Genomic DNA, 72089 nt, shown 5'->3' with positions numbered 1-72089 from the left:
ACAATACTCCACAAAATGATCTACAGATTCAATGCAATAACTATCAAAATCCCAACGTCTTTTTTTTGTTGTTGTAGAAATGGACAAAGTGATCCAAAATTTCACATAGAATTGCAAGGAATCTCACCTAGCCAATACAATTTTTTTCTTTTCTTGAAAAAATAAAATTGGAGAAAGCACACTTCCCAGTTTTAAAATAGTACAAGGCTACAGTAATCAAGACAGTAAGGTATTGGCACAGGGTTAGACATATAGATCAATGGAATAGAATTGAGAGTCCAGAGATAAACCTTTACTTTTATGGTAAATTGATTTTTGACAATGATGCCAAGGTAATTCAACAGGAGAAAAATTAGTCTTTCCAACAAATGGTGCTGGGACAACTAGATATTCACATGAAAATAATGAAGTTGAACACTTCCCCTGCCTCACGCTATGTACAGGAATTAATTCAGGGCTTACCTGGTGGCGCAGTTGTTAAGAATCCGCCTGCCGACGCAGGGGATGAGGGTTCGAGTCCTGGTCTGAGAAGATCCCACATGCTGCGGAGCTACTAAACCCGCATGCCACAACTACTGAAGCCCGTGCACCTAGAGCCTGTGCTCTGCAACAAGAAAAGCCACTGCAATGAAGAGTAGCCCCACTCGCCGCAACTAGAGAAAGCCTGTGCACAGCAATGAAGACCCAATGCAGCCAAAAATAAATGAATACATTTATTTAAAAAATTAATTCAAAAGGGATCATATATCTAAATGTAAGAATTGTATGCTATAAAAATCTTAGAAAAAAGCATAGGCTTAAGTCTTCATGTTCTTGGATTAGGCAATGGATTTTTAAGTATGACACCAAAACAAAAGCAAAAAAGAAAAAGAAAAAAAGTAAAGTGGACTTCATTCATACTAAAAAACTTTTGTGCTTCAAAGGATAGTATCAAGAAAGTGAGAAGGCAACCAATGGAATGGAAGAAAAGATTTGTAAATCATATATAATATATAAATCCATACCCCAAATCCAGAATATATGAAGAGCTCTTACAACTCAACACTATAAAGGCAAATAACCTACCTTAAAAATGGCCGAAGGATTCGAGTAGACATTTGTCCAAAGATATACATATGACAAGCACATGAAGCGATGCTCAGTATCATGAATCATTAGCGGTGTTAGCAGGTCTTTTGTAGCGCCTCGTCCAAGAAACATCACCTTTCCCTTTACCCTCCTCCAATTTTCCAGCAATCTTGTAATCTCAAACTGTATATTTAGACTCTTGTGGAAATAGAGTGTATTTTTTCTTAACTGAACACTGAAAAAACATATGATTAAGGATAGAGAAGCCTCAGTAGTCATATGTTCATAAAATATTTGAGTTTAAAATGAATCCAAAGCCTTTGCACAGGTAAAAAATTAGAACTTTTTGAGATGAAGGGGATCGGAAGAACTGGAACTGTGTAAGGAGAAGGGAAGGGTGCGCACACTGGGTCCCACCAGAATGGGGACCTTTCCTTTCATTTAGCCTCCTGCTAGGGCTTCCTCTGGCACTGTGAGGAGAGCTGGGGATTAGAGAATAGACAGATGTTGTCCTTGACCTCAAGGAGCTTACAGTGCTGTGGAGGAGACAAACTTGAAGACAGATAGTAGAGTAAAATGGATAAGGTTGTGACTGGGGAGTAAAGGAAGTACTGGGAAAGCTAGACAACCGTACTGCACACTGTCCTGAATCAACACATGGGCTGCGATTGGTTGATTGCCATCGGCATGGGTGAGCCCAGTGCACTGAGGTGTCCTGATCACTGACGTGGCAAAAATGATTGTTTGGCCAAGGCTCAGATATGCAGGCATGGAAGAGAGGTTATACAATTCCTTTTTTCAGATGGAGCCTCTTCAGTTTAGACTTTGGGTGATAAGACAAGCATGTGTTCAATATCCCATGCCCCTGGGAATTCTTCCATATCTAACCCTGTTTGTTTTCTTCTTTTAACTGATAGCCTTAGAAATTAGGCTTTTAGTTTTTACTAGATCCTTTTGCACGTTGCCCATAGGTTGCTTTGCAATGGATCTTAAACTGCCTTGTTTTTATTTCATCAAAATGTATACTCTGGGCTTCCCTGGTGGCGCAGTGTTGAGAGTCTGCCAGCCGATGCAGGGGACACGGGTTCGTGCCCCGGTCCGGGAGGATCCCACATGCCACGGAGCGGCTCGGCCCGTGAGCCATGGCTGCTGAGCCTGCGCGTCCGGAGCCTGTGCTCCGCAACGAGAGAGGCCACAACAGTGAGAGACCTGCGTACCGCAAAAAAAAAACCCCAAAAAACCCCAAACAAATGTATACCCTTACAGACCACTGCCTTTCAATCACTAACATGCATAGGAGTCACCTGGGGGTCTTGTTAACTGTAAATTCTAATTAAGTAGGTCTGGGATGAGGCCTGAGTGTCTGCCCTTCTAACAAGCTCCCAGGTGATGCTGGTTCCTACTGTCCGTGGGCCACACATTGCTTGTGAGCCAAGACCAATCTTTACTATTTTAACATTTACAAAGCACTTTAATACCTACCATCTTAAGCAATATTTAAAATAACCCTGTGAGGTAGGGAGGGGATGGTTATTATTATTCCCATTGTATCGATAACAGATGTAAACTGAGCACATGCTGGCTAGCCAGAGGAATCTAGAAAGCACCCTACCTGGAACTCAGCCTCGGACTGTCTGATTCCTTCATAGCAGACACGGTACCCCCTTAATCAGCTATGATCGCTGGTGACAAGAACCGTGCCTTGATCATCACCGTGTCCTCTGAAGTTTCTAATGGGATGTTTGGTAGATGGCGAGCATTCGATGCTGGTTTATTCCACAGTTCATTTTAATCTCCCAGTAGCAACTATGCAACGTTCTGGCTGCTTTGTTTCATATGTATTGTCATAATCCTCACACTAACTCTCTCAGAGTTATGATCTGCACTGTACAGTGGAGAAACTGAGGCTCAGAAGTAGAGTGACTTGCCCAAGACAGAAGTGGGGAAAAAAAGGAGTTTAAATCCATGTGTGCCTTCTAAAGGGGCCCATGGTGTTTCATTTTCTTTTTAGTTATGAAGTTGTGCATGTATCATACAGTGAAGAAATGCTTCTCCATCAACTCTTTATTACTGATATCCAGGTTGTCAAAAATCTTTAGAAACTTGATCATGAGAATGAGAGTTGATCTGCCCAAGACCTTTGAAGATGAGAAGAGCTGTTCTCATTTTCCTGAGGCATATCCTCACAGCTGTTGCAACCTCTATCCACAGCTTTACACCAAATGACGGAGAATAATTGATGGAGTGGGAGGTCTCTGTCTATAAAGGAAATACGCTTGTTCTGATGTCCTTGCTATGTTATGCATTTGCTTACATTTTTAACCAAAGATTTAGTCAAGAAATAGTGCAGAGTCCTGTTAGTGCTTCTGAAGAAAGTCTGAATAGATATCTGGAAAAGAATTTTATGCCATGGACTCAGTAAGTACTTGACTTTTTTTACTTTGTGAATGAGCCAAAGTTCCTTACAGAGGAGAGTCTGAAGATGAGGTTTTTTAAAAAATTTTAATTTAATTAATTAATTTAGCTGCATTGGATCTTCATTGCTGTGCACGGGCTTTCTCTAGTTGTGGCGAGCGGGGTCTACGCTTCGTTGCAGTGCGTGGGCTTCTCATTGCGGTGGCTTCTCTTGTTGCAGAGCATGAGATCCAGGCATGCAGGCTTCAGTAGTTGTGGCACGTGGGCTCTGTAGTTGTGGCTAATGGGCCCTAGAGCGCTGGCTCTGTAGTTGTGGTGCATGGGCTTAGTTGCTCCGTGGCATGTGGGATCTTTCTGGAGCAGGGCTCGAACCCATGTCCCCTGCATTGGCAGGCGGATTCTTAACCACTGTGCCACCAGGGAAGTCCCTGAAGATGAGTTTTTAAAAATGACATTCTCATCCTGGTTGACTCATTAGTGTGGCCTGTTGAAAACATGACTGTAAATTCTTTCACATCAAAAGGTGAGGTCTAGGTCCCCTGTCCTTGAATCTGGGTGACTTGTGACTGCTTTAACCAGTAGAAAACAGCAGAAGTGAGGCTGTATGACTTCTGAGGCTAAGTCATAAAAGGCCATGCAGTTTCTGCCTTATTTACCTGATCAGTCCTGCTTGGAGCCCAAGTCACCAGGTACGAAGTCCAACTAACCTGAGGCAGCCATGTTGTGAGGAACTCAAGCCATGTAAAGACGTGTATAGGCATTCTGGTTGACAGTCCCAGCTGGGTCCAGCCGTCAAGTCATCCCAGCCTGGGTACCAGACACATGAGTGAAGCAGCCTCCGGATGACTCAGTTCTCCAGCCACATGTGCATCCTTTGCTATTCGCATCCCAGATGAGGCCTCAGGCATTGTGGAGCAGAGATAAGCTATCCTCCCTATACTATGTCCTAAATCCTGACCCATGGAACCCACAAGCATAATAAAATGGTTTTTGTATTATACCCCAGAGCTGGGGGTGGTTTGTTATACATCAGAAGATAACTACAGCAATCCGTCGGAACTCTTCGGGTTGCAAGTGATAAAAGCACAACTCAAATTAGCTTAGGAAAAAGAGAATCTGCTGGAAGGGTACTAGAGTATGGTGGTAGCCATGAGCCTGTGCCTTGCAGATCTCCTGTGGGAGGAGCGTGATTGACCCATGGTCCCAGCGGCTGCATGCTGAGATCCATCACTGTGTTCTCACTGAGTCCAAGCTCCGCACAAGCTTAGGGGTGCCAGATTTAGCAGATAAAAATATGGGAGGCCCATTCAAGATTTGGACATATGTATACTAAAAATAACTCTTTGTATCTGAAATTCCAGTTTAACTGGGTGTCCCATATGAACTGGGCAACCCTACACAAGCTGTGTAGTGACTGGATGTGGTGGGATTCTGTGGTGGGCTGTTCTTGGGAGACACAGGAACCCTCTGATTGGTGACTTTGGCTCAAGGATTCTCCATCAGACTTGCTGAACTTCTTAGAGCTATACTGCAGTCCAAGACTATCCCCGTGTTTTTAGACTTGCATCTTGGTCTGATGAGGAGGCCTCCCAGTATCCTCTGTCTCCCTCCACGTTCTCCCTCACAGGCATCTTCCCTAATCAATGCCTTGCACTTCTAATCTCATTTCAGAACTTACTTCTCATAGGACCCGAAATAACACAGGAAACTTGCATGAATGAAAGAAGTTTGAGTAACCAAATCACAGGCAGAGCTGTGAAGCAGCTGAGCGCCAGGAACCTGAAAGCCTCCATTTCCCTTTCTAGTGCTTTCTTCTGCTTCTCTCTGTCCATCCATTCATTCTTTCATTTCACAGACTGGCTTCCTTCATGGAAACTCCCAAGTTCCACATCCTATAACTTTCACCGTCAGAGGGATGTTTACTCTCTTCCTTGCTTTTAGTTCGAAAAACTGAGGGAAGGGCTCTGATTGGCCTGGCTTGGGTTAGGTGCCCACCTCTGGATCTATCAACGATGGCCAGGGGTGGGGTCTGTAAGAACAGAGATTCCTGTGCAAATCACATGGTTGTAATTGGGGGAAGAACTATTCCCCCAAAGAGAGGATTGGATAGACAATATCATAGGTGAGTGTCCACTTTACCCGCAATCTACTGCGTAATGTCAGCCAAACTTACTGGGATACATAAAACTCCAGAGTTAAACTAATGGTTGATTGAATCGATTAAAAGTTGGGAACTGAATTTCCACAATGTACCATGGAGAATGTGTGGTAGAGGTTTTAGGTATATTATTTCTTTATAATCTTTGTAACAGACTCAGGAGGTAGAGTTATTATTCCTTTCTTACAGATAATATTCTGAAGCTCAGAATATTAAGTAACTTACTCAAGGTCATTCACTTAGTAAACAGCCAGGAGCTAGGATTTAAAACCAGATCTTGATCTCCCCAGGTCTTTCCACTACTCTTAGCTGGTTGTTCAGTATTAATTGGAGCCAGTAAAGGGGTAATTGTATTTTCACCTTTACAAAACATTGCTTTGGTGTGGTATGAGCATAACTTCAATTTTTATTTTCTTGTGTGAAAAATTACCTTTTTTATTCCATTTTAAAAATTTAAGAATATTTGAATGAACTTACTATGTGCTCTGCCACTGTCTGTAAGAAAGACAAATAGGAATAAAACTGGTCTCTGGGCTCAAAGGCGCTTAACAGTCTAAGATGAGGGTAGACAGTGGGCATGGTGTATAGACATGTTTATAAATGAAACAATGAGAGGGACTTCATTGGTGGCATGGTGGTTGGGAATCCACCTGCCAACGCAGGGGACACAGGTTTGAGCCCTGGTCCGGGAAGATCCCACATGCCGTGGAGCAACTAAGCCCGTGCACCACTACTGAGCCCACGAGCCACAACTACTGAAGCCTGTGCACCTAGAGCCTGTGCTCCGCAACAAGAGAAGCCACCGCAATGAGAAGCCTGTGCACCACAATGAAGAGTAGTCCCCGCTCGTGCCTCAACTAGAGGAAGCCCACACACAGCAATGAAGACCCAATGCAGCCAAAAATAAATAAATTTCTTTTTTTAAAAAAGAGAGGATGTTAGGGTCAGGAGCATGCTAAGTGTGGATGGACATCAAACTCTCCATTGTTCCTGTTGAACCACTTGGCTTTCCAGAACTTTATACAACTCAGAAAAATGATATTTATATTTGGAAAATATTTTCTGGTTTTTACACATGGCCCAGGATACTATCCATTATGTTCCATTCTCTGCACACTACTTAAACATTTGCAAAAGAATGGATAATAATAACATACCATATAGGATTTACTCTATTACTTTGCTTGATGCTTCACATATTTATCACATTATCGCATTTAATCCCTATAGGGGTCCGGCTGGGTAGAGGAAGCCCAAACAGGAAACAGAAGTCTTGCCAAGTAGAGGAAACAGATATTGGTGTTTGGGCTTCTGAGGTGGCTGGAATATATGGGGCAGGGTCCTGGAGAGGAGGACACTGCAGAAAAGGAGCTTTAGAAATATGCATAGAGAATCTCTTGGGTCTTTGCCTGAATACCAGTTTGCTTTTGTGCAGGATAAGACCCCAGAAGGCCTGGCAGAGAAAAATACCTGAGGGGCAGAGAGCTGAACAGAGACTCCAGAGGTCACACAGTGCTTGTGTGACTGCTGGACATGTTGGGCTTTCAACCATTCTGAGAGAAGTGATGTCATGAAAACTCAGGGAATTTAGTTGAGACATCAAGAGGCCATGTTTTAGGAATAAGGATTGCGTCCTGTACTTAGGGCAACTCCAGACGGATTCTAACAACATGCAAAACCAAGTCTCAGCAGGATCAAGACGATCTGCTAGTAACTTAACCACCTGCTGACACAAAACTCCACACTCTTCAAAGGAAAATACAGTAAGTCCCTTACATATGAATGAGTTCCGAGAGTGCGTTTGTAAGTCCAATTTGTCCATAAGTTCAACAAAGTTAGCCTAGGTACCCAACTAACACAGTCGGCTATATAGTACTGTACTGTAATACGTTTATAATACTTTTCACACATATAATACATGACAAACAAACAAACAAAAAATAAAGAAAACATTTTTAATCTTACAGTACATGGGGATATAAATTGATACAGCCACTATGGAAAACAATATGGAGTTTCCTTAAAAAACTAAAAATAGAATTACCATATGACCCAGCAATCACACTACTAGGCATGTACCCAGAGAAAATCATAATTCAAAAAAACACGTGCACCCCAATGTTCATAGCAGCACTGTTTACGATAGCCAGGACATGGAAGCAAACGAAATGCCCATCGACAGAGGAATGGTTAAAGAAGATGTGGTACATATATACAATGGAATATTACTCAGCCATAAAAAGGAATGAAACTGGGTCATTTGTAGAGACGTGGATGGACCTAGGGAGTGTCATACAGAGTGAAGTAAGTCAGAAAGAGAAAAGCAAATACCCTATAAAAACACATACATATGTAATCTAGAAAAATGGTATAGATGAACTTATTTGCAAAGCAGAAATAGAGACACAGACTTAGAGAACAAATGTATGGATACCATGGGGGAAAGGGGTGGGGAGGGAGGAATTGGGAGACTGGGATTGACACATATACATTATTGATACTATGTACTAAAATAGATAACTGATGGGAACACACTGTATAGCACAGGGAACTCTACCTAATGCACTGTGGTAACCTAAATGGGAGGGGAGTCCAAAAGGGAGGGGATATCTGTATGTGTATGGCTGGTTCATTTTGTTGTGCAGTGGAGGCTAACACAACATTGTAAAGCAACCATACTCCAGTACTAATTAATAAAAAAATCTCACAGTACAGTACCTTGAAAAGTACAGTAGTGCAGTACAACAGCTGGCCTACAGGGGCTGGCATCGAGTGAACAGGCAAGAAGAGTTACTGACTGGAGGATGGAGAGGAGGTGGGAGATGGTAGAGCTGAAGGACCGTCAGCAATTGGAGACAGAGGCCAGGCTGCAATTTCACTCACACCTGACACTGATGGCACAGGTTCTGGTTCCTTGCTGGATTCAACTCTATCTGCTCCCCTGGAAAAACGATCCAGTGATGTCTGGGTAGTAGCTCTTTTTTTCTCTTTATAGATGACACGGTAGCACTGGATTGCATTCTGAACAGCTGCTGCAACCTTCGTGTACCGTCCTACACTTGAGACCTGTGCTTCAAAAACTAACAGTGTCTCCTCAAATAAAGCAAATCCCTTTGCCATTTCCTGCATTGTGATGCTCTTTGGTTCTTCAGTTACTTCTTCTTCCTCTTGTCTCTCTTTGTCCTTTCTCTGGGCTTCCAATTCCATCAGGTCTTCATTAGTAAGCTCCATGTTCACATCTTTGAAAGTTTGCAACCTGAAGGTTCATATGTAGGGGCTTACTGTAATATAATCTGGACTGTGTACAATTTAGCAGCTAGGTGAATGTCCACCGTAGCCCGTGATCTACTGTGCAATGTCAGCCGAACTTTTCTAGTCCTCAGTCAAATGACAATTTTTAAGGTCCCTCCAGTTCCAATTTCTAAAATTAAAAATATAGTCACAGCTTTCTTTCCTTACGACCAGCTAGTTAACCATGCCACTGCTTAGGCTTCAGGCTTCAGAATCTGTACACAGAAAAAGGAACTTGATTCCTGTAAACACTTCCTTCCGTTATTCCCCTATTAAAGAGCAACTTTATTATTGACGACTGTCCAAGAAACGGGACAGGTGAAATTGACACAGGTGGGATAATTTGGGAAAGACGTTTAGCTCTGGTGTTTTTTAACCCTTCTTTGTAAAAAATCCATCATCTCTGCAGAGCCAAGGCACGGGTGAAGACTTGTCAGCAGGACTTGGATGCTCTGGCCATTCGAGCCCGCCCTCTGCTGGTTAGATGAAGCCATATCATGCTGGGTGGAAACAACTAGGGTGGGGAGCAGGGAATCATTTGAATTTTGCCCTTTTCATATTTTTAAATCCCTTGATACTCCTCCCCTGGGGCTCCTATAGTCTTTCTTAGGACCTCACCATATGTATATGTATATATGTATATGTATATGCATATGCATACATATGTATATATAGAGAGAAATGGGGGAGGGAGGGGAAAGGAGGGAGAGGATGGGAGAGATAGGAAGAGAGGGGGAAATAGAGAGAGAGGGAGAAAATAAAGAGGGAGGGAAGGAAAAAATAAGGGGAGGCAGAGAGGTGGAGGAGAGGGAGAGAGAGAAGGAGGGGCAAGAGAGTAAGAGGAAGAGAATTAAAGAGAAAGCAAAGGAAGTGAGTTTTATAGAGAATGGGTATATGCTTCTCTTTTTTGATTAGCTCTAGTGGATGGAAACGAGGGACTCCAGGGCTAGGCAGGTCATTCACCTTTTGGTGGCCGAGTTTTTTCCTTCAGTGTTGGAGGCGAAAGCCCAGGGCCAGAGTCAGAGAGCTTGGATTCTGTCCCTGCCCTGCTGCTTACTGGCCAAGTGACCTTAAACAAGTCAATTGACCTCTCTGAGCACCGTTCACTCATTAATTCAGCATTCAATATTGAAGACTTACTATGTTCCAAACCCTGAGTTAGGCTCTGGGGGAATATAAAGATGAAAGAGATGTGGCCCTTGTCTTCAAAGGGCCCACAGTCCGGTGGGGGAACCAGGGCTTATTTCACAGTGGCCAGTCAGGCAGGTGCTGAGCAAACATCCAGGAGACTCTTGGGCCCCAGTCCTGGAGACAAAAGCAGTTCATGGTAGTGAGCACTGTGATAGTATGAGCCTGTTGAGGCAGCTAAACCTCCACTTCCCAGAGGGGTTGCAGAAATTAGTCCAGTTGTGTGACCTTGGGCAAGTCATTTAACTTCTCTGAGCCTCTCTCTTTCTCCCACTTCACAGAATAGTCAAGCCCTGTCTTTTGATGCCCTCAGGGACAATGCCGGCTCTTCCATTAGCACTCACCATGGTAGATTTCAGTGCCTGTCTGCCTCTCGCACTGGGCTCTGAGCAACGTGAAGGCAGGGCCGTGTCGGTCCTATTCATAGCTGTATCCCCTGCTGCTAATGCAGTGTGTAGCACTTAGTAGGTGCTCAGTTAATGTCTGATGAAGGATTGAATATATGGCTGAGATGGGAAGCCGGAAATGGCTTCACTGGATGCCATGTGTTACGTCTGCTGCTCTCAGATCAGCAGGAGTCTAAGGTCCCATCACGGCTCTCGAATTTCCTTCACGGTAATACCTGCCATTTATTGAATGTCTCTCACGTTCCAGGCAATGTTCTGTCAAATCTGATACATTTGTTCATCTACTTTTCTCCTCATAATAATCATCTGCAGCAGCTGACATTATGGCTGTTTTACATTCCAGATGAATTTCAGAGCAATTTAAAAAACTTGTCCAAAGTCATACAGTTGAGAAATGACAGCATGATTCCAACCCAGGTGTCCTGACTCCAAAGCGTTTTGCTTCCCTCTGTACAAGCTGTGTCCAGGGCTCTCAGAGCTAGCTGGATCCAGGGAGTACAGATGTGGCAGCTGCAAGGAACTCCAGGGCATGGCACACAAGGACCTGTAGCCAGAGGGCGCTCAAGGGCGCTCGCTTGGCTGCCCTGGAGTCAGTGGGGACTGAGAAGCAGTCTTGGCAGTGTCTGGGCCCATGATGATACTAATGAGCTGGTGGGTGCCAGCGCCTGGTGTGGCTGGATGCTCACTTTTCCCGTTGGCATCAGTCAAGCCTCCTTATGTGGATGACACTGCTGTGGCCTCTCCCGTTGCAGAGCACAGGCTCCGGACGCGCAGGCTCAGCGGCCATGGCTCACGGGGCCAGCTGCTCCGCGGCATGTGGGATCTTCCCGGATCGCGGCACGAACCCGTGTCCCCTGCATAGGCAGGCGGACTCTCAACCACTGCGCCACCAGGGAAGCCCCCATCCCTCACTTTTTCAACCACATCTACAACCCCCCCTCTACGTCCTTAACCACTGAGGGCTGATCAGTGCACTGCACCATCTAGATGCTATCAGTGCATCCCATGTGGAATGGAAGCCAGAAGGATGAGAAGCACAGTTTTCTTTCTTCCCATTCAAGGAACCCACCCAGATCCCACGCCAGCTAGGGAATCGGCAGGGCCTCTTCTACTCTGCTCAGCCCGCAGGGTGGCCGAGATTTGTGCCCCCCATTCACGATTCCATGAGAGTCTCTGGGGCTCCTCTTTTTTCACATCCCCTCCCACAGCCTCCTGTGATCTCAGACTTCTCTGCTCAGCCTCCCACTCTCCTCTCCTCACCCTCCCACTCTCCTCTCCTCACCCCACCAGGCCTCACTTCTTTTCCTCTTTGCTCTTTAGCTCAAGTTGTCATTCATTCCATTCTGTGGAGCTGTAGGAGGGTCCCTAGGGTCAAGGAGGTGCTGAGACGAATAGTTTCTTAGCATAACTCCTCAGAGCTGTGCTGAACCGGCCTCTGCTTTTCCGTACCTCACACTGCATTGTAACAACCTCCCTGTGTTTCCATAGCTGGGTGTGAAGGGCCTCAGAAGGAAGATGGTTATGTTCTATGACCCCAGGAGAGAGCTGGGGGAAAAATAAACATCCTGCCATCCATTTATCAACCCCCTCCTCTGTATATACACTCTAGAAAGACGATAAAGGCAAGGCCCTCTCCTTATGGTACTCTCTGCACCTAAGACACTGGGGACCTGATCTAGGAGACAGTTGTAAACCCCGGTTCCCATGGAAGTCAACCTTGATAGAGCCTAAACGTCAGGTGCAAGGTATTGTGAGAGCACAAAGGAAGAGAGAATAGTTCTGAGGGCAGCTTGGGGAGGCTTTAAGGAGAAGCTTTGTGCCAGGCCTTCAAGGATGAAGGTGATTTTATCACAGAGACGTTGTGGGGAAGGGGGTGTGAATGAAGTAAACAGAGGCGTAGAAACTTGCAAGTGCATGTGGAAACATTTCTGCTCTGGCAACAAGGGCAAATTAGATACCCTGGCTCTGCATCTGCCACACTATTGATGTACTGGCTCTCCTTCTCTAGGGCACCAATGACCATGAGTGTCTTGCTCATTCCTAAAAGACCAGAACTCAATTTTAGTTTGTGGTAGCAGTAGTTCTAAAATTAGAACTACCACATGACTCAGCAATTCCACTCCTGGGTATATATCTGAAAAAAAAAAAAAAACCAACAACAGCACTTATTTGAAAAGATATATGCACTCCAATGTTCGTAGCAGCATTATTTACAATTGCCAAGATATGGAAGTAACCTAAGCATTCATCAACAGATGAATGGATAAAGAAGACGTGGTAAATATATACAGTGGAATATTACTCAGCCATAGAAAAGAATGAAATTTGCAGCAACGTGGATGGACTTGGAGGGCATTATGCTCAGTGAAATAAGTCAGACAGAGAACGAAAAATACTATGTGGTATCACTTATATGTGGAATCTAAAAAATACAACAAACTAGTGAATATAACAAAAGAGAAACAGACACAGATATAGAGAACAAATCAGTGGTTACCAGTGGGGAGAGGGGAGGAGGGAGGGGCAACATAGGGGTAGGGGATTAAGAGGTATAAACTATTAGGTATAAAATAAGCTGCACGGATATATTGTACAACATGGGGAATATAGCCACTATTTTATAATAACTATAAATGGAGGATAACTTTAAAAATTGTGAATCACTGTATTATACACCTGTAACTTACATAATATTGTACAGCAACTATACTGCAATTAAAAACAAAAAGACCAGAACTCAATGCAGTGTCTGTCATATAGAAGGTACTTAATAAATATGAGTTGAAGGGCTTATTAATGAATGGATGGATGGATTTTAAACAAATGAATTTAGTTGTAGGGCAATATTGCTTAAATGTGCAGGGAATTCATTATGCAATTGTAACAGCCCAGTCTCTCCTAATCTCATCCCATATCTGCATGCACTAACCCTGACTCCGTTCTTCCCAGTGACCACAGCTCCCATTCCTGTACTGAGAGCACTGTGACCACTTTGTTCACATTTCCTTGGTCATATGCTTCTCTGGACAATTTGCTACTTTGAGAGGCTGGATCCCACCCCTCTGGGGCTCTGTTTTTAAATGCAAGAGAAAGGCATAGAAAAACATCAGACTGGTCCTCAACCTTTGGAATATTCCTGCTCAGTTTAGATCTAGGAAGCCATGCAAGAGGTGAGGAGAAAAGGCTTCTCTTCTCTTCCAACAGCGTGGAACATGACTCCCAGACATCCTCGTCTGTAAAACGGAAGAAGTGATGCTTGTTGACCAAGTTCCCAGCCATGACTATGGTTATTCAACACCATGTGGATTTCTGTAGGAAGCATTTGTGACTTTAATTCAAAGGACTGTTGTAATCCATTGACTTTTTCCATTTGTCCCATGCATGGAAAATGAATTTGCAATGAGCAGTCTTCTCAGCCTGACACTGCTTTTTTCACTGAACGTGAGACCACCTTGGCATCATTTGGTGGGTGGGAGGAGGTACCTGAGCTGCCAGCACTATTCATGGAGTCCTTCTGAGGCAGGAGATAGATGGGGCCCAGGCTGAACAGTTTCTCACCTGTGGACAGAAACTCCGTAATAGTAGAAACTCCATAATAGTAGAAACTCCATAAAAGCAGGATGATGGAGGAGGCTGGGCCCTGCCCAGATAAGAGATAAAAGACCACATGTTCCTCATTCTCGAAATCAAGGAGACCTCCCCTACTACATATGTGCAGAAAGCCTCCTTGGAGGTCAAAAACAGAGGGGACGCCACCCCATAGTAAGTGATGTCAACTCCCCATAGGCCTTTTCGCTAGAATCCATCTTGGCTAAGAGATGCACACACACACAAATATACCAAATACGGACTCAGAACTAGGCAAAGCAAGATGATTGGTCAAAGGAAACCGGGAAGAAATGCCCCATAACAGTGATTCAAACTACCACGAGGGCGCGACTCTCTCTCTGAGACCGCGCATGTTATCTATTGACACATACCGTACTCTTTTCTTCCTAATAAACACATTATGTGATTCACTACTTTCTGTCTCTATGTGGAAATTCATTTCTACACAACTAATGGACCAGGGCCTTGTCACTGTGACCCCACCTCAATCTCTGGCTGGGAACCAAAACCAGCCTTCAAGCCGCTGCAGGCCAAGGCCACCTGAGATCACTTCGTGGGACCCAAACCAGGGTCCCTAGTCCATTACCTAAGTAGAAACTGCCAACAAGTGGATGAGTGGAGACTTGCTAATTGATGGCCAGAGGGAGTCTGACTATACCCTGAGCTTTGTAAAACAGCCCACCGCCTCCCTCCTGCTGCTCTGTCTGCCTGTCTTCTGGTAAAGAAAGGCTATAATGGCATATGGATGGAGGTCCAGGCAGGGAGCCATCCTGCCTCAAAGCATTTGGAGTTAGCATTTCCATCACAACACTCACAGAACTTGCTTAAACATTGGAATGACAATGACGAGGGCCACTTATTTATTAAGTTATGCACTTTGCATGCATTATCTGCAAGCCACACCATAACTCTAGGAGGTAAGCGATGTAGTCATTCCTGCAAGAGGACATTGACACTCAGAGAAGATAAGTAAATTGCCCAAGACCACAATAAAGAGTGAAGCTGGAAATCGAATCTCACATCTGTCTGGCTTCAAAGCCTCTGGCCTCCTCACTGCACCATGATGCCTCCTTAGAGCAGGAGGGTCAGGTCCAAGATAAAAAGTCTCCACTGAGCCCCTGCTACTTCCCTTGTGTGGGAGACAGACTAAATGCTCTGTCCGCTTCCACCACCACTAAAGATGGTCACGGCCTGATCCCTGGAACCCATGGATATCCTACCTTACATGGAAAAAGGGAATTTACAAATGTGATTATGTTAAGGACCTTGAGATGGGAAGATTATCCTGGCTTATCTGGGTGAGCCCAATGTAATCACAAGAGTTCTTATAAGAGGGAGGCAGGAGGGTCCGTGTGAAAGAAGGCAATGTGATAACGGAAGCAGATCAGAGAGACTGGAAGATGCTAGGCTGCTGGCTTTGAAGATGAAAAGCAGGGCCATTAGCCAAAGAATGAGGCCAGACTCTAGAAGCTGGAAAAGGTAAGGGAATGGATTCTCCCCTAGAGCCTCTAGAAATAACGCAGCATTACTGACACCTGGATTTAGTCTATAATACCCATTTTTGGACTTTTGATCTCCAGGACTGTAAGAAGAGAAATTTGTGTTGTATAAGTCACTAAGTTTGTGATAATTTGTTATAGCAGCAATACGAAACTAATACACCCTGGGAGATGTTACAAATTGTCAGATGACCCCTTTAGGGTCACTGCTGGGCAGGAGCCACCATGAGAGCTGGTGATTATGAAAGGCAGCCGTGGACACAACGATGACATTGACCAGCATTTGTGGCGCCACCTGCCATGCTTCTCAGGCATAGCTGCATGACACTTCCTCTGGGTTATGGCTTCAGCCCCTCCGCTGCTCAGCTTTCAGGAACGCCCAGTGTTCGGCTTGGCTCCCACCGGTGACCTTGCTGCTCCATCAGGGAGTGAGCCTGTTGCAGCTGCCTGATTTCCAGCCTTAGCTCTGCCACTCACTCTGTTTCCACCTTCGCCAGGCCCCGTGTCAGACCAGCCACACCAGGCATTGGAGAAAAAAAAAATCTAGCTAACATAGTTACCGTTACAGGCTGTGTAGTATGTGTAATGGCTACAGTCACAGACTCAAGGCCAGACTCTTAATGTCTTAACCTTGGTGATCTCATCTGTAAAATGAGGATAGGAACACATACCTCATGGAGCTGTTGTGGGGGAAATTCAGGTGACTTATGCAAAATACACAGCACAGTGTGAGGCACTGAGTCAATTCCCCCTCAGTGACAGCTGTATTGTTATGATTATACATTTTAAACATGAGTCATGGACATGAGCTCCAAAGAGACCTTGGGTTTAACGTCCAGGCAGGTATTTGGAAAGCACGTGATCCCTTGGTGTCAGGCACTGCAATATGAATTACAATGAAAGCTTTATTCCATAATTCAGAACTGAACTTGGCTTTTAATCCTTCTGCCCACAGCTGGTGGCTTTATCTTTCTTCCTTTTGTGTTAATCATTAGGAAGTCAAAATTTTAAAAATATTTGGGAGGGATTGCTGAAGTATTTGAAGTCTATGAGGGGATTTTGTAGAAGAGAAAACAGGTGTAGGAAAATCTGGTAAGTGGAAAATCAAGAGAGAAAGGACTCAGTGTTGTAGGCATTTGAGCTGCTCTGGGAGACTCTAAATTCCGAAAGTTAGGATTCTGCCATATGAGAAATGTTCCTGTGACCTTCAATATTCAAAGCTCCCCAGGTGTCCCCTTTGTGAGGCAGCGTGCATGGTGGGCTGAGTTACCCCAATCTTTTCTACTTCCTGGCTTCCCATCCTGACTCCAGGCTAACGTATCAGGAAGCCTCCCATTGGGTTCTATGAGCACCTGGTGCATTTCCTGTATCCTGCTGGGTACTATGAGAGTACCAGGATGTTTGAAGCCAAAATTCTCTCCTCTAGAAGCTCCTGATCTAGGGAAGAAAAGATTATAGGAAGGGAGGAGGGTTTAAAAGCATCAGAAGAGACATCACAAGGCATGCTCTTAACAACATTTGTTGGGCGCTTACTATAGGGACTAGCATTTATTGAACATCCACTATGGCCCAGGCATGTTACCCCCATGACCTATGTTTTTAACTTATTACTTTTTAAATTGAAGTATAGTTGATTTACAATGTTGTGTTAGTTTCTGCTGTACAGCAAAGTGATTCAATTATACATATATATAAATATTCTTTTTCATATTCTTTTCCATTACGGTTTATTATAGCATATTGAATATAAGTCCCTCTGCTATACAGTAGGACCTTGTTGTTTATCTATTTTATTTATAGTAGTGTGTATCTGCTAATCCCAAACTCCTAATTTATCCCTCCCCCACTCCCTTTCCCCTTTGGTAACCATAAGTTTGTTTTCTATGTCTGTGAATCTGTTTCTGTTTCATAAATAAGTTCACTTGTGCCATAATTTAGATTCCAAATATAAGTCATATCGTATGGTATTTGTCTTTCTCTGACTTCACTTAGTATGATAATCTCTAAGTCCATCCTTGTTGCTTTATCTATTTTTTTAAAATGGTATTTGTGTAGTTTTTGTTTTTATTTATTCATTTATTTTATTTTTTGACTGAGTTGGGTCTGTTGCTGTGCGCGGGCTTTCTCTAGTTGTGGTGAGCGGGGGTTCTCTTCATTGTGGTGCGTGGGCTTCTCACTGCAGTGGCTTCTCTTATTGCGGAGCACAGGCTCTAGGGGTGCGGACCTCAGTAATTATGGCACGCAGGCTCAGTAGTTGTGGCTCGCGGGCACTAGAGTGCAGGCTCAGTAGTTGTGGTGCACGGGCTTAGCTGCTCTGTGGCATGTGGGATCTTCCCGGACCAGGGATGGAACCCGTGTCCCCTGCATTGGCAGGTGGATTCTTAACCACTGCACCACCAGGAAAGTCCCCTTGTTGCTTTAAATGGCATTATTTTATTCTTTTTTATAACTAATATTCCATCATGTACATATACCACATCTTCTATATCCGTTCATCTGTCAATGGACACTTTGGTTGCTTCCATGTCTTGGCTATTGAAAAGAGTGCTGCTATGAACATTTCCCCATGACCTATTTATCTCACATATTTGCTCTCTGCCCATGTCCCATAACGAGTACGTGATGGAACCAGAATCTGGAACCTGGTTGTCTGATTTCAGATTCTGTGCTAACACCACATGCCAGCCACTAGGATTAAGTATGAATACATGGAACAGAGAGTGTACGCTCTTGGAATTCAGAGGGAGAGACAGACAGTTGTGATCTGAAGAGGTCAGTGAAGACTTCACGGAGCCCATGGTTTTAGTTGAGCCTGGAAGGATGGCTAGAATTTAGACAGATAGAGAGGAGGGCGATGAGGAAAGGCATGAATAACAGATATTCAGCAGATTTAACAGAGTACCTGCTATATTCTAGGTGCTGGTCTAGGTGCTTGAATAGAGCCATGAGCAAAACAGACCCATATCTTTGCCATTGTGGGGTTTATATCCCAGTGGGAGGAGAAAGGTAAGAAAGTAAAAGCATAACAAGTAAATGTTATAGCATAATATATGGTGATAAGTGCAATAGAAAAAGGAAGAGGGAGGGAAGTGTGTGTTTCCTATGGTTGCTGTAACAAAGTATCATAAAACTGGTCTCTTAAAATAACATACATGTGATCTCCTGTAGTTTTAGAGGTCAGAAGTCAGATATCAATCAAATTTCACTGGGCTATAAAGTCAAGGTGTTAGGAAATCTGGTTCCCTTTGGAGGCTCTGAGAGGAGAATCTGTTTCCTTGCTTTTTACAGCTTCTAATGGCTGCCTGTATTCCTTGGCTTGTGGCCCCTTCCTCCATCTTCAAAGTGCATGACTCCCATCTCTGCTTCTATCATCACATTGCCTTCTTCTGCCTCCCTGCCTCTCTCTTTATACGGACTCTTTATAAGGACTCCTGTCATTACATCAGGCCCACAGAGATAGTCCAGGATAATATCCCCACCTAGAAACCCTTAACTTAATCACATTTGCAAAGCCCCTTTTGCCATATGAGCTAACATTTACAGCTTTCAGGAATTAAGATGTGGACATATTGGGGGGTCATTATTCAGCACAGGAGTAAGGGGAATTAAGCATGAAGAAGAAGTCGGATGGTCGGAATAGGTTTTTAGGATAGAATCCTTGGAAACAGAGTCTGAGACAGGAATTTAGGGGCACATGATGTATTTCAGGAGAATCCTATAAAGTGGGGAGTGAAGCGGGACAGGAAGAAGACAGCCAAGCAAGGATGGGGTCACATGATCTCGTCTTGGCTTGACCCACAGGGAGTGGCCTCTGGAGCATACACTGCCCTGTAGACCACAGATCTGTCCTCTCTTGAGGCAAGAGACCTGCCCCTATTATTTTTAACTTTTTATTTTGTGATTATTTCAAATTTGCAGAAAACTTGCAAGAATAGTACAGAGAGCTCCCACATATCCTTTCATCAGATTCATCAATTTAATTTTTTTCTATATTTTAATATTTTCTTTCTTTCTCTGTCTCTAAACACACACACACACACATGCACACACTTAATTTTTTCCAAACCATTTGAAAGCAGTTGCTGCATATGCTGCCCTCAACATTGTTCCTAAGAACAATGATATTCTCTTACATAACCTCAGTGCAATTATCAGATTCAGGAAACAACATTTATACAACACTCTCTACAGTTTATATTCCATTTATGTAAGCGAATCTATAGTTCATACTCCAACAGTGTCAATTGTCCCAATAGTATCATTTATAGCATTTTTTCCCTCCAGTCCAGGATCTAGTATTGCATTTACTTGTCTCTTTAGTGTCTTTTAATATAAGAAAATTCTTCAGGGACTTCCCTGGTGGCACAGTGGTTAAGACTCTGTGCTCCCAATGCAGGGGTTCCAGGTTTGATCCCTGGTCAGGGAACTATATCCCACATGCACGCCGCAACTAAGGAGCCCACGAGCCACAACTAAGACCCGGTGCAACCAAATAAATAAATAAAATAAATATTTTTTTAAAAATTCCTCAGCCTCTCTTTGTCTGTCTTGATATTGACTTTTTTTTTTTTTTTTTTTTTGCGGTACGCGGGCCTCTCACTGCTGTGGCCTCTCCCGTTGCAGAGCACAGGCTCCAGATGTGCAGGCTCAGCAGCCATGGCTCATGGGCCTAGCCACTCCGCGGCATGTGGGATCCTCCCGGACCGGGGCACGAACCCACGTCTCCTGCATTGGCAGGCGGACTCTCAACCACTGTGCCACCAGGGAAACCCTTGATATTGACATTTTTAAAGAATACAGTCCAGTTATTTTACAGAAGTGTTTTCAGTTAGAGTTTGTCTAGTGATTTCTTAGGCTTAGGTTCAGATTATGAATCCCCTGCTGGCTTTCCTAGGTCATGTGCTCCTCCTGGGTGTCCCACCTGGAGGCACACACTCCCTGGCTGTCCCACACTGTGAGGTTCATGTTGGGGGCCTGGTCACAACGTTGTGCAGCGTCTCCACTGTATGATTACTATTTTTTTTCTCTTGCAACTAATAAGCAATCTGTGGGGAGCCATTTTGTAACCAGACAAATATTTTGTGTGTCATGAAACTTTTACTTATAGACTTAGAATCTATTGATGATCTTGCTTGAAATATACTATGATGTTGTAAAATGGTGATTTATTTTTCCTACTTCACCCCGCCTTCTGCGTTTAACAATTGGCTTATGCTACAAGAAAGCACTCTTTTCTCCCATGTTTACTAATTAATTTGTTCGCTTATTATCTATTGATTATCAGCATGAGCTCATAGATTCCCGTTTTTAGTCAATGAATTATAATAAGCCTTTACTGTCTTTAGTTCTTATGCTACTCAAAGTGTCCCAGATTCGGTAGTTTGAGCATCATAATAAATGAGTAAAGGCTATGATTCCTGTGCCTTTTTGGTCTGCTTCTATTACTATTTTGAACACATCCTTACTTTCTGGCCTCACAAGATATTCCAGGCTATCTTGTACTTTCCCTACCTTTGGAGTTTCTCCTTACACATGCATGGCTTAGAGTTCAGTAACAGATTCAATGCAGTCTTGTACAGATTTGTGGTGCCTTTTTCCTGAGATCTTTGTTTTTTTTTGAAAAAAACCCCAAACAAACCCAGATACACATATGCTTTATTTTCCCTTATTACTTACACCAAAAGTAGTATATTACATATACTCATGTGCCTTTTGCTCTTTTCACTTTAAAATATATCATGGAAATGATGCCGTATCAGCTTATAGAAAACTTCAGTGGGTCTTCTTCTACACTTCATCCAATGTTCTGGTACTTTGTCCCATAATTCCAGCCACTTCAGCTTCCATGATCTCTGTCTCTTCAATTCAGCATGACGGCCCTGCTTTGCTTAGGCTTCCCATCAGCACGATGGTCTGAAAGAGGCATGATAGCAGGACTCATCTCATCTGTTTCCCTTTTTTAGGGGTCACATGCCTTGTACCTATTACCCAATGTCCTAAAACAGTTGATTCATACACTGTGTTCAGGTTTCTGGTTGTTTATGGTGGGAGTTCAAGTCCATCCCCAGGTAACTCAGCACGGGGAATGTGCCCAGGAAGAAATTTTGCACATACAACAGATTTTGCTCAACCGAATGAGGGTTCCTTCTTCCAAACGAGCGCTTTTTTGGACATATCCAGAATGCTGGGGAAAATATTTCTAAAAACTTTCACATATTCTCTAACAACTTTAATATTATGCATTGCGTTAAGACCAGTCTTAGCTCAGATTCCTAACCTCTACTTGCCTTGTCCTTCCCGATCTGAATTTAACTGCCTAGCGTTTGTGGCCCTTATCCCCATTTCCTGATGCCTGTCCTATTTCACCGGTCCTGATTTCTCTTTTAGCTCTGGTCTCTGCCCTGCTTAGCTTTTGAGGTTTCCTGTTCAGATCAGGGTTTCTCTATACTGTAGCACTTTTAGACTATCTTGCACTTATTAACTCATTTCAACCTTCTAATAAGCTCATGGGGCAGACATTGCTGTCTCCCTCGCTTTACAGATGAGGGGGCCGAGGTACAGGGAGGTTGGTAAGTTGCCTATGATCACACAACCTGAAAGTGGCAGAGCTGGCCTCCAAACCCAGGTAGTTCTCCTCCAGAATTCATGCTGTCGACCGTGAATTACATGGTTGAGAGCATGAATTCTTTACATCATCTCTCAGGCCCATAGGCATAGTGCTAGGCCCTGGGCTTTGGAGTGAAATGGACCTGCTTTAAATTTTAGTTTTGTTATTTAGCAGTTATGTAACTTTGGACACATATCTTAGGCTCACTCAGCAAGCTTTAAGTTCCACATTCATAAATCAGAGAAGATAACAGCTTCTAACATAGAGTATTGTAGACAGGTTGAAATTATATATTTTATAATGATATATAATGATGTATATATATGTAATTATACCATTATACAGTGATCTATAACTATCATTAGTAAAATGCTTGGCAACAGTGTGCTCTTAATAAGATGCAGCTCTCATTACCTCAGAGTCACAGATTAAATCTGATTCTTAACTTCGTGGTTCTGTAATTACTACCCTCCACCCCTAAACATACACAAAGGCCCCAGTTTAGGTATTGCTACGCTTCATGCCAACACCTATCTCATTGTCTGGCACCAGCTGGGCACCCCATAAACACTTGGTGAACGTATTAATGAAGAGACAGATGAGTGAGTTAGTGCTGGCCATGCAGTCAGATGACGAGAGCTTTCTCATGGTTGACATCCGTGGCCATCCGGCTGGGTGTCAGCAGATGGGTGAACCTGGTCCTCTCAGAGAACGAGCAGGCAGGAGAGTGAGACCTCGTGCTATTGACAATGCACTCACTGTCTTTCACGGTGAAAGGACTTACCCAAGCTCTTGTTTACTCTGTTGGGTTGGATGTCCTCCAAGCAGTGATCACACAGGCATCTCAGCCAGTGTTTGGGGTTTGTTTTCTCCCCATGAGACACAATCGCTGTGGACTCAGTTTGCTAGCTTCGGTGTTAGACAGTCTTCAAAGTCGCAAGGGAAATCCCAGCTCCATTTTTCTTCCAAGGACTTTCTGGGCCCCTGCCATGGTCCTTGAAGGCCGTTTCTCAAATATTCATTTGGCCGCTTCTTGCTTTTCACTGCACATAAAATCGCTAGAAGTAGGAGTTCACATAGCTGGGTTAGAACACTATTCTGCTACCCACTGGCTGTGTGAACTTGGGTGAGTTCCTGAAGTGCTCTGCGCCTCTGTTCCCCTCATCTGTGAGATAGAGGTTGTAAAGATCAAGCAATTTACACGTGCAGTGTTTAGCACAATACCTGGCTGTATTAGTCAGGGTTCTCCAGAGAAGTAAAGCCAATAGGATATGTACATTATATAGAAAGAGACTTGTTATGAGGGACTGGCTCATGTGATATGAAGGCTGAGAAGTCCCTCGGTCTGCTATCTGCAAGCTGGAGGTCCAGGGAAGCTGCTGGTGTCATTCCAGTCCTAACCCAAGTCCTAAAAATGGATGTCCAGCTCAAGCAGAGATCACATTCATCCTTCCTCTGACTGATTGGTCTATTGGGTTGGGTTGGTAACATCTTATGGAAAAACCCAAATGCACTTTTTGGCCAACCCAATATTTAGGATTTGATTTAGGATCAAAGGATTAGATGACGCCCACCTGCACTGGTGAGGGAGATCTTCTTTACTCAGTCTACCCATTCAAATGCTAATCTCTTCTAGAAATAGACACATCTAGAAATAATGTTATACCAGCTATCTGGGCATCCCTTAGCCCAATCAAGTTGGCATATAAAATTAACCATCACATTGGCCATAAGTGATATTGAAGGTTAGAGTCCTTATGTCCCACTTTTTTAAGTGGGATGAGTTAGCAAGGATTTTTCCATTTAAATACTGAGGGCTCTGAGATTTTTATCTCCTTACAGGGGGTGCTGCTTAAGATGGCCTGTCCTGCCCTCCACTCCCAGAAAAGTCCCTGGCATTGACAGTCCTGCCTTGTTAGGGCCAAATGACCTACTCTTACTGTCCTGAATGTCTGAATTTTTAGCGACAACTCCTCAAATTCTGAAACATCCCCACTCACTCTCATCATCAAGTTATATCATGAGAAGCATTAGGACTTGCTGAGTCTTTGCTCTCTTGCAATTGTGGATATGGAAGCCTCTGGGGGAGAATTCTTGGACACAAAGAGAAGTATTCACCATGTCCCCAGCCTCCAACAAGAGGGTGTCCACTTTCTTACAAGAACCATTATTATCGTTATTATTGTTATTATCACTTATAGTAACAAACAGGTCCAATTCCCCCCTAAATACTTCAGAGCACTTTTTATAGGAACAAGGATATTCTCTATCAACACAAGTAAACTAACTTTGCTACAATGCTATAAATTATAGTCATTCAAATTTCGTCAATTGCCCTGATAATGTCCATCATGACTATCCTCCTCCCCCTACCATTGTGAGACCCCCATCCAAGGTTATGCATGGCCTTTAGCTGTCACTTCTTTAGCCTCCTTTAATCTGGAGGTTACACAGAGCCGATGATCAATCCCTTTGCTCTTTCCACTACAGCCCTCCTTCCTTGCTCTCAGTCATGGAGAAAAAACTCAAAGAAATAAATCCTCCTGTGCAGCACCCTTTTGGGTATTGCAGTGGGGCTGCTACTTAGGTGCTGGGTTAATGCCAGTGCCTATGAGGTGTGTGAATGACCAGGGCACTGGGTGCTAGAGCTAAGAAAAGTAAGTTATGGATTTGCCATATCTATTTGGGAACAAAGCCATATCTTAGCAGCTCATTTCTTTTGACTTGGCAGAAGGTATAGACTGCCACTGCCAGCGACAGCCATGCCAAAGCCAGGTTTTAAAAATCTCTCCCTCTCTCTCAACTTCTTCCCCTCCCTCGTCCCTCCCTTCCTTTTTAAAAAAGTGATCTGAGCTCAAAAATCATCTTATAAATATTTTAACTGAATAACAAAACCAAGTGATTCTCTGAAATGAGCTCATAGTTGGGCTGGTTCCACCAGTCAGGGCCTGTTTTCAACAACTGCCGAACCCAGGCTTCCTCATTTTTGGTAGCTGGTATCAAGCATATTAAAATGCACATACAAACATGTAGGTTTTAAAAACTTTATTTGATTATTTACTTCCATCCTCCAGTTCCTCTCCTTGTTTAAAGAATTGAGGTAACATTAGTTTATAACATTATATAAGTTTCATATTTTAACTTCTGTATACACTACTGCATGTTCACCACCAAAAGTTTATTTTCCATCTGTCACCATAGAGTTGACCCAGTTGACCCCCTTTAACCATTTCTCTATCCCCCCACCTCTCATCCTTTCTGATAATCACTACCCTGTTCTCTGTATCTTTGTGTTTGTTTTGTTTGGTTATTTATTTATTTATTGCACATATGAATGAAAGCATTCAATGTTTTTCTTCTCCGTCCAACTTATTTCACTTAGCACAACACCCTCAAGGTCCATGTTGTTATAAAAGGCAAGATTTCATGTGTTTTATGGCTGAGTAGTATTCCATCGTATATATATTCCACATCTTCTTTATCCACTCGTCTGTCGATAGGCACTAAGATTGTTTCCATATCTTGGCTGTTGTAAATGATGTAGTGATGAAAGTAGGGGTGCATATATCTGTGTTAATTAGTGTTTTTGTATTCTTCAGATAAATACCCAGAAGTGGAGTAGCTGGATCATATGGTACTTCTACTTAATTTTTTGAGGATCTCCATACTGTTTTCCATAGTAGCTGTACCAATTTACAATCTCACTAACAATGCACAAGGATTCTCTTTTCTCCACATCTTCTCCAACATTTGTTATCTCTTGCTTTTTTGTTAATAGCTATTTTAGTGGGGATGAAGTGATAGCTCACTGTGGTTTTCACTTTCATTTCCTTAATAATTAGTGCTATTGAACAACTTTTCATGTGCTTGTTGGTCATCTACATGTCTTCTTTGGAAAAATGTCTATCCAGATCCTCTGCCCATTTTTAAATCATGTTGTTCATTTTTTGCTGTTGTTTAAGTTCTTTATATATTTTAGATATTAACCTTTCATTGAATATATGATTTGCAAATATCTTCTCTCATTCAGTAGGTTGTCTTTCCATTTTGTTGATGTTTTCCTTTGCTGTGCAGAGGCTTTTCAGCTTGATGTAGTCCCACTTGTTTATTTTTGCTTTTGTTTCTCTTGCCGGAGGACACATATCCAGAAAGATATTGTTAAGATCAATACCAAAGAGCATACCACATATGTTTTCTTCTAGTAGTTTATGGTTTCAGGTCATACATTCAAGCCTTTAATCCATTTTGAGTTGATTTTGGTGTATGGTGTAAGAGAGTGGGCTAGTTTCATTCTTTTGCATGTAGCAGTCCAGTTTTCCCAATTTATTGAAGAGACTATCCTTGTACATTCTTTATTCCTTTGTGGTAAATTAGTTGTCCATATATGTGTGGGTTTATTTCTGGGCTCTTTGATTATGTTCTATTGATCTATGTGTCTGTTTTCCTGCCAATACCATGCTGTTTTGATTACTATAGCTTTGTAGTATAATTTGAAATCAGGGAGTGTGATACCTCCAGCTTTGTCCTTTTTCTCAGGATTGCTTTGGGCTATTCGAGGTCTTTTCTGGTTTCATATAAATTTAGGATTTTTGGTTCTATTTCTGTGGAAATTGTCATTGGGGTTTTGATAGGGATTGTGTTGAATCTGTATATTGCTTTAAATAATATGGACATTTTTACAATGTTAAGTCTTCCAATCCATGAGCACAGAATATCTTTCCATTCCTCTGTGTCTTCTTCAATTTCTTTAAACAGTGTTTCATAGTTTTTAGCATATAGGTCTTTTGCCTCCTTGGTTAAATTTATGCCTAGACATTTTATTCTTTGTTGCAATTGTAAATGGGATTGCTTTCTTAATTTCTCTTGCCATTAGTGCATTGTTAGTGTACAGAAGTGCAATAGATTTTTGCATATTGATTTTGTATTTTGACAATTTACTGTATTTATTATTTCTAACAGTTTTTTTTGTGGAGTCTTTAGGGTTTTCTGTATATAAAATCATGTCATCTACAAATAGTGACAGTTTTACTTCTTTCTTTCCAGTTTCGATGCCCTTTATTTCTATTTCTTGCCTAATTGCTCTGACTAGAACTTCCAATACTATGTTGAATAAGCGTGGCAAGAGTGGGCATCCTTGTCTTGTTCCTCATCTTATAGGAAAACCTTGCAGTTTTTCACCATTGAGCATGATGTTATCTGTGGGTTTGTCATATATGACCTTCATTATTTTGAGGTATGTTCCGTCTATACTGATTTGATTGAGCATTTTTATCAAAAATGGGTATTGAATCTTGTCAAATTCTTCTTCTGAATCTATTGAGATGATCATATGGTTTTGCCTTTCATTTTATTAATGTAATGTATTATGTTGATTGATTTGTGGATGTTGAACCATCCTTACATCCCTGGAATAAATCCCACTTGATTCTGTATGATTCTTTTAATGTGTTGCTGTATTCAGTTTGCTAATATTCTGTTGAGGATTTTTGCATCTATGTTCATGAGAGATATTGGCCTGTAATTTTTTTGTGCATGTTGTACTTAAGTCCATCTGGTTTAATGTTTCATTTAAGGCTGCTGTTTTCTTGTTGACTTTCTTTCTGGATGATCTGTCCATTGATGTAAGTTGGGTGTTAAAGTCCCCTACTATTATTGTGTTGCTGTCAATTTCTCCCTTTAAGTCTGTTAATAATTGCTTTATATATTTTGGTGCTCCTATGTTGGTGCATATATATTAATAACTATATTAATAACTGATATCTTCTTATGAATTGTCCCCTTTATCATTATATAATGTCCATCTCGTCTCTTGTCACCTTTTTTAGCTTGAAGTCTGTTTGTCTGATATGAGTATGGCTACACCTACTTTCTTTTGGCTGCCATTTGCTTGGAGTATCATCTTCTATCCCTTCACTTTGAGTGTGTGTTTATCTTTAGAGCTGAGGTGAATCTCCTGGAGGTTGCATACAGTTGGCTCTTGTTTCATTAATCCATTCAGCCACTCTGTCTTTTGATTGGTGAATTCAAAGCATTTATATTTAGGGTGATTATTGCTAAATGAGAGCTTAGTATGGCCATTTTATCTTTTGTTTTCTGGTTGCTCTATATCTCCATTGTTTCTTTTTTTTTTAATAAATAAATAAAATTATTTATTTATGGCTGTGTTGTGTCTTTGTTGTTGCACACAGGCTTTCTCTAGTTGTGGTGAGCAGGGGCTACTCTTCATTGCAGTGTGTGGGTTTCTCATTGCAGTGGCTTCTCTTGTTGGGGAGCACAGGCTCTAGGTGCATAGGCTTCACTGGTTGTGGCACACAGACTCAGTAGTTATGGCTCGCAGGCTTTAGAGCGCAGGCTCAGTAGTTGTGGTGCACGGGCTTAGTTGCTCTGCGGCACATGGGATCTTCCTGGACCAGGGCTCGAACCCGTGTCCCCTGCATTGGCAGGAAGATTCTTAACCACTGCGCCACCAGGGAAGTCCCCTGCATTGTTTCTTTTTCCTGTGTTTCTGTTTGCCATTTTTCTTTGGTATTTTTCTATGATGTTTTTCTCAGTTTCCCCTTTTTTATGTTTCATGTCTGTGCCCTAGTTTTATGTTTTGTGGTTACCATGAGGTTTGTATAAAATGCCTCATAGATAAATAGTCCTTTTTCTGCTGATAACATCTTATCTTCATTTGTCTATATGGGTTCCATCCTTTTCCTCTTCTTTTTTTATGTTTTTATTGTCTCAAATTATCCCTTTTTATGTTGTGAGTTTGTTAGCAAATTGAAGTAGCTATAGCTATTTTTACTGCTTTTCCGCTTTTAACCTTTATGCTATAATTTAGTGCTTAATAACTATTCTTACATGGAGTTGCAATTTTCTGATTCTATGTATCACATTACTCAAAGTTTTGTGTACCTTTGCCTTTTTGTTTCAAGTAGAAGAGCTCCTTTCAACATTTCTTATAAGGCAGGTCTGGTGGTGAACTCTCTCAACTTTCACTTGTTAGGGAGATCTCTTATTTCTCCTTCATATGTGAAGGATAACTTTGCTGGATAGAGTATTCTTGGCTGGCACTGTTTATCTTTCAATATTCTGAGCATGTCATTCCACTCCTTCCTGGCCTGTAGAGTTTCTACTGAGAAATCTGCTGATAGCCTAATGGGGGTTCCTGGGTTACCATGTTTATTTTTTCCCCCCTGGTTACCTTTAAAATTCTTTCTTTGTCATTGACTTTTGACAGTTTTAATATAATGTGTCTTACATTGAGGTAATTAGGTGTTCTCTTAACTTCATGGGCTTGTATATCCAGTTCCTACCTTGAGTTTGGGAAATTCTCAGCTATTATTCCTTTCTTTCTTGGCCAAGCCACGCAGCTTGCATGATCTCAGTTCCCCGACCAGGGATTGAACCTGGGTCACGGTAGTGAAAGTGCTGAATCCTAACCACTATTACTTCTTTAAATAAACTTTCTGCTCCCTTCTCCCTCTCTTCTTCTGCTGGGATACCCATTTTCCTTATCTTGCCCTCCCTAATGGAGTCAGATACTTCTCTTAGAATTTCTTCTTCTTCTTCTTCTTTTTTTAGATCTTAGTTCTTTCTTCTCTTCTACCTGTATCATATCTTTGAGCTTGCTAATTCTTTCTTCCATACTGTCTGCTCTATTTGCAATGCTTTCTAATGCATTCTTCATCTAATTTATTGAATTCTTCCGCTGCAGAATTTCTGTTTGATTCTTTTTTAGAATTTCAGTCTCTTTGGTAAACTATTCCTTCTGTAAACTATTCCTTCTGTTCATTAATTTTATTCCTGAGTTCACTGAACTGCCTTTCTGAGTTTTCTTGTAGCTTGCTGAGTTTCTTCATGGCAGCTCTTTTGAATTCTTTATCAGTTAAATCAAAACATTCCACGACTTTAAATTTGGTTTCTAGAGAACTGTCATTTTCTTTTTGTGACATCACATCACTGTTGATTTTCATGGTGCTTGAGGAGTTGCTGCGGTTGCTGCCATCCCAGTCTGGGTACCTCCATCATGTCCAGGGTTGCCTGGTTCCTGCCCTCCACCGCCGTTGGGGGCGCGGTGGAGAGCAGCAGGGGTTGCAGGTTGCTGCGTTCACCAGCACCACTGCTGTGGGTGATGGCGGCTGGAGTTGTGTGTGCCACCTCCCCTGGTACTGCATGTAAGTTTTTTGAAAGTCTTTTTATAATTATGCGTTTGAAATTCCTTATTTACTTTAGGATTGCTTGTAATATCTTGGAAATCTTTGTGCCGTCTCTGGAAGTCTTGTGATGTGAGAAATTCTAACCTTAAATTGTTTTCAAACTGTAATGAAAATTTCCACAAATAATAAAAACAAAAATGAATCAAGTTGGTTTCAAGTTGGTTTAACAAAGTCAATACATTGCATCTTACAGATATTTAAAATTTTTTTCTTTTTGGTTTTGCATACTCCCTGCAGTATTTTAGAATCACTGCATTCTTCTTGTTTCACAGGATTCAAATGTCTTTATAGTTTCCTAAAAGGCTTGGGGGCCTCAGGCACTGTACCTATGGGCCTAAGGGTTCAACCTGAACCCTGGCCTAGAATAAAGTTAACATTTAACATTCTAACACTCATCAGACATAACTAAAACTGCGTGTGGGAAGTCTGTCTCTCCACTTGCCTGTGAACGATGTGCAGCAGGGCACCTGCCTGTTTTGCTCAGTGTTGACCTAGAACGGGGCCAGCACCACATCCATCCATCCATCCATCCATCCACCCACCAATTCATCCATCCATCCATCCATCCATCCACCCACCAATTCATCCATCCATCCATCCAACAAAATGTTTATTGGGTACCTACTGCTGAATAATGACTAATGATGCTAATCCCTTTTGGAAATCTGGCGGGCGTAGTGGTAATTTGCACCATAAAATGTTTATTTAGCATCCAAATATGTGACTGTCTTTTAATATAGACATTTTGCCTTATAAATCACACAATTCACTTGTTTACATTTTTAAGGGATTGACATATACACACTACTATGTATAAAATAGATAACTAATAAGAACCTACTGTATAGCACAGGGAACTGTGCTCAATACTCTGTAATAACCTATATGGGAAAGGAATCTAAAAAAAGAGTGGAGAAATGTATAACTGCTTCACTTTGCTGTACAGCAGAAACTAACACAACATCGTAAATCAACTGTACTCCAATAAAAATTAATTTAAAAAAAAGTTTTATGAAGGAAAAATCTAAGTCTTGAATAAAGTCCGTCACAGCCCAAGTGTGGGACCTTGTTGATGTAGGGTGGAGTCTAAATTAAGTTAAGCAGTGAGACGGTTGGGCTCCATTCCTAACTCAACCATTGAGCTTAGCAGCCTGGAGCAAATGATTTAACTTCTTCAGCTGGTAGTTTTTTCACCTGTAAAATGTGTATAATAGCAACTGCTTTACCGGCCTCCTGGGGCTTCTGGAGGAGGGGGGGTTCATGAGATCATGAATATGTGTTTTATGAACCGTGAAGAGCAATATATAGTTGTAAGAAAATATAATTATGAAAGTGATGACCAGGGCTGTTATGAGAAGGGAGCAAAAGAGGTGTTAAATTGTAAAGGATTCTATAAAATCCAGATATTAAATTATGAAAATTAATGAATAGACTCAAAGAAAGGGAAGGCTTTATTTTAAGGAATAAAGAGTGATAGAGACATAACCCTTTCCCCCATTTCAATAAATGTGCAGAATGACCTGTATGTGGGAGTACAAAATCAGGACAGCGTTTGTGACTTAACAGCCTTCCTATAATCTCCTAAAGCAAATATTTAGATTCCAGATTCGATGATGCCGTGGAGCTGTTACTCCTAGAAGAATTTGCACCACAATTCACAGAGACTGGAGATGCTCGCACTTTCTCCTGTTTTGGAAACTCAGTGATGCCGATCTGTTTGCAGAGTTGTTCTGTTCATGTAGACATTTAGGTGGAATCTCAGCCCCATTTGCTCATGCCCTCAGAGGGAAGTGATGGTTTCCCGCTACCTTGCTCGGCAGAGAGGCTCCTTTCTGGGTTTACTGGCTGAGTGGTACTTTGATCACAAACAGGGTCGAGGAACCACATATAGTCAGATCAGCATCCTGACAGGACTGGCACCCAAGTCTCTGCCTCAGTTCATTGCTCATACTGAGCACCCACTAGTTCAATGTAGGAGTTGGGAGGGGAGATGCGGTAGAAGAAGGTGAGATTAAATCAATGAAGTAAATAATCCAAGCACCTCTAAAATAGGGTCAGATGGCCACACATGGTCCTTTGCCATTGCTCAGGGCGTCTTGTGCGCTCAAGCACTCCAGAGAAGAGAGTGGGTTCCTTCATAGTTTCAGAGCTAATATTTCCCCCACCCCGGCCCACTGTTCTCAATTTCCCCTCTTTTCTCTTGGACAAGGGTCCTCTTTAGCTTCACCCTCCCTTCCCCAAAGCCCCCTGCTCTGAATTCTCAGTGTAGCTTTGTGAGTGAGCTTTGCTCCATTAAAATGAATCGGAGTGTGGTTTTTTCCTTCAAAATCTTTAAAAACCATTTTACTTTAAAACATTCATTGGTACTCTGACTTATTGAATCCAACCAATTATTGGCTTTTTGCTTATTCACGAAGGTTGTTTGAAGTAATGATGTGTGTGCACTGAGTTTCCTGGTTCTGGACTAATTGGCCAGGACCCAGCGTTCTGCAGAGGGTCAGGTCCATGACACGGGCCGGGCCTCACCCTTCTCATGCTATTTGGATGGTGGTCAAGTGGCTAAGCCAGCGAGTCACAGCCCCGGTTGCCCAGCAGGAGTCAAGAAGTCTGGGACTGACTGAGGCCCCTAGGGCCGGCTTGTTTATGTGGGTGAGAGGAGGGGCCTCCCACCCAGCAGCATTCAGCGGGCTTCATTGGCATTTTCAAGGCACAGCATTGCCTGTAAGTCATTGTCATATCCTTAGGCTACCTGGCACCACTCCACTGGGATGTTGGCAAAGGGAAGAGAGTGAGGGGTGGACAAGTAAAAACATGGTACCATGGTACAAAGAGGAAAAGCAAGAGTACAAACTTGAAGGCAGGATTTCACCACCATCAGCGTCAGTAGTGTCTTGATCACCACTGAGTGCTTGGGACACTTTGCACATTGTACATTTTTCATTTCAAGATTCTGTCTTTGGAGGTTTCTCTGGGCAAAAGCAAAAAATGTGGAAGGGACAAAATGAAAAACAAATACACAAAGCGGCCTATTAGTATGTGAGAAATAGTCGTAAGTTGAATACACCACTAGGGGGCGACCCAAGAATGAGCAAACAGCCCAGTTGGCCAGGGAAAGTTCACTTGGGGAGAGAGGATTTTTTTTAGTATGTTTTTCAAAGCTTGAAGAAATCTGAGATCGTTTAGTATGAATCTGCAGACCAAGGTTGTATTTCAAACTGTCATTTATTTTGGGAGGTTCTTTTTTGAGCTAGAGAGAAAGGTCTTCCTAAATGGTCAGAAACATTTATTAAATAAGAGTGGTTCAGAATCATGTTATCGGGGATATATGTATATGTATAGCTGATTTACTTTGTTATACAGCAGAAACTAACACACCATTGTAAAGCAATTATACTCCAATAAAGATGCTAAAAAAAAAAAAGGAAAGAATCACGTTATCATCACAAACAACAGAATTAGAATCACAGTGTATCTTAAAAATTTGAATCTCTTCTCTGAGGCATTTCAGAAACTTCTGAATGTTGGACATTTTAAATAGATTTTAATGAAAGCTATACATATAATTTGACAAGCATGTAAAAATAACTTAGAATACTTCATTCGCATATAAAATGAATGGAATCATGCATGATTTGTATTACACTTTTACTGTTGTTACACGTTCTTAGGTATGTAATGCAGCTTTGCAGATACATGCATTTATCCTTTTTCTAGTGCATCTTCTTTCCAGATAACTCAGTATATGCTAACCAGTTGCTCATGGGGACTAAATTGATGCTTCATCAAAGATCAAACATCTTTTGCTCTGTGCTGCATTCCCTGAAGCCTCCTCCCCCAACCAGGGAGGTATGCTAAGTTGATACATTCCCAGTAGTTCCATGACACCTTGCTATAAGTAGAACAAGAGCGTGAGCTCTGGAGGCAGACTGCTAGGATATGAATCCCAATTTTAAATGTTTTTTTTTGTCAAGTTAACTTCTCTGTGCCTGGATTTTCCCATCTCTGAAATGGAGATAAAATCAATGCCTCTTTCATAGGTTTGTAGTGGAAAGTAAATGAATTAATCTATGTGAAACACTTAGAAAAGTGTGTACACATAGGAGGTATTCAATAAATGCTTGTTGATTTCATGAATGAATGGCCTGATACTTGCCTCAATCCAATATAAATTCTTTATAAGAGCAAATTCATGGGGAAATTGTAAGATCCTTGGATGGGTTTTCACTGGCTATAAAAAGTCAACAAGCCGATGGCAAACAGGAGAGTTGAACGGTGAATACCCTCTACAAAAGAAACTCTAATTGATGTTCAGGTCTACCACAGAAGCCTCTTTGTCTCACCTCTACAACATGGTGACAATCAGTGAGCCAGAAATATAGGGCACTTTAATAAAAGTATAGAGTTTGTTTTAAAAATGCTGGCCAGCCACTTAGAAAAGTTTGATCTGCAATCACAGGATTTCTTACTTTGTTTTTTATCTTTTCAATTGTAACCATCTAAAGAGCTTAAAATTTGCCAAAGCACCAGCTTGACTCTCTAGGCAGATTGATAACATTTCAAAAGATAAGGTTTTTAAAATGGCATCTAAAACAAACACTATGTAAAAGGGTTATGGAGCTCCAGAGTCAAGAAAAACATAATTCAATACACTATAAATTAAAAAGAAAATGTCTAGGGAAACAGAGCTCACAGTAAGAAAGTCATAAAAAAAAAAATCAAATCAAAGGCTCTTTCTTACTCCGAAGAGCTATATTTTCAACAAAAATGAGCCATTTGAAAAAATATGGACTGAAAAGAAATCTGATTACAATGTTCATGTCTGGATGTATAGACTCAAGTGTAATCATAATTATGTTTTATCCTTTCACACAGTGAGTATTACAAATAACTGGATTTCAAGTCAAATTATTTTTTATGAGTGATTCTCCATAACATTTTACCATTTTAAGTCCTCAGATGAATGCAAATGAAGAGAATGTGGGACATTAAACAACTTGAAGAACTTAATGAGGCATAAAGAAGCTGATCAAAAAAAGGGGGGGAACTGAATGAATTCTTCCTGATATTATGTTAGAGTCAATCAACAAACACATTTTCCCCATGAGGATAGAAAAAAAAATGGTGATCCTCTAAATCTGGTCTAGCAAACATCCTGGAGTGATTAAATGTGTCAATGCTAAAGGACAATGTCCTTATGTCCATATATAAGCTGAGCTCTGGAGCTCAGCTTAAAATTGGGATTCATATCCTAGCAGTCTGCCTCCAGAGCTCACTTATAAAGCTCACTTATAAGCGAGGCTTATCCATGGAAGATATTAGTCATGCCTGAGTTATACTGGTTTACCAAACATGGCATTTTCCATCAGGAAACTGGATGCAGAGCAGTATTAAAAAATCCCAGAAAAGAAAGGCACTAACCAGGCAGGACGATCTAACTAAAAGATTTATTAAAATGTGAGAGGAACATTCAATTCGTTCAATTTACAAAGTGGCAATTCCATTTCTCTGACACCAAGATATTCTTGTAGACAGGGTAGTGACTGAGCCTTACCTCTCTGGGGAGTAGAGCAAGAGTCAGGACTACAGTGACCTCAAAAGGAGAAGACACAGGAACACCTTGAGCACAGGGATGTGTCTCATCTGTCTCTGCAACTCCAGTGTCAGCACAGTGAATGGCACCAAGAAGGGCTTCTTGCTGAATGAATAATTGAATGGCTGAATAATTGAAGAGATGGGGGAAGGGCCAGCCACTGGTCTAAGTGTGGGATACAACAGACAAAAATCCCTGTCTTCACAAAATTATATTCTAGTAGTGGGGGACAAACAAGAGAAATTAATATAGAGTATGTGAGATATTGATTAGTGCTAAGCAGAGACGTTAAAGCAGGGAAGGGAAGTCAGACCTGTCTGAGGCGGGGGCTGCGGAGAGTTGACCTTTCAGAGAAGACAGTCAGGGGAGGCCTTCCTGAGAAGACAGCTCAGTTGATGGCAAGGCTGAGCTGCGGTTCCCAAGGCTGCTACTCCGGTTCCACTCACGCGCTCTGTTTATTTCATTTTCCGAGATTCTCCTCATTCTCTCCAATGCAAACACCTCAGTCTTGCTTCACTGGATTGGAACTCGACCTTCTCAGACCTGTCCTCACCCTTTATGAAAGAGCGTGTCTTAGTCCTTTTAAAGTCTGAAGATGAGAGACAGTGATAAATCAAGACTAAGAGAGCACTTGGTATTTTTACACACTTGATACACACACACACACACCCCCCCCACACCGAAGAGTCACGCTGCGCTTTCTATCCTCAGAGAACATCAGGCTGGGCAGAAGGGGATGGCCGTGGGCCTCCCTGAGCCCCTGTTTTTGTTGCCCTTGGACTCCCCCAGGGAGCGCGTGGCCCTGGATCCTTGCACTTCCTGAGGGCTCCACTGAGGATTCGGTTAGTCAGTCATCACAGGCAACGAGGAAGCAGAGCCTCTGCTCACGCAGTGGGGAGCACAGAACTGCACGAGGCGAGGTTCTGCTTGGAGGACCAGGTGGCTCCTTACTGGGCCCCTGCCTACCACCTCTTGCCTTGCCCACCAGCCAGAAGGACATTTCTGGGTACAACCTCTTCTTGTCCTGCCCCTTTGCCCTCCTCCCTCCCCCACTTGGCTTTGAACTTTTTTTCTCTTGGCTTCTGGGAGGCCACACTTTCCTGGTTTTCCTCTGCCCTCATTGGCGGCCTCTTCTCAGCCTCTTGGCTGCCTCTTCCTCCTCCTTTTCCTCTATGAGCCCCATCTCTAAATGATGGTGGACCAGGATCCCATCCTCGGCCCTCTCCTCAAGCCTCATTCCGCTCCTTCTCTCCCCAGGTGATACTCTCTCACTCTGTGGCTTTACGTGCCATCTACATGCCAATTCAAGATCTTTCTACTGAGCTTCACTGTCAGAGATCCTTACTTAACAATTCAAGCGCTCACTTGACATCACCACTTGGGTGTCCATTAGATATTTCAAACACAACATGACCAACACAAAATTCTTTTTTTTCTTTTTTTTTTTTTTACATCTTTATTGGAGGATAATTGCTTTACAATTCTGTGTGTTAGTTTCTTTTTTTTAACATCTTTATTGGGGTATAATTGCTTTACAATGGTGTGTTAGTTTCTGCTTTATAACAAAGTGAATTAGTTATACATATACATATGTTCCCATATCTCCTCCCTCTTGCGTCTCTCTCCCTCCCACCCTCCCTATCCCACCCCTCCAGGCGGTCACAAAGCACCGAGCTGATCTCCCTGTGCTATGTGGCTGCTTCCCACTAGCTATCTACCTTACGTTTGTTAGTGTGTATATGTCCATTCCTCTCTCTCGCTTTGTCACAGCTTACCCTTCCCCCTCCCCATATCCTCAAGTCCATTCTCTAGTAGGTCTGTGTCTTTATTCCTGTCTTACCCCTAGGTTCTTCATGACATTGTCTTTTTCTTAAATTCCATATATATGTGTTAGCGTACGGTATTTGTCTCTCTCTTTCTGACTTACTTCACTCTGTATGACAGACTCTAGGTCTATCCACCTCATTACAAATAGCTCAATCTCGTTTCTTTTTATGGCTGAGTAATATTTCATTGTATATATGTGCCACATCTTCTTTATCCATTCATCCGATGATGGACACTTAGGTTGCTTCCATGTCCTGGCTATTGTAAATAGAGCTGCAATGAACATTTTGGTACATGACTCTTTTTGAATTATGGTTTTCTCAGGGTATGTGCCCAGCAGTGGGATTGCTGGGTCGTATGGTAGTTCTATTTGTAGTTCTTTAAGGAACCACCATACTGTTCTCCATGGTGGCTGTACCAATTCACATTCCCACCAGCAGAACACAAAATTCTTGATCCCAAACCTGATCCTCTTTCCCATCTCAGCAAATGGCACCTGGAATCTACCTGGATGCTCAGCCCCCAAACCTAAGTGTCATTCTTTTTCTTAAAAAAATTCACATATAATTGACATATAACATTATATTAGTTTCAGATGTAAAATATAATGATTGACTATTTCTATATATTGTGAAACGATCATCACAATAATTCTAGTTAATATCCGTCACATACATAGTTACAAAAATTTCTTCCTGTGATAAAAATTTTTAAGATCTACTCTTGGAAACTTTCAAATATATAATATAGTATTATTAACTATAGTCACCATATTCCTCATAACATCCCTATGACTTATTTATTTTAGAGTGGAAGTTTATACTTTTTAACCCTTTCACCCATTTCACCTCCTGAACAGACCAAATTTGATCCTGCCAGGGGCCCTTGCACTCCAGCTCCCTCAGCCTAGAATATTTTCTCCCCAGATCTTCAATGGGCAGCTAGCTCACAGTTGGGTATAGCAAGCCTGTGAGTTTCTCATGGGTAATGCCAGCCTGGAAGACTATGGCTGGACTTGGGATATTTGGCTGGTTAACCACTTGAGAGGCCTGTCTTCCAGGTAAGAGTGTGCCGGCAGCAGGAGGCAGAGGGTTACATCACCAGAGGGAAGAGCTAAGGAGGATGAAAGAGCTGGTATTATCTAAGAAGCAGCAACCACTGAGGAGCGGACCCAGATGTTTGCCCTTTTCCTCTTCTTCTGTTCTACCCCAGCCCCCTGGAGGAGTAGGAGCCCAGAGAGAGAGGATATTTAAATCAGAGAGGAGGGTTTTAAGTTTTAAATTGAGGGCTTCCCTGGTGGCGCAGTGGTTGGGAGTCCGCCTGCCGATGCAGGGGACACGGGTTCATGCCCCGGTCCGGCAAGATCCCACGTGCCGCGGAGCAGCTGGGCCCGTGAGCCATGGCCGCTGAGCCTGTGCGTCTGGAGCCAGTGCTCCACAACGGGAGAGGCCGCAACAGTGAGAGGCCCGCGTACCGCAAAAAAACCACAATAAATTGAAGTGCATTGAGATTTATTCACCAAAAGGAAGCAGGCAACTATGGAATCAGTCGGCCCAACTCCAAGGCCGTCGTCCCCCTCAACACCAGTCTGTTGCCCTAGCTCTCAGTCTTATTTACTCTTGTTCTGGAAGCTGGTTTATTCCCTTCTCTGGGGAAACAGAAGACTATAAACAGAGGGGTTGTTCATCTGCTAGAAATGGTTTGTGTTTACCACCTAGGGACTCTAGACCCCATCCCACTGGAAGGATTTTTAAATGCCCTTCCCCTATCAGAGGCCCTCAGAATGCTGATCTAGGCAAAGAAGGCGTGTAGCCCCACTGTGTTCCTAGGTTCATGAAGATGCTGTCGGTCCGCATTCCATACAGTGCTTTGCAGGGCTTACCAGTTTAAGTGGCCAGACATGCTGGATTTCCCAGTACCTACCGGTGGTGTGCCTGCTGCCCTTGCCTCATTATTAATAGAATTCCCTTTCAGTCAGTCTCAAAAAAGTATGATAAATTGAATGGCCACTCTACCAAATATTCATAAAAATCAGTTGAGGGAGGCAATTTCAAGGCACCCTTGAGCTGATTCAAAGAAAAAGGACAGACATGAGCAGTAAATCTCAGAGAAAGCAGGAGGGAAAGCCAGGCTAGTGCAGGCACGGTCCACTAGCCTCCTTGGCCGCGAGCTCTGACCAGCCGTGAGAGAGGAAATGCTCAGGACTGCTGTCCAAATTGTTTCGGACACTGGATGACTGCCACTTACCCTTCAGCTAGCACAGGGCGGAAAGACCGGAGTCTTTATCCCAGTGTAGGCTTGTCATCCTTCACTAGTTCGAAACTAAAGACCCCCGGAGGTGTTAGAGAGACATCATTAAACATTGACCCAGGTGTCATCGCGGGCTTGCCCTCCCACTGAGCAGGTAGAATGAGTGAAGAGCATGATCTTGGGGTTCCGCTTTACTTAACAGGTTTTTTAACAAATCCATTTTCTGGTCCAAAAAGGGTAAAGAGAGAACACAGGTACAACTCTGCCACTGGCCAGTTCATATTTCTGTATCTCTTTTAGCCCTATTTCCCTTCCCCCCGCTTTTTTGGGACTGGCTCCTTTCTGAAATTCAAAACTTTGTAGTCTATGGAAAATATGTGTCCCCAGTTCTGCCACAACCTTCTGATTCTCAACAACAAATGATGTTTCAAGTTTACTGTCTCCTGTTTCACCTTCTGAACATTTCCAAATCTGGATGCGGGGTTCCGGTGAACCCAAAAGGCACCGGTACCTGACACCACTTGGGACTCATACTTTCTGCAGCGCCACCTAGACCAGAAGGCTGTTACAGCAATCCCCAAAATGTGTTCATTAGAACACTAAATCACTCGTAGGTATGATATGAGAAAACAAGGTTTCCGTGATCAAAGGTGCTTATTGAAATGCAGATTTTAAAACATGTCTCTTTATTACAGGACTTCTTAGAGCTTTTAATGTGCAAACATGCAAGTGAATCCCCAATAAAGAGAGGGAATATTGTGAGGCAACCCCCTCCGCCTTGATGAAGGTGCCATTTTTATTTTTGGTAGAAAATCTGGAAGGATAAGCGTTGAAGGCACACACTTCAGGAAACGTTGTTCTACTAGCCTTACTAGGAGTATGTCCTTACAATGTACAACTAATATATGTAAAGCACTAATTATATTAATAATATTGCAAGAGGCTTTTCTTTATTTCAACTTCCATGATATTTCAATACGATGCTTCTGTCTATTACCACTGAAAAGGTGGACACGTTGAAGTATTATATAGTCTTCTTTTACAATTCTATGAATTATGCTGTATATAGACTGTGGGTAATATTCTTAGTAAATTACATCTACTTGTGAACTAAATATTGTACTATTTTGACTTTGTGCCATTGCCCACCCTTGTTGAGTTTCAGCATTGCAAAAAATCAAAATCAAGAAATCAATGTGCTTCATAAAAGGAGCATCTATCTATCTATCTATTTTTTTGCAGTACGCGGGCCTCTCACTGTTGTGGCCTCTCTCGTTGCGGAGCACAGGATCCGGACGCGCAGGCTCAGCGGCCATGGCTCACGGGCCCACCCGCTCCGCGGCATGTAGGATCCTCCCGGACTGGGGCACGAACCCATGTCCCCTGCATCGGCAGGCGGACTCTCAACCACTGTGCCACCAGGGAAGCCCTATCTATATTTTTTTAAAAAATCAGTTCTGGTCTAGGTGTCCAGCAAACTTCCTTTAGCACCAAGCAAGAGCAAAAACAAACAAAACCCCCAAATACCAGACATAGAGATGGAGACCTCTCTTCTTCCTCAGGCTAGATTCCTGTTAGATTCCAAAGCATATCGTAGTGTAAATCCAAAGATTCCTGGTGGCCTTGCATCTCTGCTATGCACAGTATTTCTTACGTGATTTGAGGAACGCACTATGGTTGTAGTTTCTTGAGTGCTTTATCAGGATTATTCTTCTGAAAAGCGCGAGGAACATAAGCCAAAAGTCACCCGGAGAAGGTTTAAGCATCATTGCTGTAGTTCAATGTCCTCACAAATAAATAGTCACAGTGCAGGCTGCAAATGTCAGGGGTGCACGCACACCACATATCTGCCTTGTAATTCATTTGCTTTTTTGTCTCTACTGATACATTTAGAAAGAAGTGCTCGGGCTGAGAGGCATAGAATGAAAACATAAAACGAGTCTAAATCTTTTCCTTATATACTGTGATGATCATATTGATAAAACATTCATAAAGACATTTATTGAAGTGGTGATTCTGATCCATTCTGCATTCCCAATTTTCATTTTTTACTCTTGTACTTGATTATGGGTGTCTGTAGCCTGGAGAATTCTAGTAAAAGAGGCCCTTTTAACTAGTAAAAAAAAAAAAAAAAAGCCATATTGGTTTTTCTTAAAGCATTTTCCAAATATTTTTACTATAAAATAAGTAAGAGAGAAAAGTTTCCAAATTGCACCAGTCCACAGCTCCCTGAAAGCGCACTGCAAACTATGCAGAATAATTTTGATTAGGCTGGATGACTGTGCCAGGCTCCAAACAAGTGGTTATTCTGTTGTGACATCTGCCAAGCAATGTGTCCATTGTGCTCTGGAATTTAATTCATTTTAAATGACTCCATCCAAATGATAAAACATGAGATGTGCTACACTCCAGGGGTAAAATACAATGATTGTTTTTAGTGTGACCACAACTGTTAGCTGGGAAGCAATACAGCCTGTTCTAATTAGGCCCTGATTATTGTCTCCTGGAAAACAGCTAGTTCAAGAAATGTGAGTGAAATCCTGTTAAGTGGAAGGATTGGCATAAACAATCTTGCTTACTCTGGTGTGACTACAAACGCTGGCAGAGCCACATGCCAAGGCTTCCCAGAAAGTACAGCAAGAGTCTTCAGAAGAGAAACTATTTCAAAACTGAAAGATGCTTGGGATACTTACTGTAGGATACAGTTTAATACGTGTACCAGTGTAATCAATAAATTATCTTACTGATCTAGGACTTCTGTGCAAATGCCCCCAAATCCAAAATATTATAACTGCCTGTCTAAAAAGTACTGTGAAAGTTCCTAAGAGTTGTATGTGGTGGGGAACACTGCCTGGAAGCATGAATGATTAGGCACTAAAAGAAACAAAACAAAGCAAGTTGAACCTCAGGAGAAAATACACACACGTAAGAATTTATGTCTCCCATATGCCACGTATTTAATATAAGCTTTGGAAACAAGTTCAGATGAAATAAAAATCAAAGTTCTCAAAAGGTGAAAGATTAACTTAATCACTAAATCTTCCCTATTGACCCAAACATCAGTATGTTGTTTATTTCTATGCAAAAGTAGGCCTTCAAACTGCTTAAATGATATATGATACACAAACCAGTTTTCAAATAATACAGCCAGTCATCTTGCAATTTAAAAAAATTAGGTAAAAGATATTATAACACATTTCACACACACACACACACACACACACACACACACACACACACACCAATGACAAAATTTGGCCTCTCCTAAAATAGAAGACCATTAAGAACGGCCAGAAAGGAACACCGTGTCACCCCTCCCTACAATCCAGGTAGTTTCCTTTAATCCAATAGCAAATCTGGGCATATTTGAGAGGGGTGATTCTAACAGCCACGTTGAAATCCTGTGGAGAACCGTTCATGTCTACCCACTGGTGCCCGGAAAAGATGCCAATAATTTTTCGCTCCCACTTCTGCTGCTGTCTCTTCCACATCCTCACGTAGACCCCGGACCCGCTGGCCCCGGGCTGGGCGTCACACTGCTGGTACAGCAGGTCATAGGTCTCATCTCTGACATCACAGAAGCGGTATACCAAGTTGCCCGGTCGGTCATTGTCATAACCGGAGAAGTGGATTCTGCCCCCTGGCAGTTGCTTGGCGGGAGGGCTTACCCCGATCTTCATGAACTTTCTTTTGTGGGGTTTTTTGAGTTCCAGGAGGGCATAGTCATAATCCATGCCAATGTCATTGGCATTGCCCTTGATCCAACCCTTGGGCACATGGGTGCGCTTCACCCGGATCCACTGAAATTTCATCTTCTCGGGCACGGCTGAGCTCGAGTCGTTGGCCCTTCGACCACCATCTTTAAACTTGGGCTTCAGGAAGCCCACTCGCAGTTTCTGGGTTCCTTTCACGTAGGTTTTCCCATCGTGTATGCAGTGGGCAGCCGTGAGGACGTGCTTCTCCGCCACCAGGGTGCCGGTACAGCCTGTTGATAACTTCACCGATGTTGAGAACGGGTAGTTGAGCAGGAAGTCCTTCCCAAAAATGCTGAATCTGCTGTCGTAGCCATAAATCTGCCGCTTCCTTCGAGACTTTCCCGAAGACTCACCCTCACCACTTCTGAGGACATAGATGCCCACCTGTGTCTCGGTGCGGCTGCCGTTGGCATAGAGGGTTTCATAGGACAGGTACTGCTTGGCCTCTTCATAAGTGGGCAGTGGACTTCCCTTATGACACTGGGGGCCACACGAGGAGGACACTTCCAATTTGGCTTCGGCCCCAAAGTGTGGCTTGGCCAAGTTTAAGGTGGACTGGGGTAAGACCACGGGGAGGCGGTAGGCAGGCCAGGTGGGTTTCCAGTGGGCGCTGTAGGGGCTCACCTGCCCAACAGCACAGAGGAGGACGGAGAGGAGGAGAAGCCCTGGGGTCCCCGCCATGCTGAGCACCACCCTGCAGGAACAAAGACAAGCAGGTCAGGAGGGCAAGAGGCTGAGCTCTCCTTTGCTGGGGAGGCAGCCTGGGGGCATGCCTGTCATTGTTTTAACACTGTGAACCCTGCTCATTAATCGGGGGTGTGGAGAGGAATCCCTAGGTAATGGTCTCACTCACAACGCAAGGGCTTGACCTTGTTTGTTCCTGTGGCTGGGTGCCCAAAATGAAATTGGGTATTCATTCCCCTTGATGTTTAAGGTGTCCCTAAGGGCGGCCTGCTGCAGGGCAGGTGCATGGAGTCATTAATTCACAGATGAATTGCTTGACCAGCCCTGACATCCATACAATTTTGAGCCTTCTTTGTGCTTGATTCTATACTGTCATCCTCTCCTACCTTCCTGGTCCCCCTGCCTTTCTTTCCTTCCTTCCTCTCAATCTCATTATAGGATGTACTTCGAAAATGTTCAGAGTAACTTGCTCATCTCGAGGGTAAATTTAAATCACACAGTTTATTGAATGACTAAGGCATCAGGGAGGGATGGGTCCACAGCGTCACACTGACTGGGACTCTGATTGCTTTTAAATGGTGAGTGATTGAGAAGAGGGAATGAGACTTTTTTTGTTTTATTTGTTTTGCTTTGCTTTGAATTTAGAACAACTTTAACTATTATAAGTTTAGTTTCAGAGTAACCAGGTCTCTGACAAACCCAATATTCCTTCATCCTTTGGATTTTGTTGTACACTACCAGGGTCTTGTCAAAGATCTAAAGCTCTAATATTGCATCAAGTATCACACTGTGACTATTTCTATTCCTATTTCAAGTAACTATTGGTTACTTTTTCAGGTCTGTGCATCTGTGTTCCCAGCTAGTCTAAATGCCTTGAACTTGGGCCTATGCTAGCAACTCAACAAAGATTTATTGAATGGATAGTTTGTATTTATGAAGAGTGAATGAAGGAATGATTAGTGTGGCTCAAAAAAATATATATATTTTAAATTGGGGTATATTTGCTTTACAATGTGGTGTTAGTTTCTACCGTACAGCAAAGTGAATCAGTTATACATATACATATATCCCCTCTTTTTTGGATTTCTTTCCCATTTAGGTCACCACAGAGCATTGAGTAGAGTTCCCTGTGCTATACAGTAGGCTCTCATTAGTTATCTATTTTATACATAGTATCAATAGTGTATATATGTCAATCCCAATCTCCCAATTCATCCCACCCCCCCTCCCCCTTGGTATCCATACGTTTGTTCTCTACGTCTGTGAAAAAGTATTTTGAATGATGCACGCTGAGTGCTAATGACATAGATGCGCATGGATGACGTGGTAGCTCAGAGAAAGGGTGTGGAATCCAGTGGTGGGGAGAAGAACACGGGAGGCATCCTGGGGGAGGTGATGCTTGAGATGGGTGTTAAAGCTGAACAGAAATTAGCTAAGAGAGTGAAGGGGACACTTAGAGGGAAAAACCGTCTATGCAAGGGCAAGGAGACAGGCAACAGTACAAGTCACTTCAGTAACACATTAAGCTCAGCAAGGGTGGAACAGAGGACATGGTGGAAGCAGCAGGCGAGAGCCACGTTATGCAGGGCTGTGTATACTAGATGAAGGAGTTTGGATTTTATCCTGAAAGGTATGTTTAAAGACCCAGAACAATCATCCCACTAGAGGAACAACAACAAAGATGATTGGAAGTACTCTTATAAATATTGAAGCATCAGTTGGCTCAGACTGGCTCCGAACCTTCTGTTCAAGAGAAGCTGAATAGCAGGTAGGTTAATTCATTCACAGTCAAGGACCCCAAAACAAGGACAAGGAGGGGTTAGGTCTTAAGAAGCTAGTGGGACATAGTGGGAGTGGGAGTCAGGAAGAAACTGTTTCACTCTTCTCACGCTTCCTCTTTGAGAATACAGAGCTGCTAGCAACTTCTGGGTGCCTTTTGCTTTCTTTTACATAAAACTGGAAAATCCCATTGATCTGATCTCGTCCAGCTGAGCACGCCAAGCCCCACTCCCAATATGCACACATCATGTTTTCCAGTATGTGCTTGCCCCACCTGCCTCTGGGGTCTGTTTGGCTTGACTCTTTCTGATTCCACTTCTGTCAAGTGCGTGGCTAGAAAAGAAAGAGATGAAGTCCTGGAAAAGCCAATTCCTTGGGACTTCCTGATTCCTTGAAACTGTTTCTCTCCATTTTTCCAAATAGGAAGGGTCCCTGGGCCCTTTGGCATGGAGGAAATATATCTAATTATTTCTCTAAATCCTTGAAATCATGGGGAGCATGTGTATGTGCACACAAGTGTTTGTGCTGATTGAGGGTACTGCCAGGACTAAAGGTTCTAAATGGATGACGGAGGGGATGCTAATGCAGGTAGAGCCCTCTTCCCTAAGGGGGACTTTGGGGGTGGGTTAGGTGTGGTGAGGACAACACTTCAGGAGACTTCAGGGGATGGTTCTCTCTGATTATTCCCATCTCCTAGCCGAGGACCCAGACCTTGGACATACCTAGGGCTTGGACAGGCTTTTCTCTGTATAAGTTGCTGTGTAGGTGACGAAATGCCCCCCCCACCAGAATCCCTGCCAAGTGTGATATGTACTAGGAGGAATCATGTATTTCCCACAGGGCTTCATCTTGGACCCCTACCTACCACCCCCTCCTCACTTTGACTATAACATGGAGAACATTAATGCCTGTTAACACTGAGCAACAGATGTGTTAAGTAAGCCAAGTTTACTTCAGCTTATCTTTTTTTTCTTATAAATTTATTTATTTATTTCTGGCTGCGTTGGGTCTTCGTTGCTGCCCGCGGGCTTTCTCTAGTCGCGGCGATCGGGGGGCTACTCTTTGTTATGGTGCACGGGCTTCTCATTGCGGTGGCTTCTCTTGCTGCAGAGCACGGGCTCTAGAACGTAGGCTCAGTAGTTGTGGTGCACGGGCTTCGTTGCTCCGCAGCACGTGGGATCTTCCCAGACCAGGGCTCGAACCCATGTCCCCTGCATTGGCAGGCAGATTCTTAACCACTGCGCCACCAGGGAAGCCCCCTAGATGGATTTTTAAAAGTGTATTTGAACTAGTTTCAGGCTCGTTCCTACCATTCTCTTCCCTGACACCCCAGCCAATAGACAATGTCAACGGTTGGACGAATGGATAAAGCTAAAGACACGTGCCATTGGCACAGTCCTACAGAGTGTGAATTCTTTACTGCCGTAAGTAATTTGCACTCTGTACTCCTAGGATCCAATTAACATACAAATTTCAGATTTAGGATTTCAAAAGGCATGTTCTAGTTGATAATATGAGCATATTTTACTGTCATGTTCTTCCTGCCCCTTGAAAATATCTACAACTTATGATAATATATAAGATCATACTATCTCATCTCCTCCTCTCTCTCTCCCAAGAATATTTTGAAAACAGGAATACTTGGCAGCTTGGACCTCTGGATTCTGTGTGTTCTTTCTTAAGATAAGCTGAAGTAGGGACTTCCCTGGTGGTGCAGTGGTTAAGAATCTGCCTGCCAATGCAGGGGATGCGGGTTCGAGCCCTGGTCTGGGAAGATCCAACATGCCGCAGAGCAGCTAAGCCCGTGCGCCACAAGTACTGAGCCTGTGCTCTAGAGCCCGTGTGCCACAAGTACTGAGCCCTGCGTCTAGAGCCCGTGTGCCACAAGTACTGAGCCCGCGCGCCTAGAGCCTGTGCCCCGCAACAAGAGAAGCCACTGCAGTGAGAAGCCTGCGCACTGTAACGAAGGGTAGCCCCCGCTCCCTGCAACTAGAGAGAGCCCGTGTGCAGCAACGGAGACCCAACGCAACCAAAAATAAATAAATAAATAAATAACTAACATTGTTAATGTACTAAAATTGCCAAAAAACCCCACATCCATCTAGGAACCTTGTCTTAATGAATTAACCCCCTCTCAGGCAAAATTGATTCTAATTTCACCTTTCCCAGTGCTTGCCCTGTATAGTAAAGCCCTGTTTAAAAAATGCTTTCCAAGGCCTTGAAGCATGCCTCATTTCACATGTGTCACCAGGGCATACCTTTTTGAAAAATGTCTGCCTTTCAAAAAGTAAACACTGTTTTTAGAAACCACTTAGTGGGTGTGGAGACACAGGAACAAGTCTTTTTCTGGGGTATGCCTGTTGGCTCTCACTGGCCACAGCTTTACTCCAGCCTCTCAACACACAGAATCGAATTTGTTCTTCAGCAAAATGAGGGCTGACTCTGCCAAGGGCCTCCCGGACCACTTACAGATCACAGGATGCTGTTAGAGGGCGCTAAAGAGCCTACTGCAGACTATGGCTAGAATATTAAGACTCTAGACGAATACCATCTAATCTAATCCAGAGCCTTCACAACAGAAATTCTGGGCAGTCAACCAGTTTAGGAGAAGCCAGCCATCTATAAGTAAAACTGCTAAACCAACAGGGCAGGGTAAAGCTCTAATCCCTTAAAAATAAACTTTTCAGATACGTCAAAAACACTAATTCTCTTAGTTTGAAGCATCGCTTACAAGTTCCCTATATTATTATTTCAACTCTATTCATTATTTTGTGTGGTAAGACCTTATTCTGAGAACATTTTATATCTTCATTAAAGTTTCTAGGGTTTCCCTGGTGGTGCTGTAGTTAAGAATTTGCCTGTCAATGCAGGGGGCACGGGTTCGAGCTGTGGTCCGGGAAGATTCCACATGCCGTGGAGTAGCTAAGCCCGTGCACCACAACTACTGAAGTCCGCACGCCTGCAGTCCATGATCCACAACAAGAGAAGCCACCACAATGAGAAGCCCACACACCTCAAAGAAGAGTAGCCCCCGCTCGCTGCAACTAGAGAAAGCCCACGCGTAGCAGCAAAGACCTAACACCGCCAAAAAGAAATAAATAAGTTAAATAAATTTAAAATCAATAAAGTTTCTATCTAACTCTGAAAGCTACAAAACTGTATTTAAAAAAAAACTTTAATTCAGATTTAGAAATTAATGCAGGTCAAATTATTCCAAATTGATTTGGTTTTTAAATACCTGATCAGAAATTGGAAGAGAAAGTTGTATGTTCTCAGGTCCCCACCTGGGTTTAAACTGACAACTGTATTAAAGTTACAAGCTTCATCAGTTACTCACTCCTTTACCGATTGTGTGTTTAGGGTGATTTAGAAATTGTTATGAACAATGATCTCTTAGTCTTCTAGCTCTGGTCTTTCCAGGTCCAAGATTCTCTCATTTTATAATTTTCCAGGGACACAAAAGGCCAGGTCAGGCATTATGTTGTTTATAGACAGCGTCTGCACTGTCATTTACTGCTCAGTAGCTTTTACTCAAAGAATTGTGGAAGGCGGAGGCACAAGGGGAAAGGAAAAGGAAAATTTATCATGCTCATCTCTTGCCTGTCTGGACGGCAAGGTTTCCCTTATCTGTTTGCAAAGGAAACAAAGGCCTCCAGCAGAGGGCAGCTTTCAAGAATGGAGTGGAGGATGGCTAGGTGAGAAAGCTCTTAGCAAAGTCTTGGGGTAGAGGTGGGGGGGGGACACACCCTACTTCAACTCAGGGCCTTTCCTAAGGCATTCACACCTTGCCCTGACCCCTTCCCCATTAATAAAACACCTTAAAATTAGGTTGGTGGCTTTGCATTAATTTCCCAATTCACCTGATACTAGGATAATTCCCCAGGAGACAATTATTGTTTCCATTTTTATACTCTTGGTAAGCCTTAGCTATGCCCATATAAGTTTATTTAAACATAAACACTCTAGGATGAAAACAGTCATAATCTCACTACTGGAAAAGTAACTAATGGGTCACATAATTTTTAATTCTCTCCTGCCTTTAAATGAATCATTTTATCCTTTTAGAACTGTCTGGAAAACTCACACCTTAAAAAAGGAATGAACATTTCCAAATCTTATCCTTATTATTAACCGACAAGGACCTACTGTATAGCACAGGGAACTCTGCTCAATATTATGTAACAACCTAAATGGGAAAAGAATTTGAAAAAGAATGGATACATGCATATGTATAACTGAATCACTTTGCTGTACACTTGAAACTATCACAACATTGTTAATCGACTATACTCCAATATCAAATAAAAAGTTAAAAAATAAATGAATTAATTTAAAAAAATCTGGACAAAATAATTCAGGTCTACAACATTTCATTTCTAGGAATAAGCCTTTACTGGATAAGGAGTCCTTAGATACATAATTATCTTTTAAAGTTCCCAACTAAGTATTTTCATAAATCACTTCACCTAAATGACAAAGAATGGAAAATGAAGGTAAGCAAATATTTTCTCGCCATGCTTAGTAATATGGGAACAGTATTCCTTTTCCAGCTCTGTATATCTGACTCACAAGAGGGTTACACTTTCCATGTCCCAACACTCAACGTGAGCCGCTGTCCCTCTGTCCACTGTCTGAAAATATTTATACCTTATGAAGATGCTGCCACTTCATAAGCCCACTAATAACCTGACAGTGAAGGGACATTGCACATTAGCAGATGTGCAGACAACAATCACCGCTTGGAGACCGTGGCACTGAGATGGCTCTCTGCCAGTTCTACACCTTGAAAACTGCAACAACACAGGTCTCCTCAAGAGGGCAAGTGTTTGGGATAATGGTTTAACTCCTATAGCAAAGAAGTGCTGGCAGGGAAAATCTAATCCTCAGGATATAAGTTCTCTGTTGTCCAACATCTGAATTCCTGTGACCACTATAAACGGTAATGACAGGAAGAAACAGCAGGGAAGTTTGTGAGGATAAAAGTTTTGGACACCATCTGGAAGGATGGCCAAGGGTTTTTCCATGGACTCTCTGCCCAGAGATACTGAACAGTGAAACCATGCTAATTCCTAAAGCAAATAGCTAAAAATGAACAAAGCTCTGGGAATACTCTGCAGCCAGGCATGCTCTCATTTTCCTGAGGCACAGAACCTGTTAAAGGGAAACAAACCTAATCACATAATGGTTTAAGAATTACAGTCTTGTACAGGAAAGAAATGCAGGGTATTTACAAGCCCAGCTACCCTAAACATAATCTTGTGGTCAAACGAAGTTTAACTTCTTCTCTATCAGATTTTAGGCAAAATGAACTACCCTAGTGAGCCTGGGACAAACCTGGCAGCAGAACAAGAGCAGAGTATAAAACTGTCAATGGTGAGACCATGAGAAACGAATTCCCTGGAGTTGGGGGCGGGGGAGGGGAGTTAGGCATGAATAATGGCTGGTGGATTAAATCCTAAGGGATCTATGAGAAAAGATGTGCAGGAGAACCTGAGACTCTTAAACACTACAGACAGGGGCCAGAAGTGTTCTCAGACCCACTAATGGGCACTTTGGCACTTATACTACAGACAGAAAAATGCACCCACATTCACCATCTACCTGAATAAATTGTCAGTGTTACAAAAATGAGATCCATATTAGTTACCTTGGAAAAATGCTTCCTTTCCAGTTCAGGCAATGGAAAGGATGACGAGTTATCTCTTGACTTTAAGTGGCAAAAATACAAGTGAAACAATCTATTCAAATGCAGACGGTGTACATATGATCACAAACACTTTCACAAGTACAGATAGTGGCTTTCGTGGCAGTTCCTAAGTTCCTTTTGCCCACTCCACCTCCAATCCACTCCTGTCTGACAGACTTCTTAAGAGATGCAGTTATAAGGTCTATTTTAAATGCCTCTTATGCACAGGTATGATTCTGAAACAAGTGCAATAAATAGCCTGATATTAATTTGGAATTCAGCTTTTGGCCACAGCTGACTTCAAACCATAAATTCAACTCCTTACCACAGGGCCTCGTCAAAACGATTCTGGCATTGGCCTACCTGCTCCTAAGGATGGCAGAGGGACCCCTCAAGTTCAGTTTCAGAAGCTAAGAGAAGGCAACCCTGAGCCAACACTGATCCTGAACAACCAGGAGCTTTCCATCAGCCAGGGGCTGTTTCTGAAGTCTCATGGATGTCACCCAAAAGGGAATTAAACAAACAGGCTTTTTATCAGCCGCTTTCTCATGAGATGTTCGAAAGCAAACCTAATTTGTATTCCGGAGGGGAGTGGTAGTTTTCCTTCATCTAAATAATTTTTCTCCCTCCTCTTTTAAAACATTTTTGAAACTTTTTTCAAACTGTTTTTTTAAACGTTAACTAGTGATGAATGTCCACAGGCTCAGGAAGAAATATTTGCTTCCAGCAACTGTTGATAGTTCACGGACAGTAGTTTCTAGGGATGCGCAGGGTTATCAATCAAGGCACCAGAGAAAAGAGCCTCTTTGCTGCAGTCTCCTTGCTTGCTAAGGTTTGTTCACAATCACATGCCCAGGATTTAAAAATTAATGTTCAGATCTTGTTGGAATACGTATGTGCAAAACTCAAGGGAAAAAGTGAGGGTATGCGTGTGTGTGTGTCTGTGTGTGCACGTAAGAGGCGCCGGTGTTGTCATCTTCCAGCCGGAGGACAGCGTGCCCAGAGCGGGCTCTTTCTTTACTCCCACCCAGCATCCGAGATGGTAGTTGCAAAACTTTCCTTCCCTACCCGATCCACGGGTGACACTGCGTGATCCAAATGCCCTGCAGCTCCTGAGTCTCCGCGGAGCTCCCCCAGGCCGCCGGTCGCACCCCTCGAGCCCCGAGGGTAGCCGAGGCGAGGTCTCCGGTGCCGTCCCCCCAGCCACGCAGCCCGCGGTCCCCCCGCCTCGCGCCCACCGGCCCTTTGTTCCACGGCCCCCGCCGGGCCGGCGCCCTCACTCACCCGCGCCGGGTCGCCCGCCCGGACCCCGGCTCGCCGCGCCGCTCAGACAGGTGTGGGGGCCGGGAGGGCGCGCGCAGCTCCCATGCCGGCTTGGCGGCGCGACTGAGTGCTAGCGGGCGGGCGGGCAAGCAGTGCCGGCGGCTGCCGGGTCCGCCCCCCGCGCCTCCGGAGCCCGCCCGCCCCGCCTCCGCTCTCGGGGAAGCCGCTCGGCCGCCACCCGCCCGCCCCCCCCGCCCCCCGCCCGCGGCCCGCGGCCCGCGCCCCCGCCCCTCGCCGCCCGCAACCGGTCCGAGCTGGGCGCGCAGCCGGGAGGACGCGCGGCCTTGCGGCCCCGCGCAGGTGGCCCGGCGCAGCTCGCCTGTCCCGGCCTCTCCGTGCCAGCCCGCGCCGGCTCTCGGGGAAGGGCCCGCCCTGGTCGGGGACCCGCGCAACCCTTCCTGAGTGAGCCTGGGGCCTTCGCTGCCTGCGGTCCGCCGCCTGCTTGCAAAGACCAGGGGCCCCTAAAGTCGACAGCCGAGATCTGGGGCCGCGGGCCACACCTGGTGCGCGAAGAGCCCCTCCGCAAGTTTGAAGAGTTGGAGAGAAACCTGTGCGCTTCCCACCCCACATGCGCTTTGAGAGTTTTCAAAGTTTTGAGGTGATGCCCGAGTTCCTTCCCCCTTCACCCAGTCTCTCGGGGGCCTCAAAGGGGCGGAAACCCGCGATCCGGTGGCAGGACCGCCAATGCTTTGCATCCCCTGCAGTAGCGCCCAGTGCGGTGCTTGGGGCCCGGAGCAGGGCAGGGGCTTGGCAGCTTCCAGTAACCGGCTGGGTAGGGAGCCCACAGGCCTCAGCTCTCTCTATCCGGGCACCAGCGGGTGGAGCCACCTCCTCACCCAGTGGGCAAGCGGCCCACAGAACGGGCAAAGAAGGTACAGATTACCCCTCTTTGACAGGTAAGGCAGGGAAGGAGGTTTTTCAGGGCTTAATGACTTGCCCCAATGCACTGAGGCCGCATTTTTTTTCTGTGAAGCCCTTTAGCCTGCCCGTCTCCCACCAAAGTCTGCTCTCAAAAAGAGAGGACTTAACAGGCTGTTTCACACCAACGTGTTAATGACAGACCAAGGTGCTTGTGTTTGCCGCCGATTTTAAATAGGAAAGCCCCAACACGTGTCACTCTGTGGTGATTCTCAAATACGAGGGCACTATTTTAAGGGCAAAATTTTCTTAAACCAACCCACTCCTGGCGTAAATTATTTTCTTTTAAAACGTTGCATTACTATAAACATAAAATGAGATATAAACTTGTGTCATAGCTTTTGAACAACTCTGGAATAAAACCAAAACAAATTTATAAGTTAAATATAAAATTCTCCTCCCAGAGCTGTAAAATTTAAATTACTAATGTTTACTCAACTACTACTAGCAACTTGTGGTACTGACTGCCCAGGTGTGAGTACATTTGAGCTCTGCGTGGCTCTGCAACTCTTATGGTGTGGGAAGGGCCCTGTATTGACTCGATTTTCTCATCTCTTTCCTCCCTTCCAGGTACCACACCTCCTCTGCTCACACTCTATATTATTGTAATAGTTGGCTTTCATTTGACTCTGATACATAATTAGAGATTAAATTTGTGCTGTTCCTTTCTTATTAGCATAACGAGTAAAGTGGTAAGTGTTGGTGGCAAGGCATAGCTCACACAGGCACTGAGACCACAAGGCAGTACTTGGTATCAGATGGTTATCCCAATGATCCAGAATGTGTTCATATTCATTTTTTTAATCATAACTATGAAAAAAATAAATTTTGGCTCTCCAGCTTCCATTTGGAGAAACACCATTGAAAGTCAAATACCTAACTTAATAGAGAAGGCGGGGTTGGAATTAGAAGGAGGGGAAGAAGGGAGAGACTTCCCAAAGCACCTATTACATGCAAAGCATTGTGTTAGGCACCAAAATAAAGAGATGGCCACAGGAAGACAGTCCAGCAACATAATTAAGAGTATGCCAGTGGCATTCAACTATGTGAGTACTCTGTGAGTACTCCAGGCTCTGCCTCTTATTAGTTGTGTAGCCTTTGGCTTGACCTTTCTGTGCCTCAGTTTTCTCCTCAGTAAAATGACGACTACTTCATAGCAATGTTTGAAGAATTGAATGAATTAATACACATAAAACGCTTAGCACATGGCCCGACACACAGTAGGCCCTTAATAAATATTAGCTGTTGTTACATCTGTTATGTAAAAAGAACGTGCCTTCTCTCTGCTTTGGAGCACCATCCTTCAGGAGCACCTCAACCTACTTTGACATTCATTGCTCATTTGTCCTGGTGGTTTCTGAAATTAGTGTCACCAATTTAGGGAAGTAGAATCTTGGAGAACAAGATGATTTTATTCCCATCATTCGGAGAGAGCAACTGAAGCACAGAAGGACCCCCTGTGCCCTCTCCTAGCTCCACTCGCAGAGCCAGCCTCAGGCCTATTGCCCCCTACCCAGACAGGAGCTCCAACTACAGATGACCTGTGGAACGGTGGGTTTGAACAAGCTCCACCCACTCCTCTTGTTTCCTGGAGCTGTCAGTAGTAAAACGAGAGGATGCTACCTGGCTCAAAGGTTGTCACTGCGATGGCCATAAGGACAGCAACAACAACGGATCTGTAGAGAACTTTGACGCCAAAGAGAAATGCCCTGTGTAGCAGGAGTCCTCATGCTGAGCCTAGATATTTGCTATTTTTTTTGTATTTGCCCCACTCCGCTACCTGAAAAAAAAACAAAACAACCACCTGATAAACCAGAACCCTCACTGCTTAAGAACTCAATTCAACTCTATAATCGTAATTCTCAAACACTTTTCATGAGGATGGCACCTGAGTTCTTAAAAACGCATTCAGGGCAAGGCCCACGCATTTAGCGAGTGCTCACTCTGTATAAGGTACAGGGGCTGTGAGAAAGAAAGCAGATATCCCTCATCTCAAGGAATTTATGCTTTGGATAGAAACGAAACAATCAAATACAGGAGAAAGTGAGATGTAGGCTGGATCAGGCTACAGCTAGAGAGCATGGAAGGGGGAATTATTAATTCCCACTCTGGCAGGTGCTAAAGTCTCCCATGAGGTGGTAGAATTTGAGCTGCAACTCAGAGGATGAAGACTTGAGCAAAGCTTCAACAGACATCTCATTGGGTTCCTCCACTGTGTAAATGAGGGCAATCTGGGGGTGAATGAAGAGGGCAGAACTAGGATGGGATTGTAATAATTATAGCTATGTTTGTTGAATGCATATTATGTGCCAGGTAGTGTGGAATATACTTTATTACATGTGAGACTGAGGTTCAGAGTGGTTAAATGGGTTACCCAGTGCTGTACCACTAAGGAACGTGGCTGTGAGTTCTGCCCAGTCTGTCCTACTCTTTCAGCAGGCTCCGCTGTGTTATATTGCTTCCCAGACCTGCCTTTTCTTGTGCTAACGATCAGGAGGTTGAATCAGTGGCTGCTGTTGCTTGAGCTCCAAATATCCTTTTGATTCTATCTTGCTTTTGTTCCAGTTATGCAATCACTTAGTAATGACCTGTTACATGGCCTCAGTGCAGGAGACAAGATGGGACTGAAAGATAATTAGAAACCTAGGGTGTGGCAGGGAGGGGGAAGACCCAACGCCAACTCTATAAACTGCTAAACTCAATGTTAGTGCTGATTTTCTTTTAATTGAAGTATAGTTGATTTACAACGTTGTGTTAGTTTCAGGTGTTCAGCGCAGTGTTCAGTAATACATATATATCTATACTTTTTCAGATTCTTTTCCATTATGGGTTATTACAGGATACTGAGTATAGTTTCCTGTGCTACACAGTAGGACCTTGTTGTTTATCTATTTTATATATTAAATATAGTAGCGTGTATATGTTAATCCCAAACTCCTAATTTATCCCTCCCCTTAGTGCTTACGTTTCACGAGGCCGAGATCCACGTGCAGCTTCAACAATTTGCCAGTTTGAAAGGTATCAATGAGGATTATTTCTAAGGAGATAAATTTACATATTTAAAAATCCTTTCCATCTGGTTTCTTATTTCTGTGGTGATAATATGGCTCTAGGAGTTCACTCAGTAAGTGGAGGTTTCTAGCTCCGTGTAGTGAGTGAAAAGAGAAATGGAGTGAGAGACAACACAGGGTTGGGAGTGAGGCATTCTCAACCTGTCCGGGTGACTTTGGATAAATCACCTCACTTAACCTGGATTTCTCATCTGTAAAACGAGAGCCTAGATGACCTGCTCTTACAGTCTTTGAGTCTACAACATTGTAATTCTTACGGAAGGATGATCCACATATATTTTGATCTTTGGGCACCCAGCATGTGGTCCTAGGGTAGCAAAGCATGTGGAACTCTGGAGTCTGACTGGCTTGGACTCAATTTAGAATTCATTTAGTTGCTGGGTGATCCTGGGCAAGTTATGTGACTTTCTGCGCCTCACTTTTCTCTTCTGTACAATGGAGCTTATTTCAGGCTGTTGTAAGGACTCAGTGAGATAATCAGTACAAAACACATAGTACAGGGCCAGCACAAAATAAATTCTGAATTGGTATTACCTATTGTTATTATTATTATTACTACTGTTTCTCTAAGTGCTTAATAAATGTTTTTAAATTTGTTGAATGAGTGAATGAATCAATCAAATTGTTATAGTATCAATGCTAAAAAGTTTAATCCAGGCTTTCCAAGAAAAAAACTATCTTAAGACTTTTGTTTAACCCCAAGTCTTTTGTCATAGGTTTGGTTTGTAGGCAACAAAGAGTTTTCTAGTCTAGTCATCCCTTGGTATCCATGGAGGATTGGTTCCAGGACCGATGCCAGATACCAAAGTCCAAGGATGCTCAGTTTCCTTATGGCATAGTATTTGCATATAACCTACAAACATCCTCCATATACTTTAAATCACCTCTAGGTTACTTATAATACCTAGTATAGTATAAATGCTATGTAAATAGTTGCTGGTGTGGCAAATTCAAGTTTTGCTTTTTGGAACTTTATGGATTTTTTTTTCCAAATAGTTTTTGATCCATGGTTAGGTGAATCTTTGGAGCACATGGATACAGAGGGCTGCCTGTACTGAATTTAGGAAGCGTTACAGATTCAAATGGGAGCCAGGGTTAGATTTTTGTCTCCTCTTCCAATCTCCCTATGGCATCATCAGTTCATTTATTCAACAAACGTCTACTGAACGGTAACAATGTCCGGTCTATATATTTGTCAGTGTTTTAAGGGCAAAACCAGATTTTTGTCTCATGATGGTGGGATTTAAAACCTTGCATGATGAAAAAATAAAACCACAACAAACTCCTATAATTTATAAAAAAAGAAAAAGCTAACAAAAAGAGCCACTAAAAATCATCTTTATAGCACTTAATAAAACAAAATAAATGTATTTGTATTGCACTTAAAACTTTAAAAAAAATTCCTGTTTTTGTTAAGTATAGATTACGCATTTTTAAGTATTTGGAAATATAAGTAATCAGTACACTATGAATATAAATATGTAAAGTTATATAAAACCTTAAAATATAAAGTAGTTGTAGAGTTAAATTGTCACATTGGTACATATGGTAACCTAAAAAGAAAAAAAACAAAAAAAAAGCTGTTCAAAAAAACAAAAACAAAAAAAAGGCAAAGGAAAGCTTTACTCTAATCCTACATATAGCAATCTAAAATTATTAGGAAGAAAAACAGGCTTTGGCAATTTCCTGTATACCGTGGGCAGTGTTCTAGACTGAAAAATTAGAAACATTTTGAAATAACTGTGTGTTTCTCATTTTCTCTGTTCAAATTCAGAAAGTCTCCGGAGGCCAGTGCTGGACTTCTCTGATATACTGTAACTTGCATACTGGATCTCATGATCAAGAACGAAAGAGAAAAAAGATTTTTTTTTCTTCCTTTAAGTCAAGGAGAAGCAGCAGAGCTGCTGGCCTTGAAATAGACTTTAAAAACCTTTTGATATTCTCTTTACATTTACGTTATTAAAATTTCTTCCAAATCTCTATAACTTTAAAAGGCATTTTTGGAAAATCCTTTCGTTTTTAATTTATGTTCATATTTATCCATATATATTGGATTCTTTCTTTTCTGTCTTATAAGGAGTAATCTTTTATGCAGTTAAGTATGGGGTCTGGATATTCAAATTCAGTGTCTTTTCGTGAGGTTTCTCCTTTTTCCTGGCAAATTCTACTCATCCTTTAAGCTTAAACATCAGCTCTTTTCTGAAGGCTTCCAAACCCTTCATTGCTAGATAAGGAGTTCATTCTCTGTTTTCAGAGAATTGTATTGAAATTATAGCTTACATTGTAACTATATATTTTCATTTCATGTTCAACCTGAAGCAGTCCAGAGCTTTTTTTTTTCTTAAAAATCATTATACAGTCTTTCTTTCCTCCTTTTCTCCCTCCTTCCCCCCTCCCTCCCTCCCTTTCTCCTTCCCCCCTCCTTCCCTCTGTCTCTCCCTCCCTTCCTTCCTTCCTTCCTTCCGGCTCTGTGGGCTCTTCATTGCTGTGCGCAGGCTTCTCTACTTGTGGCCTGCGCGCTTAGTTGCGGTATCTGGGAACTTAGTTCCCCGACCAGGGATTGAACCTGGGCCCCCTGCATTGGGAGCATGGAGTCTTAACCATTGGACCACCAGGGAAGTCCCGGTCCAGATTTTCTGATGAGTGGGAACTCTGTCTTGTTCTTCTAGTCCCTATGGTTTCCCTCTGTAGTCTAACAGAGCCTCGCTCAGGATAAAGGCTCCATTAATTTTTACTTAATAAACGATTGAATGATGAATGAGTAAAAGTCTTTTGCTTTTTTAATTTATTTAATTAATTTATTTTTGGCTGTGTTGGGTCTTCGTTGCTGCACACGGGCTTTCTCTACTTTTGTTGAGCGGGGGCTACTCTTCGTTGCAGTGTGTGGGCTTCTCATTGCGGTGGCTTCTCTTGTTGCGGAGCATGGGCTCTAGAGCGCAGGCTTCAGTAGTTGTGGCTCGCGGGCTCAGTAGTTGTGGCTTGAGGGCTCTAGAGCGCACGCTCAGTAGCTGTGGTGAACGGGCTTAGTTGCTCCATGGCATGTGGGATCTTCCCGGACCAGGGCTTGAACCCATGTCCCCTGCATTGGCGGGTGGCTTCTTAACCACTGCACCACCAGGGAAGCCCCTTTTTTTCAATATGGTAGTAACATGTCATAGAACAGTGGAGTTCTGTAGGATACAGTTTGTGAAAAACCATCCATAAGCTTAGCCCCACTTCCAGGAGTAAACCACCTCTGTTCCCAACACGTGGTTTGTGCTTTTTTGCCTCATTGCCTTTGCTTGTATTTGAAACTGTTTCCTTCATATCCACTTGTCTCAATTCTACTTTTTAAAAAAATTGAAGTATAGTCGATTTACAATATTGTGTTAGTTTTAGGTGTACAGCACAGTGATTTGGTATTTTTACAGATTATACTCCATTATAGGTTATACAAGATAATGGGTGTAATTCCATGTGCTATGTAGTAAATCCTCGTTGCTTATCTATTTTATGTATAATAGATTGTACCTGTTAATCCCATACCCCTAATTTGTCCCTCCTCCCTTCCCTCTCCCCTTTGGTAACCACTAGTTTGTTTTCCAAATCTACTTCTATACATTTTTAAAAGGCCTAGCACTGTGTCACATCGTCTACAAAGTTTTTTTTTTTTTTTTTTGCGGTACGCGGGCCTCTCACTGTTGTGGCCTCTCCCGTTGCGGAGCACAGGCTCCAGATGCGCAGGCTCCAGACGCGCAGGCTCAGCGGCCATGGCTCACGGGCCCAGCCGCTCCGTGGCATGTGGGATCTTCCCGGACCGGGGCACGAACCCGCGTCCCCTGCATCGGCAGGCGGACTCTCAACCACTGCGCCACCAGGGAAGCCCTACAAAGTATTTTTTTAATTGGCCTTTGATTTCCCATAGCACTTTCTACAACGTTCTCATGGCTCTAATAATTTTCTTTCTTTTATTATCAGTTTACCTCTCTTCTCCCTTACCACTGAATACTATGAGTTTGAATCTCTGGTCTGCATCTCTTTTGCTGGATGTATCAGTCGGGATCTTGACAGAAACCCAATTTGCCTTTGATTGGTTCAGATGAGGAGATTTTATTGAAGTGGCTACTTGTGGAGGTGAGGACAGGGTGGAGGGAACAAGCAAGGACAGAGCACCCAGTGTCTAGCAACAGGCGGAAGCCATCACTACTCTTGGGATGGGAAGTAGAGGGAGGGAAGGCTGTAGCCTCACTGGGGGAGTGAGCGCCCAGGTCCAGGGCCTGCTGCCAGGAGCCGTGTGTCTATGGAGCAATGCAGCCGCTGCAGGAAAAAGGAGATGAGTGGGAAAGAAACACCCTGACCTCTTCTCCCACCCTCTGATCTCTGGAGCCTGCCAAAGTCAGCTCACAAGGGAGCTGGGCTGTGCTGTCCGTAAGGCTCAGCCTCCTGGGCACAGGGCAGGGCAGTGAAGGGTGGAGAATTGCTGGGAGGCAGACAGAGAATAACTGGCACACTGGGAGAGGCTCCGTTTTCCTCATCTGCAAGATAGGGTAGTGACAGTACCCTTCTCCCAGGGTTATAGTGAGGATTAAATTAGGAAATGCATCAAAATACTTCTCAACGTATGTGGTGCCTGATTCTACTCATTAGCTACTTATTATTTACAAAAACAACTCTTTGGATACTCCTAGTGTAAAAGCTAATTGGGGAAGGTATCATGTGTTGGTTATTTTGTAGCCCTTACACATCCAGCCCAAAACACTGCTGTAGCATGGCCCAAAATAGATGGCATTTTGTAGGTGATGGGGGAGGCCTTTTTTTTTTTTAATTTTTAAATTTTATTTTATTTATTTTTTTATACAGCACGTTCTTATTAGTTATCCATCTTATACGTATTAGTGTATATATGTCAATCCCAGTCTCCCAGTTGGGGAGGCCTTTTGGACGGGGTAACAGGGAAGATTGTTTGGCTGTTCGGACTGACATCATCAGCCAATCTGACCTTGAAAACAGACAACAGTGAGAGAAATTTGAGACTTATTTTTAGTTTTCAGCGGACTTTTTGGGCACTTCGTAGACCTAGTCCGAGGCCTCTAGTCTTTCTTTACCTCAGCAGAGGGGAGAGTTACTGAAAAACAAGCCTGCTCACCAGGACTGGCATTCCATAGCCATCCCTGGGAATGGTAGTGACTCCTCATACTTTGAAAGCAAAGTAAGGATGGCCAGCCCAGGGTTTAATGCAGGCAGGTTTGTGTCTATGGAAGCCATTTGCTTCCTGCTCTTTCAGACCAGTAACCTGGTTTATTTCAAACACAGGATCAACTGGCTTCTGCTCCCCTTGGTACACAGATTAGAGAAACCACAAGAATAGTCATCCATGTTCTTTTCACTTCAGAGCCTGCAGAACGCCTTGGAAAGCCAACTGACTCCACCTGAGACCAGAAAGGCCGATTCAAGAGAAAGTCCTTTCACAGGAGCTGGGGGTGGGGTGAGGTGTGAGGTGGGGACTCACCCACATGGAGGCAAGTGGGTGTCGGAGTTGGTGACTGCAGCTTGTGCTCTTGGGGGAAGGGCGAGTTCGCAGGGTGACAGAGCAATGAAGGTCACGCTGGGAGGAGATTCCCGTACTGACACCAGCAGCTGCAGGTGGGGACTCCCTTCAAGGAGTAGTGACTTTATCCGGGTTTCCAGCAGACTAAAATTAGTGAGGACACTTAGCTCCCAGATCTTGTGGGATCTGTAAGTAGTTGCTCCCATTATTGTCCCTGTCCCTGAAAAATCAAGACCCAAGCCAGAACTGTTAAGAAATGGCTCTGAAGCTTCTCCACCCGCCAGCCTCACGCTGCCCTCGTGGCCCAAGCGTGGGTCCTCTGGCTTTTCCTAGAGCACACGAGCGTTTCATCTCTTTACTCAAGGCTGGCCGAGGGCCTGTTTGGACAACTGTGTGCAGCCAGAGCGAGGCCTTACTTGCCACATAAGCAGTAGGTTCACTCCATTAAACAGAGGAGTAATAGGTAACAGAGTAGTTTGGGGATTATGCCGTCAATAAAAATTAGCTCCTCCTTTAAAACTCTGACACCCTCCAATCTGCTTCTGACCCTCATCTTTAGGTGATTATTATTATTATTATTATTTTTTTTACGGTATGCGGGCCTCTTACTGTTGTGGCCTCTCCCGTTGCAGAGCACAGGCTCCGGACGTGCAGGCTCAGCGACCATGGCTCACGGGCTCAGCCGCTCCGTGGCATGTGGGATCTTCCCGGACCGGGGCACGAACCCGTGTCGCCTGCATCGGAAGACGGACTCTCAACCACTGCGCCACCAGGTAAGCCCTTTTAGGTGATTATTGTCTTCTATAAAAATTTGAAGAGAGACTTCCCTTGCAGTCCAATGGTTAAGACTTCATCTTCCAATGTAGGGGGTGCAGGTTCGATCCCTGGTCAGGGAGTTAAGATCCCACAGGCCTTGTGGCCAAAAAAGCCAAAACATAAAACAGAAGCAATATTGTAACAAATTCAATAAAGACTTTAAAAAATTTTTTTTAAATAGACATTTTAAGAAAGATACAGTGTTTCCAAATTGCTACAATTAACAGTACAGTTTCCATTAAGATCTTAGAAATAAAATAGTCATATAATAAATCTCAAGAAACAGATTTGAAAGTTGACCTATATAATATAGTCTTTGTAATTGTGGCCAAAACAAAATAAAGCAAAATAAAAACAAGCAAAAAATTAGCTCTTCTTAGCAATGTGACACCATACCAAGATGATATTTTTTGTTTTAACGTTGAAATGAAAAAGGCACTTGGCTTCAATCCAGGAAGACCCAGAAGGCCCAGCCCTGTGCTAAACCATTATGACCTCATGGTTGTGTAAATTGCATATTGGTAAAGTGAGGTTATCCAAACTATCTTCTCTTTCAGAACAAGAGATGGCAATGTCTCTCTTTTTTTTCCTCTTTTTGTTTTAAACAATGCAATAAAATCAAACTATTTAATGCTTAAAACCCTTTCTGCAGGAAAATTAAGAACAAATAAGTGACAAGTCTTTGATTTGTTAGACCACTCTGAAAAGTTGATTGCTGACTTCAAGGCAAATTCCAGTCCTGGTGGCAGCCCTCCAATCTCAGCTCCAATCATAATTTTATTATCAACACTTTCATCCCTGCCCCATGATCCCAAATCTTCAGGGAATTGAAGTTCACTCAGAGTTTGAGTATTCTTGATCTGAGCTTGTTAGGAATCAACCTTTGTATTTACTCTAAGACCTGCCTGACTAGAGTAGAAAGCATGAGTGAACCAATAAAATTGTTTTGTGTAAATTTAGAGTTTAAAAAGTTTTTTTGGTAAAAGTATTTATAGCATTAATATAGAGCATTAGTATAAAGTTCATTTTAGTATAAAGTTCATTTTCACAATAATGGCTATTTATTATCTGCCAGGTACCAGACACTTCCCACTGCTTATTGTATTGGACCAAATAGCTCTGAGCAGTAGGAACACATATCCTTCCTTTTGCTGATAAGAACGCAAGGCTCTAAATAGTTAAGTAAAATTCCCAGTTTGAAATGTTGGAGAGGGGATTCAAACCCAGGACTCTCTACCCCAAATCCATGTATCATAAAGTTTCCCATATTGTTCCTGTTAGAATGGTTTCAGATACAAGTAATGGAAACCCCTGACTTACGCTGGTTTAAATGACAATAAGGAAGTTGATTATCACACATGTCAAGAAGTTCAAGGGTAGGGTGATTACAGGTAAGGGGAACTCAGGGCTCCAGCTCTGCTTCTCTTGACTCTGCAATTACCATATCCAATTACATCCAGAGGAAAAAAAAGAGGAGCTTCTCTTCCTATGTCTCTCAGGAGCAAGACAGTAATACCACTTCCCAGACCTCTCTTCATATCACTGAGGTGGGGATTCAATGGTCATTAAGTCCTTTGCTAAATCAGTCACAGGCAAGGGAAGAAGTTATCTGTTAGCCTAAGGTAAGTAGCACAGAATAATTGGAAGAGCTCTGGACTAGGGCTCAGAAACCTTGGGTTTTAGTCCTAATTCTGTCATCTACTTGGTTGTGGAAACTTGCTAGTTGCTTAGCCTCTCTTAGACCTTACCTTTTCCTTATTGGTAGAACAGGGCTGATAATTCCTGTCCTACTGACCTCACAGGGTTGTAAAACAGGAATGAAGTAATATCTGTAGAAGTATTTTGTAAACTGTGCCACATGATATAAAACCATGTTATGGCTTCTGTTAATATGGTTCAGAGAGAACTTCTGGTCGTGAGATACTTTTTCAATTACACTCGTGGTTCTTGATCATCATCAAGATGATAATTTAGAATTTTTAAAGTTTTGCCAAAGATTATCTGAATTTTACTTTTGTGTTAGAAAATTAACAGTGCAAAAATAGGGGGAAAGTGTGAAATTTAGTACTTAAGAGAGCCAATTCCAAGCATCCTCGTAACTCCAATAGTATCTGTTTATATATGGATAGGTTGTTTATAAGTTATGTTTTATACTCATAAAAAGCAAGTTTCCTAAGAATCTATTAAACAACCTTTCTCATTCCTTCCTTTATATCAATTCAGTAAACATATATGGGGGGAGGGGTGGGATGCACACATAAGAGAATCTGAAACAGACTCTGTCTGAAGGAGAGTAACTACCTACAAGGGAAGAAGTCTAGAGAGCAGACTAGAGAGAACATATCCACAAGTAGCTATAACAAAATATAGAAAGATAAGAGGAAGTGATAGGTGAAGTCCCAAGGTGTGAAGAGATAAAGGGCTGTAAGAATTCAGAAGGTTCCCAGCTGTGGGAGTAGGGAAGGCATTAGGACAAGGCTTCATTTGACCTGGGAGTTGGAAGATTTGGACATGGGAAGAGCTAGTTCACCTTGGCGCTACATCAAACTCGCTCTGAACTTGAATACTCAACCGGAATGCAATAATCCTCGAGAATAAATTATATGAGAGATATAGCAGAAAATAGTAGTTGGAAAGGTAGAGATTGCAGCTAGATTATAGAGGGGTTGGAATACCAGTCTAAGGAATTTGAACTTTATTCAGTAGGTGTGAGATAATAGAAAAGATGTATATGTTGGTCTCTGCCCCTGGTTCCTGGCACTGAGCTTCTAAAACCCGTGTAATTTCCTAAGTGATAAGAGCGCTAGGAGCATCTAGTTCTAATATTTGGTCTTTGATCCCGGTTCCTGACACAGGGCTTCTGAACTCTTATAATTTCCTGAGTGTTAGGAGTGTCTTCTGTTCTAATGAGGTGGCTTTGGTTGGGGTCCTGGATGACTTGTGCATGGGGGCTGGTCACCAGAGAGAACAAGCCAGGACTAGAAGCTTGGAGTTTTCAGCCCTGCCCCCATTCTCTGAAGGGAGAAAGGCTGGAAATGGAGTTAATAATTGTTCATTGTCTACATGAGGAAGCCTCCATAAAATTGCAAAAGTGTGGGGCTCATAGAGCTTCCAGATTGGTGAACACATCCATGTACTGGGAGGTTGACACACCTCACCTCCAGGAGAACAGACGCTCCTGTGCTCAGGACGCTCCCAGGCCTCACCCTATGTATCTCTTCATCTGGCTGTTCATGTGTGTCCTTTACCGTATCCTTTAATAAACTGGTAAACATAAGTAAGTGCTCCCCTGAGTTCTGTAAGCCACTCTAGCAAATTAATTTAACCCAAGGAGAGGGTCATGGGACAGAAGTTGTGGGTAACCTGAGGAACTACTGCTTGCAATTGGCATCTGAAGTGGGAGGGGGGCAGTCTTGTGGGACTGACACGTGTGGGATCTGACACTATTTCCAGGTAGATAGTGTCAGAACTGAATTAAACTGTAGGACACCCAGCTGGTATTATGGAAAATTCCTTGGTGTGGGGAAAACCCCTCCACATATTTGGTGACCAGAAGTGAGGTATTCTTTGTGAGTAGTAAAGGAGACACACAAGAGGGAAAGACTGTAGGTTTTTTAATTCAGGGGGCAATGGGGGTCAGTGAAAGTTTTGGAGCAGTAGAGTGAGTGCCTTCATGATATCTGTGCTTTATGAGGATTAAGTGGGCAGCTTCTGGGAAGCTAGACAGGAGGGGAGAAAGTGGAGGCTGAGAGACAAAACTCAGAGTTTGCATGTTCAAGGTAGAGGTCTGAGAATTTGAACTAGATTATGGGCATTGGCCTGGAGATAAGCCAACAGATATGAGATACTTTGGATGGAGAAACCATAGGTCTTGGTAATTGATATAAAGACCAGTTGGGAAAGGGGGAGTCAGGAGTCTTTTATTTGAAGATGACAAAATGTCAGTGGAACCTGTCTAAATAAAGAAGTGAATTTGGGATTGACATGTACACACTGTTATATTTAAAAGAGATAACCAACAAGGACCTACTGTATAGCACAAGGAACTCTGCTCAATATTATGTAACAAATTTTTATGGAAAAGAATTTGGAAAAGATTAGATACATGTATATGTATAACTGGATCACTTTGCTGTACACCGGAAACTAACACAACATTGTTAATCAACTATACTCCAATATAAAATAAAAAGTTTAAAAAAAAAAGTAAATTTACCTGTTCACTTAACTGAAAAGTCCTGAAAACAGGTGTAGCCTCAGGAGCTGTTGGATCCCAGGTCTCAAATGATATCATCAAGACTTGGGCTTCTCTACCACTTAGTTTTTCTTCTGTGCTGGTTGATAAGGCAACCCCCAGAAGCTACTAATTTATATTTTTTGGAGGATTAAATCCAGTAGAAGAGAGAGCTTGTCTCCCCATCAGTTCCAACAAACATCCCAGATCTGGTTTCCATTGCACATTTCTGAAGCAGTCCCTCTGGCTGCAAGAGATGATTGCTGACCGGCTTAGACCTATATGTGGTCTTTTATTTTCTATTGTAATTTTGATAATTTGTCCACGAAGACAACCTAACTCTAAGCCACTATGAGACATTTCCCTGTGACCAAATGAGACCTCACTCTGAGCAATCCTTGCTAACTGAAAGACACTGCTTCAGAAGAGTGATGGCTGCTTCTCATTCAATTACATCAACTGCAATAATTTTTTGAGGCAAGTTTCTTGAGGACCTGGCACCTATCTGAACTCATAAAATGAATAAAACCTAGACCATTTCTAGGGCAGTCTTCAAACTGGGCAGTGCAAATGCTACATAGGTGCCAGAAAGATTTCACCTCTGGGGAAAAGGTGAGCGTTGTCTGAGAGGGCTCGACAAAGGAGTGACTATTGATCTAAGTCTTGTAGCAAGTATAAGCTTTGCTTCAGTGCCATCTAGGCAGGGCACTGAATGCCAAGGAGATGTTGACAAGTCCTTTGGATTCCATTTGAAATGGGGTAATGGCTCTAGAAATAGCATGAGGCCATCTGCCTGATCTGAGCGGTCTTCTCTTTACACAGCATGTGTGATGTCTAAACCGTGTTTTTAAATTAGAATTTTACAAAGTGTTTAAGTACCCTAGGAAAGCTAACTCCTTTCAGAGAACCGTATGGAGATTCCTTTGGTGAAGAAAAGAATCATTCTGTGAAGTGAATCCCTCAATCTGAAAGTGCCTCTCTTTCCCCTTGATTTGATGGGTATACATCCATTTTCACGTACTGGATTTGCTTTAAAACCAGGTACATGCACGTCAACTGCATTAAGGAAAAATCTTAAATTCCATTAGAAGACTTTTAAATTGGGGGTCTGTTTTTATGAAGGAGAAAGCATCAATTTGAAAAGTGTCAAAGGCTCAGATGCAGCCTGAATCAAGTCGTTACTGACAATCACACTGCTGGTGACACATTTTCAGACATATGGCTGAGCTGCTCTTTCAGCTTTCCAGAATGATCGTCGTCCCACGGATGCAGATTGCCGTAACATGTAGTTTGGAATGAGATCAAAAGTTTGAAAATTAGGAAAGACAATCTGGGTGGAACGCTTGATTTCTGATTTCGCAAAGCAGACCAGAGCACTGGTCTAGCCTGAGCTGGTTGTCTGGCAGGAGATCAACAGATCCTGCCATCAGCAGGCCCTCCGAGGCTGAGGGCTTGCTGCAATATGGCAGCTGGACTTGCAAAGCCCAGGGATCCTCTTGGCCCTTATTAGGCTCTCAAGAGCCATCCTGAAACAAGCATAGGTGTTAACGACAACACTGAGAGGAGACCCAGGTGGGGAGAGAATCACTTTTACCTAAATTATGCAGCTTTCTAACTGGGGATTGGGAAGCCTGGAGGCAGCTAGAGGAAAAAGAAGATGATTTAGGAGACCTGTATTCCCCGCTTTTATTTGAGTGCTTCCCCACCGTCCCCCCGACCAAGGAATAAAAGGAGGGGCCAGAGAAGGGAGCTTGCATTTGGTGATCTGTAGTTCGCAAATTCCTGGCATATAGTATACACTCAATAATGACAATCTGTTGAAAAAATGAGTGGATGAATGAGTGATTGGATGAATTAATAGTAGACTATGAAAAGTTCCCTCTTTGTGACTTTTCTGGGAATGGGCTACACTTGAACTTTCCTTAGGACCAGGATGGAGACTGTCCTTTTGGTTATTGATTGGCTGGGAGACAAGGAGTTATGCAGAAAACGAACTCATCTTAAATCTTTACAGGATCCGGGCAACTCCTTTCCAAACTTATTTGGAAATGTTTCAAACTCTATTTCCCACAGAAAATAAATTCTGGGAAAAGAATTCAGAAACCAAATACAGTAAACAAACAAACAAAAAAAGCCCAACCCTCTGTTGAACGTACAACACTCGAAAAACATTTAAAGTTAGGGAAATTGTTAGTGACTTAACAATGGAAAACTAGAGAAACTGTCTGATGCCAAAATGACTTCCCTTCTCTGCACAAGACGGCCCCCCCCCAACCGCCCCCATCTATGTCTATACCTATTAAAAGGCGAGGCTTTGGAGGATGTTAAATGCTGGAGGAAAACTCGAGATACAGCTTGGAATACTCAGGCTGATTTCAGACCTCCCGAATCTGCTGGTGGGTAATCAAGAGGTAACCAGGATAACGCCTTCTCTTCTTTTCCCATCGCCAAATGTCTTTATTGTTATGGAGTTTCAGGTTCATAACTTCTAGTCCGAACATCAGGAATCAAAAAATGTTGAAGAAAGGAAAAATAGGGGGAAAAAGACAGAGAATGAGCCTGACCCATAGTGAAAGACCTTAATTGGAAGCATGGGGGAGAACATTACAAAGCAAGCCTTGGTTGGGAGTGTGTGTGTGTGTAAAAGAGATCGAAGTTGAAATTGAATTTCTGAAGGCCTCATCCATTCTGGTTCAGATAGAACTTGTAGGAGGGACTCTCATCCTTTTGGAAATGGGTGACTCAATGATTACTGTCCATGAGGCCCCTCTGTCTTTGCTCTGAAAGCTTGTTTGCTTTAGTGGCTTAATAACCTGAAGGCCTGAACCTGGCATCCATGGGCTTCTCTCCCGTTGAGTCATCAGGGCTTCTCACCAGGTGCTGGGAGTTTATGAGCTGTGCTTCTCTTATATCCAGAAAGCCAGTTGGTGACTCAGTGGGCCTTCTCCACTTCCCAACTCCAGGAGCAGTGCCACCCGCTGTGTCCCTAGGGGTTCTGGTGACCAACGAACAACGCTTCCCAGTTCTCTTGTCCTTATTATCCTCAAAGATGCACACATGGGCTGTTTCCATCTTAAGAGTTTTAGCGCTAATCACTCCTACAGTGTTTCTTGCTGTTCAGGGGAACTGCATGAGAATTATCAGGATTATATGTTTAAAGCTCCCCAAACTGTTCTAATAATATTCTTTTTCTTGACCTCGGTGCAGGGTGCATAGATACATTCAGTTTGTGAAAATTCAGCAAGCTGTACACTCATGTACACTTTCCTGGTTGTACATTACATTCCGGTAGAAATGTTTTTAAAAACCACCTGAACCAAATGAATCAGAATCTCAGGTTCGAGGCCTGAGAATATGCATTCTTACCAAACTCCTCAGGTGACTCAAGTTTCAGGGCCTTTGCACTAAGCAGAAATAAACAAAAGATTCCAAATATTGAAAACCATTGTACCAGTGCTCGTTGTGGTGTTTGCGGGCCTACTTCGTTACTCATTCATGAGTATCTATTCCATAACGCATTGTGTCAGGCCCAGGATCACAACAGTTCAGTGATGGACAATGTTCCTGCCCTCATGCTGCTGAGGAACTGCTGAGCTCACCTAGACATCATCCCTGGCGGAACTCCCAGCCTCCTAGAGGAGATAATGGGCCAATAGTTAGGATGCAGGCTGGTTAGTGCTAGAGAGAGGGAAAGCACAGGGTGATCTGGGAGCCCTCAGAGCCATCAACCATATCCCACTAGTTGGCAACTGTACCCAGACAGTCCTAGAAGGATGCTCCCTGATATCCTCCCCTCCCATAGGGGAGGCTTACTTTCCCTGTCCTGGGGAATGGATCCACCTCCCAGCACTTGGGACTACAGGCCAGGCAGGGAGAAATAATAGGTGCCAGGAGAGGCCTTATAGAGTATTAGTATGGTTTAGAGCATGGAGTGTAGAGCCAGAGTCCCTTGGTTCAGATCCCAGCCCAGGTGTTTACTAGTTGTGGGAGTGATTACTATAGTATCTAACTAGTTCTATCATCTACTTCTAGGTGTGGTTATTGTGGAGAGTAAATAAATTCATATCTGTGTAGTTCTCAGATCAGTGCCTGGTATACAGTTAGTGCCGTATAAATGTTGTTCTATGATCCTTGTTATTATTTCATCTACCATCAAATCTCAAGTAGATAAATTACATTCCTG

At 43.0% G+C, this 72089-nt stretch overlaps 1 protein-coding gene and 1 long non-coding RNA gene across 2 annotated transcripts; both read right to left on the bottom strand.

Annotated features, from left to right (window-relative positions):
- Positions 1-31970: 31970 nt before the first annotated feature.
- LOC137230710 (uncharacterized) lies at positions 31971-37657 on the bottom strand. The gene is made up of 3 exons (XR_010946226.1): positions 36350-37657; positions 35998-36141; positions 31971-33853 (listed from the first exon to the last, which is right to left on the bottom strand). It is a non-coding gene; the product is annotated as an uncharacterized lncRNA (long non-coding RNA).
- A 5388-nt stretch (positions 37658-43045) lies between these two features.
- PRSS23 (serine protease 23) lies at positions 43046-53447 on the bottom strand. Its single transcript, XM_067750644.1, has 2 exons — positions 53302-53447; positions 43046-44562 (listed from the first exon to the last, which is right to left on the bottom strand). The coding sequence occupies exon 2, from the start codon at positions 44547-44549 to the stop codon at positions 43422-43424; it is 1128 nt and encodes a 375-aa protein (XP_067606745.1). The 5' UTR covers positions 44550-44562; positions 53302-53447; the 3' UTR covers positions 43046-43421.
- Between the last annotated feature and the right edge of the window lie 18642 nt (positions 53448-72089).

This window comes from Pseudorca crassidens, chromosome 9 (genome assembly GCF_039906515.1).
Source record: "Pseudorca crassidens isolate mPseCra1 chromosome 9, mPseCra1.hap1, whole genome shotgun sequence".
NCBI classification, from domain to species: domain Eukaryota; kingdom Metazoa; phylum Chordata; class Mammalia; order Artiodactyla; family Delphinidae; genus Pseudorca; species Pseudorca crassidens.
The sequence above is the reverse complement of the archived record's forward strand: the minus strand, read 5'-3'. Positions and strand labels throughout refer to the sequence as shown.

Excerpts from the sequence above, each read along its gene's own strand:
- PRSS23 (XM_067750644.1), bottom strand. The coding sequence starts at position 44,549 with ATGGCGGGGACCCCAGGGCTTCTCCTCCTCTCCGTCCTCCTCTGTGCT.